This window comes from Microchirus variegatus (assembly GCF_963457635.1).
Source record: "Microchirus variegatus genome assembly, chromosome: 5".
In the NCBI taxonomy this organism is placed as follows: Eukaryota; Metazoa; Chordata; class Actinopteri; order Pleuronectiformes; family Soleidae; genus Microchirus; species Microchirus variegatus.
The window spans coordinates 34,144,482-34,216,570 of NC_139806.1; the positions used below are offsets into that span (position 1 = coordinate 34,144,482).

Below are 72,089 nucleotides of genomic sequence, written 5' to 3' on the forward strand. Positions count from 1 at the left end.
GTACCTGGCAACCCGTGGTTGCTCAGCAGCTGAGACCCTACTGACTGCAATGACTGGTAGACGGCGGTAGGTGGCGCCACATGCCAAAACATGATTTCAAAACATAAACATGATTTGCAGTCTGCAAAATATATTTTTTTAATGCAAATATTTTGTCTGTACTGTTGTTGTTGGTGAGTTCAGTTTGTTATATGAACATTATTCCTGAGTCTCTGTGACATATTAGGAGGATTTTATGTTCCAGTTGCTTTAGATTTATTACATAATGCACCTTTAAACATTTTTCTCCACACGTGATAAGGAACACACCTCACAGCTAGGGTTAGGGATCAGTGAAGCTACTGTGTTTGTTTTCATTTTTTTAGTTAGTTCACTGCAATAGTTAATTAAATAAAGTGGCAGAATCACCTCTGCAGCTCCCAGGTCAGGACAGTCGCGACAGAGATAAGCACCTCGGTTAAGACAATTCATATATGCATAATATATAGGGCCAATTCCAATTCCTATCTTAACCCTCAATCCTCAAACCCTCAAGCTCAACCCTTAATTTTAACTGGCCCTCAAAACCAAGTGTTGAGGGTTATTTTGTCACTTAGAAATGGGACACCCCTTAAATGCAGATACGTCTTCAGACTGTAGGGGGCAGAATAACGCTGCGAAAGCTGCGTCCAGTCTGTCAACTCCAAAAAAGAAGAAGAAGAAGAACACGTTTACGTCAGGATTATTTATTACGATCCGTTTGTCAGTCAAGTTATTAGGTTGTCAGTTAGTTATAAGATGATACTCATACAAATACCACAACTACGGACATATTCAGCTGACAGTTACCACACACCACGACTTATTGAAGGGTAAACGATATCGAACGATCGATTGTCCGCACCGGCCGGCTATTGACAAAAGATCGTAAAATAAAAATAAATGTTACGCAACACTGACGTAAGTTATCCATAATATGGGCCTAAACTAAGATAATACAATGGTTTTCATAATTCATAAATACAATGTTTTTTTTTTAAATTAATCTCTATTAACAAAGAAAATACTTAATTTGTAGCGTACTCGTTTCGCAGTTTTCGGCGCCATTTTTGTTATGTGAAAACATGCAATGCATTCTGGGTAGCCCTGGCTCCCAAGGGTGGTCTCGGAAAATCTCAATATTGAGGGTTAAGCAAGGAATTGGAATTCCCCCAAAGACTCAGAGTGAGTAATGGTGATTCCTACAGAAGAGGAACCTTTGTTTGGTTTATCTCCAAACTATAGCAACAAGATTTTGCAACGGTGAATACATTAAAAGCAGACAATAAACGTGCGACGGATTATGTGTGAGAAAATGTGGCGATTGCTCAGACCGCAGTCAATTTGGAAAACAGACTCAACCTTTACTCATTCAGACTGACTGAGTTCACATAGATATTCATGTGATGAGTGTGTAGGACCACACTGTCTGGACCTATGTTTCCCATCGTCTAAGAGCAGAATGTGTCACAGGAAAAATGAATCACATTCATGTGAACGACTTGGTGTTTCCCCTCGTGTCTGCCTCTGGTTTGTACCTGTAGGTCATTACTTGGCTACATCAATGAGTCACTAAATATCAATTCATCATAGTATGAACATGTGCACCTTGCCTCTCAGACACACACACACACACACACACCCCCCCCCACACACACATTCTTGTACTTGCTGCATACTGAGGGTTGCTGACAAAGTGAGGACCAGCATTTCCACTTTGTAAATCAACACAAATACAAATATCTACTTCATGAATGACATCTACGAAGAACTACTGGTTGCAGTACCATAAAGTGTCTGCAGGTGGAGCCCCAGAGCAAAAAGGTCTGGAAAACTTTTTCGATTTTTTTTAAATTTTTTTAATTTTTGGTCCAAAATTTAACAAAAAACGTCATACTATACTATGTCGTCCAAAATTTGAAAATAAAAATTGGCCAAAAAATTTTGGTCCAAAATTTTACAAAAACATCACACTATACTATGTCGTCCAAAATTTGAAAAATAAAATTTGACACAAAATTTTTGGTCCAAAATTTGACACAAAATTTTTGGTCCAAAATTTGACACAAAATTTTTGGTCCAAAATTTGACACAAAATTTTTGGTCCAAAATTTGACACAAAATGTTGGGTCCAAAATTTGACACAAAATTTTGGGTCCAAAATTTGACACAAATTTGTTGGTCCAAAATTTGACACAAAATTTTTGGTCCAAAATTTGACAAAAACGTCACACTATACTGTGTCGACCAAAATGTAAAAAAAAAAATTGGCCCAAAATTAAAAAAAAAAATTGGCCCAAAATTTTTTAACAAAAATTGGCCCAAAATTTTAAAAAGAATTTGGCCCAAAATTTTAGATCCAAAATTTGAAAAAAACGTCATACTATACTATGTCGTCCAAAATTAAAAAAAATGTTTTTTGTTGACAATAAGATAAGATAAGATAAGAAGTCCTTTATTCGTCCCACAGTGGGGAAATTTACATTGTTACAGCAGCAAGACAGTAAGGATAAGGATAATAAATAATAAACATGCATTACCAAAAAGAAATAGAATCTATAAAGTACAATATATAAAAATATTAACACTGACTATAAAAATAGGTTTAAAAATAGAATGTAGAATGTACATTACAACCGGTCTGCAGAATATACACAGTATGCACATGGTATTTATAGTGTAAGGAAACAAGGCTGAGCTATTAAATAAGGATAAGGATATTGCACTGATGAGAAAACTACAGTATAAAAAATTTGACAGTTTGACAGACAAATTGAGTATAGCATGTTATAGCAACCAAAGGAAGTGATTTCAATGAAAACAAAGTGAGGACCGGCCAAAATGTCCTCACTCCGTAAAAATGACCTCACTGGTCCTCAGTATGCTGCAAGTATAGAACACACACACACACACACACACACACACACACACACACACACACACACACACACACACACACACACACACACACAGGCACACATGGATAGCTCGAGACAGACCATCTATTCTCATCAGTACCCTGTTGCTGTCGGCCGACGGTAAAAGTGAACGTGTGCCAGAGTCGTAAGCTTGCGCACCCTCCCGCCATTACCTCATGATTATGATCTCACACAAGTGTGTCATAGTGATGACATCACACCTCCAGATTCATGCTTTGCTTTTTCGTTTAAAAAATTACACTTGACCACTTCATGCCAAGACCCTCAATCCTGAAAATCCAAGGACAAAACACAGACTGCGAGATCCAGTCAAATGAGTAATTACTGCTTTAACTATTGAGATCAAAGCATCTGGTTCAGCCATTATTGTCCAGTGAGAGGAGCCTTTGGTGAAATGAAACTTCTAGTTTACACTCGGAGATAATAGTGTTGGAAAGTAAGTGGAAATCAGGCCATAACACTTAAGCCACATGAATTAGTTTAGGTGAAGTTAGCCTCACACACTGTCTGTCCATTCATGTCCTGATATAAATGTTTGCCGACACGCGCAGTTTCATTCATTACTTAAAAAATGATTGTGCTTAAATCAATGTGTTCATCGATTATATGCACTGGGTCAAGAAATTCAGCACAGCAGCGTTAATATTAAGCCTTTCAGGGCACATGCAATCACGGCAAGAGTGATTTGAGTTTGGTGGAAAAATGACAGTTTTGACATCGATGCATGATCCATCATTGGGAACAATTTCACTAAAGAGTCTGGGTAGATCCATCTTCTGAGGTAAGTTACAGGCTACACGCCAAACTCTCAAACATCCACTGCCTGTCACTGCTGTGTAGTCACTCTCAGTCTCTCTCTCTCAACATGCACAGAATGCACAGAATAAATACAAGCAGAAAATTGCTCTGTGTTCAATAGTTAATATTATCCATATCACCAATGTAAAGTACCTTTAGAAGGAAGTGTAACACCACTGCAGCAGCAGGAGTCTCAGGAGTCCCTTGAACCAACCAGGCTCGATAGGACTCCTTCTTCAGTTTGACAGCATCTCTTACTTCCGGTGTCCAACACCGGGTTCCGGGATTGCCGTCGCGACATGCTACAGGAGACCTTGCGGCCGCAAATTTCGAACAGCCGCGTCCACAATTGAAGTGGAGAACATGGTCCACTCTGACTCAATATCTCCAGCTTCCCTCGGGATCTGGTCAAAGCTCTCCCGGAGGTGGGAGTTGAAGACCTCCCTGACAGGTGATTCCGCCAGGAGTTCCCAGCAGACCCTCACAACGCGCTTGGGTCTGCCAAGTCTGTCCAGCGTCCTCCCCTGCCATTGGATCCAACTCACCACCAGGTGGTGATCGGTTTACAGCTCAGCCCCTCTCTTCACCCGAGTGTCCAAGACATACGGTCGGAGGCCAGATGACACGACCACAAAGTCGATCGTTGACCTCCGGCCTAGGGTGTCCTGGTGCCACGTGCACTGATGGACGCCCTTATGCTTGAACATGGTGTTTGTTATGGACAAACTGTGACTAGCACAGAAGTCCAGTAACAAAACACCACTAGGGTTCAGATCGGGGGAGGCCATTCCCCCCAATCACGCCTCTCCAGGTCACACTGTCGTTGCCCACGTGGGCGTTGAAGTCTCCCAGCAGAACTATGGAGTCCCCGGTTGGAACACTTTCCAGTACTCCTTCCAGAGACCCCAAAAAGGACGGGTACTCTGCACTGCTGTTTGGCCAGAAAGCCGAAACAACAGTGAGACACCTACCCCCCACCCGAAGGCGGAGGGACGCGACCCTTTCTCAAACACCTGATTCAAATGGTCAGCCAGTCAGGACAGTGGCCTGGACCAGGAGTGAGAAACCCTACTCTAACCCATCATCTGCTTCTCTATTCCAGCAAGGATTCTCACAATATGAAGAAGGAAGAAAAACAAGTGATGATGATTGAGAGCTGCATAGAAACACTGAAGACTCATGACTGGCTACATCACTCAGCATCATTAGGAGATGATAAGAAATCCATTACGACAGTGGTTCGGCATGAGAATTGAAACCACCTTCCACAAACAGAGAGGTGAACATGTACTATATTTACACGGCTTGTCTTGATAATGAAGAATATGAATGTAACATTAAAAAAAAAAAATCACAGATGTGTGACATCACATGCTTGGGCTGATCTTTCCTCGCTCTCATCCTCCACCTCGTAGATTTATATGGTATGAACGTAAATGACTTTATTATCTCAGTATGCCTGTGAAAAATCCAGATAATCTTGAAATGGCCCGAGTCGCCGACTGTGTCATTGCACAGCTCATAAATCTGGGAGCGGAAAAAGAAAGCACCCCTCAGCAGCTCTGCGTCCCGTACTAGTTTTTGTCTGAAAATGGAGTCCTTCAACGTGAAATGGGAAATAACGCTGCGATTGGGGAAGGAAAGGAAGCAGTGGTTCTTTGCTTTGACGGACAGGTTTGGTGAAAGTTCTGCTGCTTGTCAGGAAGCCAGGAAAAGCAGCAGGTGTACAGGAATTTTATTAGAGGTCGGCCGGTATGGGTTTTCTATGGACGATTTTTTAGAAACAAGGGCAGCCGATTGACAATGATTTCCTTTTTATCCCATACTGATAAAACATAACATCACATGATGAAAGTGTGATTTAAAAGAAAATACATAATCACCATGGTGCATTTTTAACTGTCATGGCTGCCAAGAAAAGCTGAATATAAATAGAAAAAGGGTGACACTGGTTGCCAGATATTGCAGATATTGCAAAAAAAAGTCTTAACTTTAGTTACCTTTTAAAGCACAACACTGATGGTCCATCTCCCCAACCTACATCTTATGTCTGCACTGCAGTGCAATCATATGTGTGTTTTCAATCAAAACAATGTATTAACTAGATATTAAATAAATTAAACAAGTAATCAAAAGTTATAGTGGCTCACTAACATGCATCACGTTTCGTACAAAAATGCACAATTTGTAATTGATGAATCGTTTATAATCAGCCAGTGCCAATGATTAAAATTTCCAGTCAACAGTTAAAAGATATTTTGTGGAAATACACGCCAGCTAAATTTTAAAAGTTAATTGAGGTCAAGTGTTTATAGCCTTGAATTTCTATCTGCACATCATTTACATTTTGTCTTTGACGAGTCCGACTCACCCAGACAAAGAAAAACAGAACTCATAAAAAAAAGAGAAAGAAGCAACTGCTTCGTGCAAGACAAGCCTGCAATTTCACTGCATATAATACTTAAGTGAACATATGAAAATGTTTATTCACTTTTTTTCCCCAAGACTTGGATGAGAAGAATGTGATGCTATAGAAGACATGGTCCTGCACACAATGTAAAACAATGATTTTTTTCCACTTGTAGGGGATTTAAGGAAGAAGACAGGCTTTTAATTAGTGCTGGGTATATATAGGTGCTGGTACCTAAATCACTACAATTACTACACTATCATGTTATTATATTATGCACATTCTAAGTTAAAAAAAAGATGATCATTTTTGGACGATATATGATTTTTAGTGGATATCAGTCACACCAAAGCAAAATCAAAAGTATATAAGTATGCATATAAAGTATATATATATAGTATATGTGTTTTTCGGTGCTTTGGTGCTGATCCCCTGTCGTGAACCGTTGGAGTAAAGAGTGCCCTGGAATTCAGGGGTCTCATCAATAAACAAATTAACACATTTCATACACAGAGTATTTATTCTGATTGCAGTCCTGGACATGTACTGAGCACTCTCTAATTTCCCTCCGAGCAGAGATACTTGCGGAGCCGTCTGTGGCAGACCAGCAGTCGGCAGATGTAATTACCACATCATCTCTGCTCCCTGATACACTGAGGGAGGGAGGGAGGGAGTGACAGAGGGAGAGAGAGAGAGACGGAGAGAAGGGCAGGGAGAGAGGGATTGATTCTAGTAAACAGTAATTAGCGTTGGGGATAGTGTATTGTGGGACATCTTGGCGGGACCAAGTAGAGGGGGGAAAAAGAAGGGAGACAGGCAGGGATCATGGGGCAGATGAAAGACTCTGGGACAGACAGGGTGAAAATCATTTTTTATCAGACACCCACATGTCATGACTGTTATGTCCCCCAACATAATGCTGTTTTCACACACATAAATGACTTCTCATTTATATCATGTTCAAGTGCTCTGCATCTCCGACTTTGTATAAAAAAAACTCCCAAAAAAACGCAACGCAACACATTTTCTGCTGGGATGTGAGAGCACGACTTTAGTTGGTAACGTTGGAAATGTAAGGACTGATTCCTTACATTTTCCTTCCTTCACCGCCCGACCAAATGTTTCACAGACACCATACATCCTGGGGGCAGTCACAGTTTCTAACAGAGATATTGATCAGTGGACTGTACGGTCTCTTTGTATCCAAGCGGTCTCTTCCTATCCAAAGCAGACTGGATAATTTCTCTACGTGTTTAATCTTTTAAATAGATTTAAAAAATCTATTTAAAAATAAATAAACAAGCAACGCTAAGCCTGGCGGGGGTCAGGTGTAAGGAAGGAAACAACTGGCTGATCCCACGCAGGGATGCAACAACATATAGTCTCACCACCGATTCATCTTTCAACAACAAACATGATTTTGTATATGCTGTCTCCAAGTGGCAACCGGTCATGATGTCACTCATAAGAGTCTGAACTCCCACTTTGAAGCCACCAAACTACTAGCAATGTCACCGGCGCCATGTTGAGGCTTTGCAATCGGAAGTTGATACCAGCTGTCAATCGCACCGGTTTCCATACTTATTATCATCTATTTCCTCTAAATGGGAAAATAATTTACAAAATTATACACAACAAAATACATCATGTTATATTGAGAAGACCTGAAACTAGTGATTGAAACCAGCAGAGTCTGCGAGCGGCGTTGAGCGGGACCTCGCATCCGCGGCACCAAAGCCAGGCCGGGTAAGTCCTGGACTCTGCACTTTGGCCGGGTCACTTATCTCACGTGTGAAGTTTAGGGCAGATTGGTCGATGTACGGGCAAGTTACAGGCCACTTTCGGTTTCGGGTTACCTACTTCCTGTGTGCAGGTAACGTCTTGCAGATGTGTTCAGGGCAGGGCCTTGGTCTCACATGTCAAGTTTTGAGCCAATCGGTCAAAATACGGGAAAGTATGTGGAAATGATTGCGCCGTTTTATTCCCGATCAAGACGCACTTTCTGATATAAGATATGTGGGTTTTTTTCTCAAAACTGTGGGAGGAGATACATGTCAAAGTTTTTCCACGGGAGAAGAACACATCCAAGATGGCCGACATCGATTTTGGGTGACACTCGTTCGTTCGACGTTGTCTCGTGTCACCGGTGAAGTTTCATGTTTCCGATCGGTCAACGTATGGCAAAATGTTTGGTGCATTCCATGTTTCACAGCGAGCCATCGAAATTGGCCAAAGTTCCGACGGCTGCCGTGGCCACGCCCCCTTTTGAACCTGAAGCTCCCGAGTGAAAGTTGAAACCAGTTGATTGTAGTTTTAAAACTTCTTCATCAACAGAAAACAATAACTAACTTACAATATTAATTAAAGGTGAAGTAAGTAGTTTATAGTGCCATCTAGAGGAGAGGCTGAAATTTACAACAAAGAACTGATCCTCTGCTCACCCCCTCCCTTCTACGGTATCCTCAGCCGGTCAAATGTCGTCCTCGTCGTCTTTCTCCGTGTCAGCAGATGAGGTTCGTGAGGCGAGGGAGAGGGCGGAGCTACCGCGGCCGTAGCAGACGAAGCGGAGAGAGTGGAGGCGGGACTTCCTGCTACAAGTAAAGAGACGCTTGATTTGTACTCTCGCGTTTGTCCTTACAGGCTCCGGTAGAAACATGGCGTCTCTCTGCTAACAGTGGCTATGCAACCGCGGCCCGCGACCATGTTATTTTACATGACTTTTTTAAAACACTACGAAAATGAAACAAAAACTATTATACAGCGACTAGACAATGCAGGAGCACATAATATGTATTAAAAAAGTGGATTTTGGGTTATATAAACCCATAAATACTACACATTGTCCCTTTAACATTAGCAATGCTGTGTTATATTATATTGAAATTTACACTGCAATATATATGTATTGGTTATATGTTGGCCAAACTGATTTGAAATTGAGTGAAAAACCATACCATAACCATAAAAAAAAAGAAGAAGAAAAAGATATGCAAGGTTTTGAAACAAGGGGCTGCTGCATCAAGCATCAGGCATCACAGCGACGGGAAATACCACGCTGAAACGGAGGCCTCACACAGAGCGACCGATGCTGGGAAAAAGCAGTCACCATCTTGTCGGGTGCGTGGGGGGGGGGGAGTGGAAGAGAAATGAGACTTTTACGGGAAAGAAGATCTCCCCGGTGAGGGGACTGACGAAAAACCTCATGCGAGTATGTGTGGGTGCGCGTTGGCGCACATGGCTGCGACTCGTGAGTTTTCGCAAACATGCAGGAGGGAATAGCGACTCAGTGATCCCTGCATTCCCGTCATTCCTTCCTGTGAATTTCCAGTCAGCATGAGGCTCACTGTTCCACAGCTCATGACGTCACGAGGGGGTTCCATTCCGCTTCCACACACACACCGCCCGCTCTCTCACAATCCCACCCATATTTGGAAGTGGGAGGAAAGGGAATCCCAGATGATGACTCAAAAGATTCTGCTGCCAAGGGGAATTCTCTCCACATCTGTTTTTATGCTCTCTGTGTGTGTGTGTGTATATATTACCTCCTTGAGCTAAATATGAAGTTTACATCTGTGTGGAGTTCAAAATGACAACATGGCTTTGATAGCTGATGTCTGTGTCTGTACAAAAAAAAAGTGGCACCCAGTGGCACCTCTTCTTCTATTTATATTCAGCTTTTCTTGGCAGCCATGACAGTTAAAAATGCACCGTGGTGATTGTGTATTTTCTTTTAAAAGGTGAAGTAAGTAGTTTATAGTGCCATCTAGAGGAGAGGCTGAAATTTACAACAAAGAACTGCTCCTCTGCTCACCCCCCATCCCTTCCCTGCGCGCTACGGTATCCGCAGCCGGTCAAATGTCGTCCTCGCGGAGAGAGTGTAGGCGGGACTTCCTGCTACAAGTAAAGAGACGCTTGATTTGTTCTCTCGCGTTTGTCCTTACAGGCTCCGGTAGAAACATGGCCGTCTCGCTGCTAACAGTGGCTATGCAACCGCGGCCCCGCGACCGTGTTATTTTACATTACTTTTTGAAACACTACGAAAATGAAACAAAAACTATTATACAGCGACTAGACAATGCAGGAGCACATAATATGTATAAAAAAGTGGATTTTGGGTCATATAAACCCATAAATACTACACATTGTACCTTTAAATCACACTATAAATCCTCAAGATAGATTTTATGGAGAGGGTTAAAAAACACACACACACACAAAAAAAAGCTTTGCTAACGCACAGCGCATGGTGGTGACATGACAGCTCAGGGCTGAGTCGATATGTAAGTTGGAACCTGTCAGCCTGCATTGGTCCACCTCAAATGAGGCCACAGAGATAGATAGTTCCACAGGCTGTTCAATGAGCTCATCGGTGTGACCAACACTCCACATCCTGCCGTCTGCATTACACTCCCACTGTCACAGAGGAGTTTATTGGAAGCGGTTTAGTTTAGTTTAGTTTAGTAACAGAAATTTGGCAAGTTTCAAAGTGAATGTGGAGAAAGAGGAAGTGTAAGAGTGAGAAAGAAAGAAAGAAGGACGAGACAGGGCTTTGGTTGTGTTGAAATTGTCTTTTTTGGATGTATGATTGATGAGGGTTTTAAGGCCACATTATACTTCTCCGACTGCGTAATGCGTTATCCGTCTGCGTCACCGCGGAGACGCCTCGAGCCTTTATACTTCTGCGTCGTGGTGACGAACACGCGCTGCAATTTCCCGCCAGATCAGTAGGGGTCGCTGCGCAAGGTTGTTGTGCTTCTGGCTACAGTGAGCAATGGTGTCAAGAGAGAGAAAGAGAGAGAAAGACTGTTGTTGTTGAAACAGTGGCCGTTTGTCACTTTTCTGTGTGACGGAACGCAGTTTTAAGATAATTTGAGGCGAGAAATCGGCCATTTAGAGTCTAAACATGTGCTGTGTGTGTTTAGATATGACGTATTTATAGTTTGGCAGCGACGTTGTCGGCGGGGATGAGCTCCGCCTCTGTGGACGCTCGGTGCTCACTGTGAGCCGGCACAGAGCAGCTTCGCTCGGCCTGTCCTGAGGACCAATCGTAGCTCTTGCCGTCTCCGTTGTCCCTTGACGGAGTGACGGACACTTAAAAAATATGTCGTCAGAGGCTCTTCGACAGGCTCTACGTCGACGCAGAGTCTCTGTGTAACCTACGCAGAGTACTTTACGCAGAAGTATAAATTGGGCTTTAGAGTTGGGTTTGGGAGAGGACAGAGGGGGGTCTTGGACTCTGGGTCCACAAAGCCACACCAGGGCCTAAATTTAGACTCTCTTTGTTTTTGCCTGCACACTGGTGACAGAGGGACGGGCTCTCTGGGGGTTGTCTGTGGTCCAGTGTATCAGAAAGGCTGCTGTTGTTCTCCCAGGCAGTCAGACATGCAGACTTTCCCTCAAGCAGCCCAAAAAGAAAGAAAGCTTTCATGGAATATTCTGTTTAGCTGCACAGCCTGTTGTGTGTGATACTCCGGGGAACCATAAAGCAAGTAATTCACGGACAATATCTCACCCATGCTCTCTTTGCCCGCAGACCACAGTGACATAAATCTAACATATATTAAGGAGCTGAGATCGTGTTTGAAGGGATTTCAAACATCGTCTTGCTTAAACTCTAGACCAGGGGTTCTCAAAGTTTTGATACCTGAGGGCCAATTTAGGAACCCAACATTGGACTGAGGGCCGCCAAAGAAAAAAAACTGAAAAAAATCCCATTTGTAATTATTTTAATGACCAGATTGCAGTTCTACAGTTTAGTGTTAAGTAATATAAGCGTTAATATAATGTAATTTAAGCATTACCCAGTATTTTGGCCATTGTTCTTACCTTCTAATGACAGGTTAATACCAAGTAACACATTTCTGTTACCATATATTTACTGGGTAAATAGCTAGTAATTGGGGGCTGTAGCTACCTGCTTATTACCAGCTTATAACACAATAATACACTAAAATTCACCATATAGAAACCAGGTAAATACCCAGTATTTTTGTTTACACTTATTGGTCTGTATCCAGTAATGTCCAATAAACATTTAACAAACTTAGTAGCTCCTGGATTAAAACCATCAACTGTAATTCATTGCGGGGCCGCCAGAAATGTTTCTGCGGGCCGCCATTGGCCCCCGGGCCGCACTTTGAGAACCAATGATTTAAATGATCAGTCACCCAGCACACAGCTCCCTCCGTTCCTCATTAACCAAACAAGCTCATTTAAAAAAAACAAAAAAAACTGTTAATGGAATGCTGTGGGTGTTTTGAGAAGAGAAGGGAAATCAACAGCTCACGCGAACGACGTAAACACGTTGGAGGGAATCCTGAACGCTGGCACAAAGTGATGACACTGCCACTATCATGTGATCGGGATGGAAACAACACACATCTCTGCTTGAGCATGCATATAAACATGGGGTGAAAAAAACAAGTGACTCACTGAAAGCCAACTGGGACTCACAGTGTCACATCCTGAGAGAGAGAGAGAGAGAGAGAGAGAAAGAGATGCCTTCTTCTCACTGAGGGACAGATGGATTCCCCAATCTGTTATGTACCAGTGTGCCAAGGGACCGCTGATCACCGAGCATCCTGCTCCTGAGAGCAGACACTCTCCAAAAATCTTCACCTGTGTTTTTTGGCCACTTTATTAGATACACAGAAGAACACTAGTAGGATTGGGTTCAACGTGTTGTGCCTTCAGATATCGTCTTAGTGTATATCTTGACTGTAACAAATTGTCATTTGAGCTACTGCTGCATTTTAATGATCTCAAACCAGTCTAGCCGTTCTCATTTGCATCGACGTCTCTACCCTTAAAAAAAATACGGTGAAAGAAAATTCCAATAGATCAGCAATTTCTGAAATAATCAAACCAACCCGTTTGCCACAAACAGCTAGTTGTTTAAATCATCTTCCTTCTTCTTGAGATCCTTGGTTTGAACTTCAGCAGGTATATGTCTGAATGCTTAAATATGATTAATTGCTGAATTGTGATTGGCTAATTAAATATTTTGCTCGATTTTTCATTGTAATTTTCAATTCGTAATTTACATTTCAACCGCTTTTTCCTAAATTATTATTATTATTATTATATTTATTTTTTATCATTTAATCAAACGTTTCATATACTGCAGCTTCTTTCAAAGCTCTTGGGCGACCTCCTGCGCTATCACGGACAAACTGCACGTTGACGACAGGACAACTACCGCGGAACGTACCACTGTACTGTGTGAACTGGGTAAATTTGGAGTATACCACTGTGTCTTTATTGCCACGTTTTGCACGTTTTTTCAAGGAAAGACATTGATTATATACCAATTTGGTTTTGTCATTAATCAAAAAAAAACCAGACAGAGATAAAGTCCCTGCATAATAATATATTTAGTGTTTTCTTATCGTCTCCCCCCCACACACATGAGACAAATACAAACGAACACAGAGGCGCGTTTTTCCGAGATCGTGGTGTTTGGCTGAAGTCGCAGCAACGTTTACGACACCGCTAGTTGTCAACAACCCCGTTAAGTTGCTATTAATAGCGATTCGCGTCAACGGAAATTCGTCCGTCTGAATTATTCAAATGGCTACTAAAAAGAAACGGACGACTACTGTACAAAATGACAGCTGGGTTGCGGTTGCTGCAGGTAGGTCAAACGGTATAGCCGGAGTTAGCAAAACAATGCTAACTTGCTTACGCGCTAACTTGTCGTGCTGGTTAATCCACGGTAGTTACAAGTTGGTTATTCATTTGTACACTGTGCTGTCAGCTAGCTAGCTAGCTTTCTGTGGCGTGTAGATACATACACATCGTATATAATATCATTGTTTTTTTGTCAGCACTTAATGTTTTTTTGAATCAATGCATGTGTACCGATTTTTCTGTCAAATGTTCGGGGGTTACCTGCTCGTAGCCACTGCAGTGAAGTGAGTTTTAAGTTGGATATTCGACAGGCATTCGAATGCTCCGGGTGTTGCAGACTTTACAGTAAACAGACGGAGATGGAAGACAGCTACAGCGTGTACCGACTTCCTGTTTTTCAAAAATAAAAAATGTGGGATATTTAAAGCAGAGACATTGTGTTTAAAGCATTGGTTCTCAAAGTGCGGCCCGGGGGCCAATAGCGGCCCGCAGAAACATTTCTGGAGGCCCGCAATGAATTACAGTTGATGGTTTTGATACAGGAGCTACTAAGCTTGTTAAATGTTTATTGGACATTACTGGATACAGACCAATAAGTGTAAACTGTACAACTGTATTTACTATGTCATCAAATTTTGGATGAAATAGTGACACAGTATAGTATAACGTTTTTGTCCAATTTTGGTGTTGAAATTTTTTCCCAAAAAATTGTCACATTTTGGACGACATAGTATAGTATGACGTTTTTGTCAAATTTTGGACCAAGCTTTTTTTTTTGAAAAAAATTAGTCAAATTTGGGACCAAAAACTTTTTTCCCAAAAAATTGGCAAATTAGGGACGACATAGTTTGAATAATATGACGTTTTTGTCAAATTTTGGACCAAAAACTTTTTCCCCGAAAATTGTAGCATTTTGAACGACATAGTATACTATGATGTTTTTGTCAAATTTTGGACCAAGCTTTTTTTTTGAAAAAAATTAGTCAAATTTGGGACCAAAAACTTTTTCCCCAAAAAATTGTCAAATTAGGGACGACATAGTAAATATGACGTTTTTGTCAAATTTTGGACCAAAAACTTTTTCCCCAAAAATTGTAGCATTTTGAACGACTTCGTATGACGTTTTTGGCAAATTTTGGACCAAATTATTATTATTATTATTTTTTTAATTGTCAAATTTTGGACAACATAGTTATTACGTTTTTTTTTTCCTTTGGCGGCCCTCAGTCCAATGTTGGGTTCCTAAATTGGCCCTCGGGTATCAAAACTTTGAGAACCCCTGGTTTAAAGCTTTTGAGAAAAAATTGTAATATTTACAAAATATTTAGAGCTTTAAAATGCAAAAACAAGAGGTGCATCTCATGCAGCCAGTGGAGTACTATGATCCCACACTGATTTTGAGTCAAATGATAACATGACCTGGAAGCTATTGAGCTAAAATGCTAATATTTATACCTAAATATTAATTAAAAAAATGTAAAATGCAAAAACAAGAATATATCTCATGCAGCCAGTGTTTCTTTTATTCATTGGCATAAAGGGACGTTTCCAGTGTTTGCCCTTCGCGTCCTCTATATCCTCGCGTTCCATGGACAGACATGAACTGTGGAACCATCAGTCTAGGTCATCACATTGTAGCTGTTTAATTGAAAACAGGGGCCGATTCTAGGGTCAGAGCTTTAGGGGTGCTGAGGACACAATGGGTCTCAACCCCACGACCCACCCAATTTTCACACAAAAACAAAAAACACGCCTATTGAAACAATCATTTTGAATAATCATTCTTATTGTTGATGTGCACAGATTCTGTCATTGACCTACACGGCTTCGACAGTGACCCTGCTTTTGTGAGACTGAGGAATCCCTCTACAGGTCAGTCATTTATTTTCATAAACATCTGTCAAGTTCTTCAGCAAATATTTAATTACTGTATGGTGAACACATCTCATTGTTGCCAGAGTTCTAGGTATCACCTTTTGAATGTTTGTTAGTTAAAGTTTACCTCTTCTTCACGGATGCCCCCGGTACCGGGACAGCGGACAATCCACAGATTCCAACAGTACCAATTTTATCTCAAAAAAGAGCAAAACAACAACTGACTTTCAAAAAATACAACCAGAAATGTTGTCTTACCTTTGCTGTTTATCAAAACAAGTTATTTCCACCAGAACAAAACAGCTTCTAATGAAGAACTACACTTCCCAGCATGCTTTGGGGACTATTCCCGGTCTGATTCATCATTCCAGAGCGACATTAGATTGTTCGAAATAGAAAAGGGCGATTGTCGGCACAAATGCGTCATACGCATGTTAAGCATCTGCTAAATGCCCTAAATGTAAATGTAATTGTCTGAGCCTATGCTCTCTACTTATCATACTAAAAGAAAAACATAGATACCCCCACTTACATCCACACCACACATTCAGGAACATTTACACCTTTCCTGGAACTGAACTGTCTGTTGATATCCTCTTTGTGGACAAAGACATTGGATTTTAGCTCAGTCTGATCGAATTAACTATATGTTTTTTTAGACATAATACTTTTAAATCAGTCAAATTTGACCAGAACACAACACAAGGGTATAATGTATGTAATGTATACTGTTCATGTATAAAGAAAATCCTCTGTTTCAGGCTGTGGTGTTGTGGAGGGAATACAACCTGTCTGTGTCCACTGTAACAAGCCTGCTATTTTTGCTACCACCAAGACCCAGTGTTGTAAAGTGACAACAATTATGTAACAAGCTCTAAAGGAAATTTGATGAATCTATTCTACACATTGTAATAACAACCAAAAAAAATATAAAAGACATTTTACTTTTGTTCGGAGGAAAAGATTTTGTTCGGAGGAAATCTTGAAAAGTTGTCTGCGTTCATGGCCATAAAGTGGGACTTATAAACAAATGTGACATCCACTAACATTGTTAGACTGAACAATTAGACCCAATGACTATGTACATGGTAAAAAAAAAACAGATAAAATAAATATATTTATTTAGATATATTATCTAAATAAATATATTTAGATAATATATTTATTATCTAAATATATCATTTCAGTTTTCACCTCTGACTCAAATACAAGTGCTCAAATATGTAGTGAAAGTAACACTTCCTCCTTTTTTGTCCTGCAGACGAAGCATCTTTGTACATGTTGAGTGCTGGTGATAAACAGCTGTACGAGGTCAAGACATTTGAAGAAGATTTTCATTCCTGGTTTGTTGGCCAAACTGTACAGAGAGGTTTGTCTCATCACTCACTGAAGTCAAAAACATTTATATAATCATGTCCATTGAAACTTTAGTTTGGGAATGTTGCACATGTGAAACTTTCCATGGGATTTATGGGGATTACTGAACATTAACTAGAAAAAGCTAAAAGATAGAATTAATATGCATGACACATATTCACTCTTATGTTCACTAGTTGTAGGTCAGAATTAGAGCATGTGCTACTAGTGTTTTTGTTCTCACAGTTCTCTCTTTTGTTAAACAGATGGAAGACTTCTCTTTGCAACATCAATGGATCCTCTTTATCTCATTTTACCTTATTTGAGTAAAGCTGGAAAAGAGGTTAGAAATCTGTTTATATTACATCTATTGTCTCAGCTTATATATATATATATATAGGTATTTGCCTTTTTTTTTTTTAAATCGGCATTGACTGATGATCATTTATATGATAATCAATTGGGCCAGTAATTATACTTTATGCTTTTTTGATTTCAGAAAGTTGTGCTATGTCACTCAAACTTTATTTTTTAATTTAAAACATTTTGTGTTTTTTTTGATGACCTGTTTAATGTACTAAATATTAGTTTATGCTTTGTTTTTGTGCGAACATTTGGGAATGGAGGGGAAAATGCAAATTGGCTAAGTATATGGGCCCAAGAAAGGCATCGGGTATTAGCGTCAGCCATAGAAAAACCCATATTGGTTCTTCTCTCCTTACTAACATTTGTTCATATATGATTTTCTCACAGTAATGTAGTGCCTGTACTGTAACAGGAGTATAGGAGTGACTGTATATGAAGCTGTCTCTCTCATTTTTAAACTTCTATCTTGCCTATATGCTGTAGTCACCACATTAATTGTTTGTGATATCTGTTTTAAACTTAACGCTAATGGTTCTGCTCAGGGGAACTTCCAGCCTGTGGATCAGATTGTTATGGATGAGGACTTCCCAGCTTGTCCGAGGTTGCTGAGCTGCACACGGTCCCTGCCTTTTTTGCTCCATATTGCAGAGGAAAAAGGTTAAAAGTTATTTTTTAAGCTAATGCCGCTCAACTGCGATGTTAATGATACAGATAAAGAACAACTTTGTTGCGTTGTCGCCGTGTTTCATTCCTCCAGAGATGGGAAGTGTGAAGTTTCATCGATACAGCCAAGAGAAGACGATGATCTGGTTACAGAAAAAGGTATTCTAAAATACCAACTGCAAAAACGTTCACTGCCGTGTTTTATATTTAGATTAGTTTTTCTGCTACTTGTTATAGGTGGAGAGAACAGTAGTTACTCTCAAGAAGAAAAATATTTCAGTGGGAGAAGGTGTCAAATCCACAACATACATCAGGGTGAAGTCTGAGTCGGACGACCATGAGGGTAAGTCGCTTTAACTATGTGCATTTCCTTCCAGCTAAAAAGAAACAACCAAAAACAAAATCGCCTCATTTATAGTTTTTCAACATTTCCAGCTTCTGTGTTGTACTTTTATTTATTTATTTATTTATTTTAAATATAGTAAATGACCAATAGATGGCAGTACCACGGGGCTAGTCATCAAACTCTAAAAGCATTTCCTCATTCTTTTATTTTTAAATAACTGCTGCATAAATTGTATTAAATAATATGTATTATTGGATTGGTAATGACGCATCATTCTCTCATCTTCATGATTTAGAGGACTACCTTCGCTATGCCCACGGCCTGATATCAGCATATATCAGTGAAGACCTGAGTAAAGCTCTTCTTAAACACTTGCAGTATGTTCAGGAATCGAGCACTTGACACATTTGATTTTGCTACATGTACAGTTTCTAGTCTGTGCTCACGGTGCCACCACACATCTCCTGCTTCTTCACAGATTACCAGAGCTCACAAGCCCAAAGGAGACAGAGCCTCCATCTAAGGTCAGTTCATTTCCTTCCAGCAAAGTAGCTTAAAAACTTCTTTTCTTTCTTTCTCTGCTGCTGGTGAAACCTCGCTGAACATTTACTGTAGCCTGCATTGCTGCATTTATATGTTTCTGAAGCCAAATGATTTCAAAGTCACTGCTCGTTTGTTTATTTATTTCCATTTCATATTTTTTGGATATAAGGGCTTCTTCATCTACAGCATTGGTCCTCAAAGTGCGGCAATGTTTCTGGCGGCCCGCAATGAATTACAGTTGATAGTTTTAATCCAGGAGCTACTAAGCTTGTTAAATGTTTATTGGACATTACTGGATACAGACCAATAAGTGTAAACTGTACAACTGTATTTACTATGTCATCAAATTTTGGATGACATAGTGACAAAGTATAGTATGACGTTTTTGTCAAATTTTGGCATTTAAATTGTTTCCCAAAAATGTGTGACGGCATATATGTAATTTTTGTCAAATTTTGGCCCGAAATCTTTTTTGAGAAAAAATGTCAAATTTGGGACCGCATATGTCATTTTTGTCTAATTTTGGACCAAATTTGGGACGACATAGTATTGTACAACGTTTTTGTCAAATTTTGGACCAAAAACTGTTTTCCCCCCAGAATTTTAAAATTTTGAACGACATAGTATAGTGTGACGTTTTTGTCAAATTTTGGCATTTAAATTTTTTCCCCAAAAATGTGGGACGGCATATATGTAATTTTTGTCAAATTTTGGCCCGAAATCTTTTTTGAGAAAAAATGTCAAATGTGGGACGGCATATATGTAATTTTTGTCAAATTTTGGACCAAATTTTTTTGGGAAAAAAAAAAATTCTAATTTGGGACGACATAGTATTGTACAACGTTTTTGTCAAATTTTGGACCGAAATATTTTTTGAGAAAAAATTTCAAATTTGGGACGACATAGTATTGTACAACGTTTTTGTCAAATTTTGGACCAAAAATTAAAAAAAAAAAAAATAATAATCACATTTTGGACGACGTAGTATGGTTTGTCGGTTTTGTCAAATTTGGGACGCCATAGTTATTACAAATAAGATTTCTTTCAGTTTTTTTTCTTTTTTTTCCCCTTTGGCGGCCCTCAGTCCAATGTTGGGTTCCTAAATTGGCCCTCAGGTATCAAAACTTTGAGAACCCCTGATCTACAGCATGAGGTCAACAGAAGCAGCAGATGTTTTTGTGGTACAGTGTGTGGTGCTTTTAATCATACAAAAAATGTCTTCCTTCCTCTTTTGGCAGAAGCGGAAACTTTCAGACAAACCAGTAGAGGCTGGAGAGGACTACACCAAACTCAACACTTCAGACTTTGCATTCAAAGTGAGTGAATATTTTCAGAAGCCTGAGTTGTCTGTCTGAAAGTATTTTACAATAACTACAGAAATAGGTGGCTTAGACAATCCTTTGATTTGGTTACAACAATAGCTAAAGTAGTTATTTGTTATTTTACTTGTACACATGTTGTTGTTTCTCAGCTTGAATTTATGTTTCACGATGTGCAATCAATTCTCTTCTGTTTGTCTCCTTATCGTATTTACTTTTTTTCCCCCCCCTCGCCTCATTTCAGCCTCCTAAGAAGATGACAGCTGCTCAGAAAACTCTGTTGAAAGTGGACAAGACTGGCATGAAAACGATGATGTCCTTCTTCAGCCCCAAGGTCAAAACGGAAAAGAAGTGAATGTTGTATCGTTTGGGTTCGTACAAGACACATTTATAATAAAGACGTGAAAATATTTTTGTGATGTTTTAATTTTCAATTGTTAAAATTAGACATTATGGTAACAATGAGAAGGCAAATCATTTGGTCTTTTAGTTCTTACTTATGTAAAAATAACCAAAGAACAATACACTATAATATAAATCTGCAAGGATATATATTTATGATGTTTTATTATTGTATTTTAATAATATTTAAAGGTGCATTTTGTAATAAATCTAAAGCAACTGGCCATAAAATCCTCCTAATATGTCACAGAGACTCAGGAATAATGTTCATATAACAAACTGAACTCACCAACAACAACAGTACAGACAAAATATTTGCATTAAAAATATATATTTTGCAGACTGCAAATCATGTTTATGTTTTGAAATCATGTTTTGGCATATGGCGCCACCTACCGCCGTATACCAATCATTGCAGTCGGTAGTAGTAGTCTCAGCTGCCGAGCAACCACGGGTTGCCAGTTACGTCAGAAATCTGAACCTAAAAGACCTCGGTGTTTTGAATTTGAATGTAGTAACCGTTTTTGGCCACATTCTTACATATGGCGCCTTTGACTATAATATATTTAACCTGTAGTTCTAATAGGAGACCATTTGCATATTTAGTAAGTTTATGTTTGGTACTTGAAGGTTATTTTGTTGACAGTAATTCTGTAAATTTTGAATCCAGTTAATCCAGAGATTTTTCTCTTTTTATTTAAGTCACAGGTCTTTACCCTTACCCTTTCTCATACTACATGAAAATTACACATGAATATTCTGCACAGTGCAGACAAATGAGGGTTTATTTATATTTTTCCAAAACTCAAAAAAAAAAAAAATCACAAAGCACTGTTTTATCATTAAAGCGGAACTAGACCGGAAGTTCCTATTATCGCTGTTTTTTTTTTTTATGTGTATCTGCGTCATTACCTTGTTTATGAAGCCCTGACGGTTCGAAACAAACAGTTCAGCCACTGCTGAGAACGTTGTGTTTTATTGTAATCTCGGGGCTCAACGAGATCTCTGAAAATCCCGTAATAGTTACGTAAGCAGCGGTTCTCCTGAACAACAGATAGTCCTGCTCCGGGCACTAGTCCGGGCACATCCGGTTGCGTACATTGAACCGCAGAAGAAGAATAACGTCCGTTGTGGAGGTGCTTCACGAGCAACAGTGTCTTCTGACTCTGGGTCTGACTCCGGTTTAAAGTCATAAAAGGGACTGCGGCGGGGAGTCGTGAAGAAGCTATTTTTAAACACTGTTAAAACAATGTTTTGATAATGAGGAGCAGTGCATCCGCCGTTCCAGAGGGGGGCGCTGCGCTTCTGAGAAGGATGTGCTGGATAGTACTGGCCAATCACAAGACTCTGTCTGCTGGGGGTGAAAGTTCACTCTGAAATCTCGCAGCAGAAAAACACTGTCAGAAAAGAGGATTTCTATCGGCTCGTTTACAGCAACTAGGAGGTTTTTGAGCATAAAAACAAGTTAATATATGTAAGTAGACCTCCATAACTAACATTTATGTGCAACACGACCACTCTATGTCACCTTTAAACATTTCTAATGGTATCTCAAAACCTGGGCAACTAAAATTAGTATAAAATCTGTATCATATATCGGGGAAGTCGGTCTGTTTTCTATTTTGTCTTCATCTTTACCACCATTTTAACTTCAGCAGTACAGCGCTGAATAACCTCAGCAGGTTTTGATCTATTCAGACTGCTCAGCCCTTGGACTCTTCTTGCAAATCTGAACCACTCTTAAATAAAACAGCTTTTAAGGAGGTTTTTTGTTGAATGTTAGAGTTGGCTTTGATGCCTGGCAGGAGCGCAGTCTCTGCACGTCTGAACCATAAACTGTACACGAAATAAACTACACACCCGCCGCCACACTCAAGGATATTTCCCTCTAATTAAATTAAAAAAAAAAAGGATTGGAAAAAATATTATAAAAAAGACCTCTTAGAGTTGTGTTGAAAGTAATTAAGCATTTTTAATTATAACCTGCTGCAAAGATGAACTTCAAACATTTAAAATACATACTAGCAAAGTGGTGATTATTAATCTGTCAAATCAGTGATAATTAGATTGACCTTTTCTGTACACATTTGCACATGCACTGGTATAAACAATAACGGTAGTTTGTGAATCAATGATTAAGCATTGCACATCGGAGAAGACGTTGTGATTAACAGCTAGTGCAGGGGTCTGCAACCTGCGGCTCCAGAGCCTCATGTGGCTCTTCAGCCCCTCTTCAGTGGCTCGTTGTTGCTTTTGAAGAAAAAAAACAATGATTTTCTATTTTATTTTCATATTTTTTGACACTTTATTATAGCGATAAAAGCGAATAACGGTGTTTTGATATTTTGTGCATTACATTCCAATGCGATATTAAAAAAACCTCCCTGAAAGCCATTAAATTAAAGTAATGTGTACATGAAGAAGTACACATTTGGATTCCTGTGCATTTTTAGATCCATGTACGTATGCCATGCAGGTTTTCTCAGTCATAAACTACATAAATTCGTTTTATTTCATGTCAAAGTCTTTTTATTTTTTCTCTACACTTTAGAAGAGGTGGGGTATAAGCAGCAATGAAATGTCAAGAGTTTTCTTTTTGTAGTTCTAAAATGTCATAAATGGGACAAACTGTAGTTCTTTAAATAAAGTATACTGTACGAGTAAAACTTTATACATGATATTAACTTAATTTTAAGATTCAAATAGGTTTTTTTGTGGCTCCAGATTAATTGTATGCTACTTGAAGACCGTGTCTGTTTTCATATACAGCGATACCTGTGACAACATGGCTCCTGAGACCCTTAAAAGTCACATAGAGTGGTCCTGTTGCACATAAATGTTAGTTATGGAGTTCTACTTACATATATTAACTTGTTTTTATGGTCAAAAACCTCCTAGTTGCTGTAAACGAGCTGATAGAAATCCTTCTTTTCTGACAGTGTTTTTCTGCTGCGAGATTTCAGTGTGAACTTTCACCCCCAGAAGACGGAGTCTTGTGATTGGCCAGTACTATCCAGCACATCCGTTCTCAGAAGCGCAGCGCCCCCCTCTGGAACGGTGGATGCACTGCTCCTCATTATCAAAACATTGTTTTAACAGTGTTTAAAAATAGCTTCGTCACGACTCCCCGCCGCAGTCCCTTTATGACTTTAAACCGGAGTCAGAAGACACTGTTGCTCGTGAAACACCTCCACAACGGACGTTATTCTTCTTCTGCGGTTCAATGTACGCAACCGGATGTGCCCTGACTAGTGCCCGGAGCAGGACGATCGGTTGTTCAGGAGAACCGCTGCTTACGTAACTATTACGGGATTTTCAGTGATCTCGTTGAGCCCCGAGATTACAGTAAAACACAACGTTCTCAGCAGTGGCTGAACTGTTTGTTTAGAACCGTCAGGGCTTCATAAACAAGGTAATGACGCAGATACACACCAAAAAAACAGCGTTAATAGGAACTTCCGGTCTAGTTCCGCTTTAATAAAACAGCCACTGTTAAAGTGATGAGTTATACCTATGTTTCTCTTTTGTTTCTATTTTGGAGAATTAAATTCATGTCACCAGTCAGACAGCGTGTTTTATCAAAAAGTATTTATTAAAATTGTTTTTATGTCAGTTTTATATGTCTAGACAGAGAACAGTGCGTTTCCTAACAAACTAGGTCATGGTCTTTGTCCACAGTGTGGCACCACTGCTGGTCTCAAATGTCTTTTTCAAGCCTCAGTGCTTTTTTAATTTGGGCTTGAAGCGCAGAGTCTGGAGTGCACTCTCGACCACTTTGGGCAAGTGGATCGGGTTCCTCTGAAGTCGCAGTCTGCTGCTCGTGGACCCGCTGTGTTTTTTCTTCTTCGAGGTGCTTTCACTGACACCGGGACTTTCTGCGCTCTGCTTGGAATCGCCTGCGGTCCGAGGAACCCGCAAGACCCAGTTGGAGTGGAGGTCGTGCTCGGCCGAGCTGGAGGCCACTGTGGGGAGGAAGGTCAGAGTCAGACGCTCAAAGCTGCCACTTTACCTGCTTTCACTTCTGTGCTTAAAACCTAATTATCTTTCTTAACTACACAGCCACCAGACAAAGGAGCTGAAGTTAAAAAGCTAATAATAGGTCGGCTGGTCATAAAGAGCCAGTTCCTGTGTGTGAATGGGTATCTTCAAATCACATTACGCTCTCACAGTCCTCTATCTATTAATGCCACGTTTTTTACATAATTCATTTTTGACATATAATAGAAGTAAAGTGCAGGTGTAATTAACCATAAATGTGACCAAGTTTAATGCAGATGTGCAGCCTTGGTGCAAAATGACACACTACACATAACCTAATTCAATACAGTGATCTCCCGTCTATTTATCTGCAATAAAAATATAAATCTGTAATCAGTATGTATTACTGGTAGGTACAATTATAAAACCATGTTTTAATATGAATTGGTAAATGTGGACATCACTCAAAATCTATTTTATATCATATTAGTTGTAAAAAATGAATTGCAGCCCAGGCATAAACACTACTGTGCAAAAGTCTTTGATCATTGTCATTTGGATTGGAATTATGTGACTGAAAGTTGCTCTTATATTTGAGCAAGCAACGTGTGTGTGTGTTCCACTCCAGGATAAAGTGTAAGTTTAGGTCACTTGATTGTCGCTTGACAATTTAACCTGAAAAAGAAAGTTATAAAAAAACAAAGTTGTAAAAATAAAACAAAAACAAGGTGCAAAAGTACGGAAGTGTATTGCATTCACTTGAAAAAAAAAAAAACTCAGTAATTAATTTTCGGTTTGATTTTTTGAATAATTTTTTTTCAGTTTTTCGTGCAAATATTTTTTTCCCCTGTTTTTCTGAGTAATTTTTCTTTCTGTTTTTCGTGCGAATTTTTATTCCCCTGTTTTTCAGAGTAATTTTTTTCAGAATTATCGAGAACTCTTGCTATGGTACACGCCGCCGAAGGCGATTCCGCTGCCTCAGCTGCACACCGTGTGCATCCAATATTTTCAGCAGTCTCCTGATCGTCTCTTGAGTCACCACATAGCCAGCCTGAATGCATTTCAAATGCATCATCTTGTATCCATGGAGCATGCCATATCTGTCCAACTGATCCTGGAGAAAGATTGTCTAGCAGATCTGAATGGACTTTTCCTTCTGAACAACCGCAAAGTCCTCAGGTGCCTGCGTTAAGTCCACAAACTAATGATAATACCATCTAAAGACAGGACTATCTCCCAGTGTCTTAAACCCAGATCAAAGTAAAACTTGATTAAACTAAACAAGCCATCCAGGTTGTTAAAAATTATTAATAAAAAAAATTACTCCGAAAAACAGAAAAAAAATTACTCCGGAAAATGGGGGAAAAAAATTACTCCGAAAAACAGGGGGAAAAAAAATTTGCACGAAAAACAGAAAAAAATTACTACGAAAAACAGAAAAAAAATTATTAAACATATTCAAAAAATCAAACCGAAAATTAATTACTGAATTAATTTTTTTTCAAGTGAATGCAATACGCTTCCGTACAAAATACTTGTACTATATATATATATATATATATATATATATATATATATATATATATATATATATATATATATATATATATATATATATATATTTGTAATACTTTCATTATTTAACAAAGTATTAAATATTACCCAACAGCTTGATTCAAGTCATGAGTCTCACAGTTTTTTTTTTGTTTTTTTTAAATGAACTTTGAAATTTGTCATATATTCCACTCCACTAAATAGTCTGAAAACAATGACTATGGTCATTACAGATAAAGGGTAAAGATAATGTTTTTAAACTAACCTATGAAATCCACATCTGCGTGTCCGTCGTCCGTGTAAGGTTTGCGCTGAGGCTCGTTGTCGCAGCTGGCGATGACTTCGTCGAAGAACTGTAGAGTGTCCTCCTCACTGGAGACTGGAGGGGCAGATGGTTTGGCTCGTCGTATCTACAGTTACATACACATGGAGAATGTTTGTGTTACAGTTTTTCTCAATTGTTTACACACAGACACTGGTACTTGAGACACAATGACCACAACAGGTAACTCATGCACCAACCCCCCCTGAACCAACTCTGCTAAACGACAAGCACAATTCCTGCTTTACACTCAAATTGCAGTAGTAAAACACACTTTTTGCAAAACACTACACACAATTCTCTGCATTTGGCACAATTTTCATGAAGAAAATCTGTTGTTTTCACAAGGTACACACTGTCATTCAAAATTCTAAAGTTAATTTCCCTACTATGCAAACTGACTCATCACATGGGAAAACACCTGTCACACAGGTTTACAATTTGCAATCAGTGCGTTAGCATAAAAGGGCAACAGGTGAGCTCTTCTGCTTTGTGTTGGTTGGGATGTACACTGTGTACATTGTTTTTGTGGGAAATAAATAGGAATACAATATATTTGTTACTGTGTATTTGTGTGTTTTGAGTATAAAAACAATCCATCCATTATCTGCCGCTTCATCCCCTCCCGGAGGGTCGCGGGGTGACATAGGGCGATCGGCGGGGTCACACCCTGGACGGTTCGCCAGTCCATCACAGGGCCTATGAAAACAATATTCTAAAATATTTATATGTACTTATGTATGTAGTGTCTGTAGTAAATGTAACACTAAACAAAAAAAGGCCTAAGTCATTATGATCAATGGAGAAGAAGTGTTTTCCATTCATCATAGTGTTTTACATTGATCACATCAGTGTTCAACTGGTTCTTATAAATGTCTATTCATATGATGGTTTTTCTGTGTCATTTGAAAACAAAATACCATTTTGAGAAGAAAATAACATTGTTTTGAATGTAAAGTTTCATTTTGCAGGAGAATTTAGTGTTTTTTCCCCGTTGTGTGTGTGTGTGTGTTTTTGGATTTGTGCGTTTGTGAGTTCTGAGAGCGTGAGGCACGTTTCAGAAAATGTGTGTAAACAATCGAGAAACACCGTAAAGGTCAAGTGTGCAACGTTTAGGTGGGTTTATCGGTAGGGTTGGGTTAACCCTAACATGAAGGCAAACTTCTTTTGCTGCCATGTTTCCATGACAGCCTGAATGGACAAACCATACCATATATGGTAACAGAAATGTGTTACTTGGTATTAACCTATAATTAGAAGGTAAGAACAATGGCCAAAATACTGGGTAATTACCCAGTAAATTATAAAGCGTTATTATATTAATGCTTATATGACATTATATTAACGCTTATATTACTTAACGCTAAACTGTAGAACTGCAATCTGGTCATTAAAATGATTACAAATTGGATTTCTTTCTGTTTTTTTCCCCTTGGCGGCCCTCAGTCCAATGTTGGGTTCCTAAATTGGCCCTCAGTTATCAAAACTTTGAGAACCCCTGCTTTAAGTCAACAGAAAATCAACAACACACAATAAAATAAAACATAGTTTTTTTGGTCATCAAGGTAAAATGATATGGAACATTAATTGTTGTCATTCCAAGTCTGTTGTTTCATGCTCTGAAATGGAATTTTATTACACAAAGTAGAACGATGTCTGGTATGTGAAGGCCACAGTAGCTCACTGATGTGGAAGTGGAGGAATCAGCCATTTGTTACAATCTTATTTTCCAACCACCACCAACTTTTAAATATTAAAAAATATGTCCATTAGGTCCAAAGCATTGTTGCATTAGTTCACACGGTACTAATTGAGCCTAGCGGCTCCACGCGACTCTCGATGCTTCTCAATACAGCAGTGTTTAGATTGTGTTACAGTGCTGCACTCAGGAAGTGATCATTTTAATGTCAGGACAGATGGAGGCAACAGCAAACTTTAGCTCGTGAAGATGGCTGCAGTCAGGTCGGAGTCTGACTGAAAACACGAACAAGATTATTTTAGAAGTGAATTCTACCGCTCAAAAAACATCCTCATTCAGTTACTCACTAGTTTTTGCTTGACAGAGCTTGTTTTCAGTTGAAGGACGCGGCATAAGAAATAATGTTACATAGGCACCAACAAAAATCACCACAAACTACGTATTGTAGCTTTAAGTCATTGGTTCTCAAAGTGCGGCCCGGGGGCCAATAGCGGCCCGCAGAAACATTTCTGGCGGCCCCGCAATGAATTACAGTTGATAGTTTTAATCCAGGAGCTACTAAGCTTGTTAAATGTTTATTGGACATTACTGGATACAGACCAATAAGTGTAAACAAAAATACTGGGTATTTACCTGGTTTCTATATGGTGAATTTTAGTGTATTATTGTGTCATAAGCTGGTAATAAGCAGGTAGCTACAGCCCCCAATTACTAGCTATTTACCCAGTAAATATATGGTAACAGAAATGTGTTACTTGGTATTAACCTGTAATTAGAAGGTAAGAACAATGGCCAAAATACTGGGTAATTACCCAGTAAATTATAAAGCGTTATTATATTAATTAAATTACATTATATTAACGCTTATATTACTTAACGCTAAACTGTAGAACTGCAATCTGGTCATTAATGTTATTACAAATTGGATTTCTTTCTGGTTTTTTTCCTTTTTTTTTTCCTTTGGTGGCCCTCAGTCCAATGTTGGGTTCATAAATTGGCCCTCAGGTATCAAAAAACTTTGAGAACCCCTGCTTTAAGTCAACAGAAAATCAACAACACACAATAAAATAAAACATAGTTTTTTTGGTCATCAAGGTAAAAATAATATGGAACATTAATTGTTGTCTCATAATTGTAGCCCTTACTGTCTAGCTCACTGTGGGATTTAGAAGGTGATGTCACAAGTCATTGGGACTGAGCCATGGCCGATATTTACCTGTTCTTCCTTGTTGGGTGGCGGTGGCGCAGGCTTCTTCCTGGAGGACACGTTTGCCTTGACGTCGGCGCTCTTCAAGTCACTCATGCTCTTCGTGTAGCGCCGTCTCAGAGCCACGAGAGCCTCCAGGTACTCCAGGCAGTTCTGCTTCTGTGAGTACAGCCATATCCTGTCCTCTTGTTTCTGATAATAGTACAAGGTGGATTCAACGCTGACCGTGCTCTTGCTGCGTTTCAAAGTCGAGCCGGCTGCTGCCGCCCGAGTCCTCTCCCCCACCACGAGCATGGAGGTGCTGCGGACCAGCCTGACCGTGCAGGCGTTGTGATAGTCGTGCTCGGAGCAGACCCCGCCGCTTCCATGCCGCCCTTGGTGTCCCTGATGGTTGGGACGGAAGGCGTTGTTGATTTTCCTGTACATTCCTTTTAAATGGAGCACCTTCAGGCCGACTGACTTGACCTCAGGTTTCTCAGCCATCCACTCATAGCTGAAGACTAATATTTCAAAAAAAAAAAGAAAAAAGGAAGGAAAATAACTAATAAAAATAGGCTACAACCTCACAACTAACCAAAACAAATTTAAAACCTGCTGGCGCTCGTTCACCAGGACACAGCGCTGTCCGCGGTGCTGAAAATGTCGCAGTCCAACTGTTGTCCAACCTGATCTCAACATGTCCTTAAATGTTACTGGATGTTGCTCAGCAACACTGCTGTAGCAACGGGGTCTGTAACTGGACACTCTGTGCCGTCATTACCTCAGTCCTGTGTCCGACACTGTATCCTGACTCATAGCAAACAGAATAGCAACAATTCAACAGACCGTGAGCCTATACTGTAGTTTTAATGTTTGTGACCATGTGTTAAAAATAGAATAGAATAGAAATACTTTATTAATCCTGAGGGGAAATTGTTTTGACACAGCAGCAAAGTAACAGCAGCAAAGTGTATGGAAAGAAAATAGTGCAATAAATGAAATAATGAATGACCCATAGGATCAGTAATATTAATACTGATATTATTAATCTCATGAAGAGACATTGTGCAGAGTCAGTTTTTTACAGGGAGTTGTTGTAAATCCTGATGGCTGATAGCAGGAATGACTTCCTGAATCTGTCCTTGTGACAGTGGAAACTGTCTGAATCTCCTGGAGAATGTGCTCTCCTGAGCCTGGAGGATTCAGCATTCTCCTCTCCACTACCGTTTCCAGAAGGATAACCACAAAATTGCAATAGCGATAGATTGGAAAGGGGGAAAAAAAACAATGAAACTGTATAGAGCCACTACAGGCTTCCTTATTGAAATAAAGCACTACATTGATTAATTAATTAATTACTAAATTAAAGGTACAATATGTAGTATTTATGGGTTTATATAACCCAAAATCCACTTTTTTATACATATTATGTGCTCCTGCATTGTCTAGTCGCTGTATAATAGTTTTTGTTTTATTTTCGTAGTGTTTCAAAAAGTCATGTAAAATAACATGGTCGCGGGCCGCGGTTGCATAGCCACTGTTAGCAGCGAGACGCCATGTTTCTACCGGAGCCTGTAAGGACAAACGCGAGAGAACAAATCAAGCGTCTCTTTACTTGTAGCAGGAAGTCCCGCCTCCACTCTCTCTCCGCTTCGTCTGCTACGGCCGCGGTAGCTCCGCCCTCTCCCTCGCCTCACGAACCTCATCTGCTGACACGGAGAAAGACGACGAGGACGACATTTGACCGGCTGAGGACACCGTAGCGCTCGGGGAAGGGAGGGGGGTGAGCAGAGGAGCAGGTCTTTGTTGTAAATTTCAGCCTCTCCTCTAGATGGCACTATAAACTACTTACTTCACCTTTAACTACTAAATAACTTCCGCTGCCAAGCAGCTGACTCAAAACCAGAATTGTCCAGGAGACCAAGAAAACACAAAATGAAAGGGAATGTCCCGAATGAACCGATCCACCATGACTGCTCCATGTGCGGCCGACGTTAGCTTGTTTTTGAAGGATAGGACAAAGCAGGTTTTAGTCGTTTATTCGTCGCTCATTAGCATTTATTTTCAAACGTATTAATGAGCTGTTGTGTGGATTCATTGAGGAGAGGAGACTGACATGCTGCACTTTATCACTGTGTTCAGTCCCGGACATCGAGACACTGATGACGGTGTGGACTGTGGAGCTGTGACCGTGTGATGCACTGAGACCTGCGGTCACTTCACCACTGATTCCCGGTGGAGGATGTTTGTCTTATCGTCACTATCGGTTCGTGAAGTTACTGTTAAATGTGACGAACACGCGAATTAGAGTTGAATATGAACGTGTTGAGTGAAAGAATCGGGAGTTATAAAACTACTTTAACACGTTGTTGTTGTTCCTAATAATAATAATTATATAATTATATAAGGGAAATCAGGCAAAAAGAACAGGATTCCTGTAACACATATAAAGTCCTAACCCAAATAAACTGTTTTTATCGATCGTTTTAATCTTTAACTACATCATTGTACTTTTCAGCTTCACTATATTCACTTCACTATCGTTGGTTTTGCATTTATTTACAAATCCATGGTTTAAAGCCGAGGTTAACGTGACGTCGGTATTCATGAAATCTGCTAGCGCATTAGCGTACTCCCGACTCACGTCTATATGACCTGCGTATTGTGTTTTATTTTGAAAGGGGGGGCGGAAATGTTTTACTTTGATTCTGTGTCTATGACTTCCTGTCTTGTGCGATCTGCTCTGTTGGAATTTACGAGGTTCAGCAGCGGCAACGAAAAAAAAAATAGAACTGCTACCTAACGCTAGCGCTGCGGCGCAGCGAGCCGCTTCTGGGACGCTCCGCATCGCGTCTGGTGGAAATGCTCTCATTGATTAGAATGGGATCTATTTGCAACGTCCTCTACCCGGCGGCAATCCCCACCGGACGCGATACGGCAGCGGCGCGGAGCCTTGGGAGGGGGTCGTACCTACGTTCCCCGGGTCCTATGTTCCCCGTTTTTCCCAAAAAATGTCCACTTTGTATGTGACAGGGGAACATAGGACCCTTTTTTTTGAAAAAGGGTAGGGTTAGGATTAGGGTTAGAGAAAGGGTCCTATGTTTCCCGGTCACATACAAAGTGGACATTTTTTGGGAAAAACGGGGAACATAGGACCCGGGGAACATAGATACGGTCCCCCCACCGGACGCGTTACAGCAGCGGAGTGGAGCCTTGGGAGCCGGCGGTATTCATGGAAGATCGCGCGATAATCTCGACCAGAGTTCGCGAGATCCCGCGATAGACTGTGTGTATAAAGTAAACAACAACAACACAGCTTCTGTTCATTCTCCGACGTGGAAGAACTGTTGATCTGGTGTCATAAATGATTTTTATGTTTCTCCACTTCAACAATCAGTCTCTCGTCGTACATTATGACTCTCTGAGAAGCTGATTCATTGACTGTTTACCTGGCAGCACCGGTCACGACGTAATGTTGATGTGAAGTTGTGTCAGGCTGTATGACCTGCGTATTGTGTTTTATTTTGAAAGGGGGGGCGGAAATGTTTTACTTTGATTCTGTGTCTATGACTTCCTGTCTTGTGCGAACTGCTCTGTTGGAATTTACGAGGTTCAGCAGCGGCAACGGCAAAAATAGAACTGCTACTATTGGTGGAAATGCTCTCATTGATTAGAATGGCAGCGATTTGCAACGGCGAAGAGGAATTGGTAAATAATGGTTACATAACCATGGACGACCAAGACGGCACACTTCTGCTTGAGCCCAGACAGCAGGAACTAACCCATTCAAACTAAACAACAACAACTTTAAACACATTAAAGAAACCTGCAGAAAACTGCCCTCAGAGAAAATTACTCAGAACTCATGGGTTGACTTGTCAGGAAAAAGGAAAATAGGAATCAACTGCAAAAACCTTCTGTTCATTTATATGCTAAACACCTTAAAGATGACTTTCTTTTCTGCTTTTAATGAAAACCTCAATCGTGCACCTGTTTCTTTTTACAGAAAAACACTACTGTGGTTTCTCTCGTAACCTTAGAAAAAAACCCCCCGCTGGGATTCACTAACTCTACATCTTTGTGTATGTGTGTGCCTGTGAAATACAATACGAAAAATCTCACTTCCTCTTAGGGTTGTACAAAATAACCCCAGTTTGCAGTCTCCTCTTCATAGCAACTTTGAATTCAATACAGTTTACATCATATTTGCTAGTGTTTCTAAGCACTTTTAGTCTTTCAAAAGTCAACAGGTGACCAGAAACAAGCAGCCGATTGAGAGACTTTGATTCCAGTCCAAGGTAGGAGAGAGTGTGTTTTTTTGTTTATATATTCCATTTTAGATTAAATACAAAAAAAAATAAAAAATTTCTGTAAATGTTTTTTATTTTCTGTTTGGGGTATCAGATGTTACAGTTTCATCATCAGAACTCAAAATGGATCATGAAAAGAATCATTTTAATTTCAAGTATAACATTTTTTTTCAAACAGGGCTGAGTTAAGTGCTCTGATCTGATCTGATCTGATGATGTGAATTAGTTCATGTGTATATTTGGTGGAGTATTGTGTGTCTAAGGTTAAGGTACATTTTTTAAATTCCCATCTGGATTTTTGTTTTTAAATTATACATTCATTGACACTGCAGAGAATAGTTAAGGCTATAAAAGCTTGAGTATTTGGCATTGATACAGTCAGACCTTATTGACCTTTTTAATTCATGGTAACAGTTGTCTCTTGACTTGAGCTGATACCACAGGATTGGATATTTAAAATGAAAATAGTAAAATCCGATACTGTCAGATGTATGTCGTGAGGAACTGGTGATTTTTTATAGATCCTTGAGAAATTCATTGCTGTTATATTATAGTCATAATTACCAGATACAGTGTGTTTGTACAGTGTTCCATTTAGGATTTTCTTTTAGTAGTGAGCCAGGACTGAATTATTTTGGCCATTAAAAGTCAAAAGTCACACTGCAGGTGCCATTTGTACATTTCTGCTTGCAAAACCTCAAAGTGGTGCTGGTCAAATTGTGATTCTGGAGACTTCAAAACGGGAGATCAGATTCTCATGTGAAGTCATGACCAGGTGGTCAATGCATCAATAAATGTGTTAAAATGCAGTTAAAATGGTGTAAAAATGACTGTACCAGACTGATATCGGTATTGGTAGTTTGTGATATGAATATCAACATTAGGCTTCTCCATTGGTTCTCAAAGTGCAGCCCGGGGGCCAATGGCGGCCCGCAGTAACATTGCTGGCGGCCCGCAATGAATTACAGTTGATAGTTAACTAATCCAGGAGCTACTAAGCTTGTTAAATGTTTATTGGACATTACTGGATACAGACCAATAAGTGTAAACAAAAATACTGGGTATTTACCTGGTTTGGTGAATTTTAGTGTATTATTGTGTTATAAGCTGGTAATAAGCAGGTAGCTACAGCCCCCAATTACTAGCTATTTACCCAGTAAATATATGGTAACAGAAATGTGTTACTTGGTATTAACCTGTAATTAGAAGGTAAGAACAATGGCCAAAATACTGGGTAATTACCCAGTAAATTATAAAGCGTTATTATATTAATGCTTAAATTACATTATATTAATGCTTATATTACTTAACGCTAAACTGTAGAACTGCAATCTGGTCATTAAAATGATTACAAATGGGATTTCTTTCTGTTTTTTTTCCCTTTGGCGGCCCTCAGTCCAATGTTGTGTTCATAAATTGGCCCTCAGGTATCAAAACTTTGAGAACCCCTGGGCTAGAACAATTGGGATGGAGTCATTCCTAGTTCCTAGCATTTTATCACACATCATAAAGTGTGCTTTCAAAACTTGGCTCACATCTTCTGAGTCTGTGCTCTTTTTTTTTTTCGCAGGATGCTTTGTGAAGGCAGATTGTTGAGCATGACCTTCAGTGAATCGGAGGAACTGGACACCCTCTCTGCTCAGAAGCCTCTCAAGAGCACTTACGGGCCGCCAAGAGCAGCTGCCACCCTCACGTCAGGTTCCGCTAGACACGCCCCCCCCATTCACCGCACTTCCCCTGAGCAGATAGGTAGCGCTGACGACGGGAGTGCTTCACTGGAAGTGGACATTTCGCCTCTGCAGTCCTTGGGTCTCGACAGAGCTCACACGAGCAGGCAGATATCTCACGAAATAGAGATCCCGGTTCAGGCTCGCTCCAGTGGCGACGTCCCCTTCTTGGTTCCGTCCTTCTGTCAGAGCATCTGTGAAAACTACAGCGACCTCCATATTGGCGGTGACCAGGTTTTGCCTTTATCAGCTAACGATGGCAAGCTAAGGTTCGGTGCTGAAGCTCAGCCCGCCGGTCCCTTCCTTCAGTCCTGTGACGTTCCCTCAGCTGTGGATGACTCTTTACTGGGAAGCGGTTCCAGTCGTTGGAGACAGGGCAGCGCCCGCGATCGGAGCTTTGTGTTCCAGGGAAAAGAGGGACCGTTCTCCAACTCTCTTTTAAATCACTACCTGGAGCAGAAACTCCTAGACCTGTACCAGCAGTACATGATGGAAAACATGGCGAGAGGACATTCTGACCAAGAGCCCATTTGTCCTCTGCTGGGGTCAGAGCTGGTCCTCAACAGCCTGGACCAGATCACCATGAAGCTGAGTCGCGAGGGGAACCTGGAGGCCGGTCTGGCCAAGGACATGGTCTTGAGTTGCCTGCTGCGAGTCGCCGGCGACATGCATTCGAGTGCGATCAGCACTCCCGTTCTGCAGATTTCAAACGAGTCGTCATCCAAGGAGCAGTTCACAGAGAACAAAGGGAAGTAACTCCAGTGTGAAGAGTCAAATTCTCTTATTATTGTCACTAATTCCGAACACTAGATCCAAACTGACGATTTTCCTTTTTTTTCTGGGGGCGTTGAAATAGAGTTGTGTTGTATTTCATTATGGAGGCATATAATTAGCATATGCATGTTATTTTGTTGTTGTCAAGTTCTCAAGGGCATTAAAGACTGGACCTGAAAACTAAAACTGATCTTTCCCCTTTATTCAAAAGTCATTCATTCTAACACGCATACGATTACAATTTCTTGTTATAAGAATCTCTTTGTGCGTTAGCTGTAGGTTTTCACACAATGTATCCATCGTTTTCAACTTAAAAAAACACATATAAAAGACTGAGTTCAAAAGAAAATGTCACGCTGAGAGTTTTCATGGTTTTGATGTTTGACCTTGACTGTGTTGAATGACGTTAGTGCAGGGTTTTTTTTTTCCGGTTTTTTTGAAACATAAAAAAAAAATTACACATTCTTAGCTCTCCTAAAATACAAATGTGTGTGTAATGTGTAAATACAGTAAGTGGACTCACGCCCAGAACCCAAAAGCTTTAAATCAGAGCAGGGTTTTTATTAAAAGAGGAGACATCTTCTATCCAGCAATTAACCTCCTGAACTCAAGAGGAACTTGTGTGTGAAATATATATAATGTTTTTAACAAAGACAGTGAACGCACAATAGATTTTTTGTACTGGTTTTGTTCTTACAGTTTATCTCAATTGTTTACACACAAATTCTGGTACTTGAGACACAATGACCACAACAGTTAACTCATGCACCAACTCTGCTAAACTACAAGCACAATTCCTGCTTTACACTCAAACTGCAGTTCTAAAACACACTTTTTTCAAAACACTACACACAATCATCTGCATTTGGCACAATTTTCACAAGGAACATACAGTCATTCAAAATTCTAAAGTTAATTTCCCTACTATGCAAACTGACTCATCACATGGGAAAACACCTGTCACACAGGTTTACAATTTGCAATCAGTACGTTAGAATAAAAGGGCAACAGGTGAGCTCTTCTGTTTTGTATGTAGACAACTGTATGTGCAACTTTGTGCTGGTTGGGATGGACACTGTGTACATTGTTTTTGTTGGAAATAAATAGGAATAAAATATATTTGTTAGTGTTGTGGCTTTTGAATTTGTGTTATGACTTTTGTATTTGTGTTGTGACTTTTGTATTTGTGTTGTGGCGTTTGTATTTATGTTGTGGCTTTTGTATTTGTGTTGTGGCGTTTGTATTTGTGTTGTGGCTTTTGTATTTGTGTTGTGGCGTTTGTATTTATGTTGTGGCTTTTGTATTTGTGTTGTGGCGTTTGTATTCATGTTGTGGCTTTTGTGTTTGTGTTGTGGCTTTTGTATTTGTGTTGTGGCTTTTGTGTTTGTGTTGTGGCTTTTGTGTTTGTGTTGTGGCTTTTGTATTTGTGTTGTCACTTTTGTATTTGTGTTGTGGCTTTTGTATTTGTGTTGTGACTTTTGTATTTGTGTTGTGGCTTTTGTATTTGTGTTGTGGCTTTTGTGTTTGTGTTGTGGCTTTTGTGTTTGTGTTGTGACTTTTGTATTTGTGTTGTGGCTTTTGTGTTTGTGTTGTGGCTTTTGTATTTGTGTTGTGGCGTTTGTGTTTGTGTTGTGGCTTTTGTATTTGTGTTGTGGCGTTTGTGTTTGTGTTGTGGCTTTTGTGTTTGTGTTGTGGTGTTTGTGTTGTGGCTTTTGTGTTTGTGTTGTGGCGTTTGTATTCGTGTTGTGGCTTTTGTATTCGTGTTGTGGCGTTTGTATTTGTGTTGTGGCGTTTGTATTTGTGTTGTGGCTTTTGTATTTGTGTTGTGGCGTTTGTATTTATGTTGTGGCTTTTGTATTTGTGTTGTGGCGTTTGTATTCATGTTGTGGCTTTTGTGTTTGTGTTGTGGCTTTTGTATTTGTGTTGTGGCTTTTGTATTTGTGTTGTGGCTTTTGTGTTTGTGTTGTGGCGTTTGTGTTTGTGTTGTGGCTTTTGTGTTTGTGTTGTGGTGTTTGTGTTTGTGTTGTGGCGTTTGTATTTGTGTTGTGGCTTTTGTATTTGTGTTGTGACTTTTGTATTTGTGTTGTGGCTTTTGTATTTGTGTTGTGGCTTTTGTATTTGTGTTGTGACTTTTGTATATGTGTTGTGGCGTTTGTATTTGTGTTGTGGCGTTTGTATTCGTGTTGTGGCTTTTGTATTTGTGTTGTGACTTTTGTATTTGTGTTGTGACTTTTGTATTTGTGTTGTGGCTTTTGTATTTGCAGGTAAATACCCAGTATTTTTGTTTACACTTATTGGTCTGTATCCAGTAATGTCCAATAAACATTTAACAAGCTTAGTAGCTCCTGGATTAAAACTATCAACTGTAATTCATTGCAGGGCCGCCAGGAATGTTTCTGCGGGCCGCCATTGGCCCCCCGGGCCGCACTTTGAGAACCAATGATCTACATGTTATCGAGGTTGATCGATGACTTTCCTTTGAATATCTGCAGTTCAAAAAATAGTCACAAGAGGGAAGCATCATCACCTGACTCTAACCTCAGTGACTTTGACGTGCACCTCTTCCTCTTCACTGTCTGTCAGTGCAGATAATGCTTCATATCCTGTCCTACTTTCCCCTAATCTATGATGTCATTAGGACTGTGACTGTGTGCTTGTGATACCGTTTCCTCCACTTGGTAAACAAAATACAAAAAACGGGCGATAATGGTATCTACACTGTTTGATGAACTCTGAGAAAATATCGCTCGAGCACAAATGAGGCAGAGCTATAAACCAGTGGATTTGTTCACTGAAAGGCTGCATGTTATTTTTCCACAGATCCCTCTTATTCATGCTTTTCAGAGACCCAACGACTCCATTTGCAGCTCAATGCAGCCGTGGCCTTCTGAGTCAGTGTTTGATCGGCTTCCTTGTTTCCTGTCCAAACAGAGGACCCGCAAGAGGAAACCGTGTTTACTGAGCTGAGAAATGTGAAGTCTCAAGGCCACAGAGACACATGTTTGGCATTTCTGCCTCCGTCCAGCTCGCGCACATGCCAGGTAACGCGTTTAAAGGAACCGAGTCCTTAAAGACCTAAACAAAAACACACTCACATATAAATATCATTCACCCAATGCCAGGTCCAGCAGCAGCAGTGTGTTCAGTCAAACTATGCACAGACAGACCTTGGAAAAAAAATGAAAAGCAGACCCTTTCATTCCTACATAGGTTAAGAATACTTTAAATGGTTGAAGGTAAAGCTCTGCATCATTGTGTTCTTCTACACCAGTTATGAATAGGAAATTCACAATAATATTCACAAACCTTCAGCTTCACCATATTATTGCACATATTATGCAAATGTAGAATTGCTTCACATCAATGATTGATACGTATCTTTCATCGTCATTGTTTTTTATGCATTTAAAGGGACACTGCGTAGTATTTATGGGTTTATATAACCCAAAATCCACTTTTTTTATACATATTATGTGCTCCTGCATTGTCTAGTCGCTGTATAATAGCTTTTGTTTCATTTTCGTAGTGTTTCAAAAAGTCATGTAAAATAACACGGTCGCGGGGCCGCGGTTGCATAGCCACTGTTAGCAGAGAGACGCCATGTTTCTACAGGAGCCTGTAAAGGACAAACGCGAGAGAACAAATCAAGCGTCTCTTTACTCGTAGCAGGAAGTCCCGCCTCCACTCTCTCTCTGCTTCGTCTGCTACGGCGGCGGTAGCTCCGCCCTCTCCCTCGCCTCACGAACCTCATCTGCTGACACGGAGAAAGACGACGACGAGGACGACATCTGACCGGCTGAGGACACCGTAGCGCTCAGGGGAGGGAGGGGGTGAGCAGAGGAGCAGTTCTTTGTTGTAAATTTCAGCCTCTCCTCTAGATGGCACTATAAACTACTTACTTCACCTTTAATAGATGATGCACTGTGACAAAATGCTGCTTTATGTCATTTGGTGATGTGATTGGATTACTGTGTGAAAAAAATACAGTGGTATTAATGAACATTAACATGCCAGATCATAGCGCATTGGCTAATTTACTGTAGTCTCTAGTCCAAAGGCAGGTCGACGGAGTAAGACAGAATACTCAAGTAAATGCAATCACAAAAACGAGAATAAAACAAGAAAAACATGACAATAACAACAAAACAGAGTGGAGAAGCAGCTCAGGGTGTGTTTCAATTAACATGCGAGGCAAACCAGTGAGTAGGGACAATATGTTTCAAGGTCATTAAAGGATTAAGTGATTGCTAAAGTGCTTATTATTTTGCAAAAACATTTGCAATGTGTATGTGACGATGTGAAGTAGGTTGATGTGATATGTATAACACACACACGCTGATGTTTTAAACGGATAAATAAGCTTAATTAAATTAAATGTAATTCACTGTGTTTACCTCGATTTCAGTGAAATACAATATATTGTAGATAGAAAGGAAAGCTGGTTTTTTTCTTCATTTAAAAGCCTTTTTATTAAAGGGGGGATTAAAGTTAAGACTGGAGAAAACCGGTGAAAGAGCCGGGAAGGAATAGACGACGGTGATTTAAAAAGAAATATATCTATATATAAAACACACTTCTCTCATGGTCTTGCAATAAAACTAACAGGGAGGGTGAAGTGTTGGAGTGTTTTTCAGTGGTTCATAAAGTAATTTCCTTGTCACAAAGAGCTTTTAACATGGAGGGCGGTGGAAGCAAGGCCACAAGATTTCATATCAAAGCCAAGGTCCTAGATACACTCTTACTATTGTGGCTTTAATGCTATGTAGCACTCTGTGACCCGCCTTTCTTTAAAAAGCTTTTTGTATATAACCTTGTTAATTGGAACAGTCATATACTGTTTACTTATAATTTCTCTCGCTTTGTGACGGTTGTGATTTAAAGCTCTCTGTCACAGTTTGCCAAGGCCTCTTTCTAGTCGAGCTTGTTTGAGCTCTTCTCGGCTTAGACGTGGATAAAGATGCGCACAAACAAACATGCACACATTTCACAGTCTTTCACTCTTAAATAATGAACCCTTTCGCCTGATAAAAATGTATGGTACAGTCAGTGCAATGCTCACACACACACACACTAATACACTTCACTTAAAGCGGAACTAGACTAAATAAGTTCCTATTAACGCTGTTTTTTTGGTGTGTATCTGCGTCATTACCTTGTTTATGAAGCCCTGACGGTTCGAAACAAACAGTTCAGTCACTGCTGAGAACGTTGTGTTTTATTGTAATCTCGGGGCTCAACGAGATCACTGAAAATCCCGTTATAGTTACGTAAGCAGCGGTTCTCCTGAACAACCGATCGTCCTGCTCCGGGCACTAGTCCGGGCACATCCGGTTGCGTACATTGAACCGCAGAAGAAGAATAACGTCCGTTGTGGAGGTGTTTCACGAGCAACAGTGTCTTCTGACTCTGGGTCTGACTCCGGTTTAAAGTCATCAAAGGGACTGCGGCGGGGAGTCGTGAAGAAGCTATTTTTAAACACTGTTAAAACAATGTTTTGATAATCAGGAGCAGTGCATCCACCGTTCCAGAGGGGGGCGCTGCGCTTCTGAGAACGGATGTGCTGGATAGTACTGGCCAATCACAAGACTCTGTCTTCTGGGGGTGAAAGTTCACTCTGAAATCTCGCAGCAGAAAAACAGCGTCAGAAAAGAGGATTTCTATCGGCTCGTTTACAGCAACTAGGAGGTTTTTGAGCATAAAAACAAGTTAATATATGTAAGTAGACCTCCATAACTAACATTTATGTGCAACACTCTATGTGAGCTTTAATTAATGTTTCCTCAGAAGCTCAGTTCTTTACAACACATTTCTCAGACAGCCTTGACCAATGTGGGTTTTTTTTTCTACCCAGTTTTCATCTACAAGAATGGCCAAATGTCCAAGTGACAGTACTGCTGCACCTGCTCTGTTTGCTGATCGACACCAAGACACAAACTATAGGTTGGTGGTGGAATGGGAGAACACACACATTTCCCGGTCAGTTAGCCACTCAAGGTCGCAGGGAGCCTTCAGTGGAACGGGTGACCTTGGCTAAGCTGGAGCAGACTGAGAAAGACCTTGAGAGACAGTGGGGCAGCAGGATCTGACTCTCAAAGAGCTGGGGAACATAATGTGGAAACACACAACCGTATTTTACAGCACACAGTGTGAATGTGAAAGGCAAGTGAGTGGAAAAAAAAAACCCCACACACATTTTTTTTTTTTTAGCTGATAGTTTGTTTTTACACATTGCTTTTGGTTTTAACACCATTTTTAAGTTGAATCATCATCCATATCATTTTGCAGATTTAGTGATAGGAAAAGTGGTATCCTCCATTTTACCAACACTTTATATCATTGGTTCTCAAAGTGCGGCCCGGGGGCCAATGGCGGCCCGCAGAAACATTTCTGGCGGCCCCGCAATGAATTACAGTTGATGGTTTTGATCCAGGAGCTACTAAGCTTGTTAAATGTTTATTGGACATTACTGGATACAGACCAATAAGTGTAAACTGTACAACTGTATTTACTATGTCATCAAATTTTGGATGACATAGTGACACAGTATAGTATGACGTTTTTGTCCAATTTTGGTGTTGAAATTTTTAGCCCAAAAAATTGTCACATTTTGGACGTCATTTTTGTCAAATTTTGGACCAAGCTTTTAAAAAAAAAAAAAAAATTGTCAAATTTGGGACCAAAAACTTTTTGCCCCAAAAATTTAAAAATTTTGAACCACATAGTATATTCTGACGTTTTTGTCAAATTTTGGACCAAAAACTTTTTCCCCAAAAATTTAACATTTTGAACCACATAGTATAGTATGACGTTTTTGTCAAATTTTGGACCAAAAATGTTTTCCCCAAAAATTGTAAAATTTTGAACGACATAGTATAGTATGACGTTTATGTCAAATTTTGGACCAAAAACTTTTTCCCCAAAAATTTTAAAATTTTGAACCACATAGTATAGTATGACGTTTTTGTCAAATTTTGGACCAAAAACTTTTTCCCCAAAAATTTTAAAATTTTGAACGACAGTATAGTATGACGTTTTTGTCAAATTTTGGACCAAAAACTTTTCCCCCCAAAATTTAAAAATTTTGAACCACATAGTATATTATGACGTTTTTGTCAAATTTTGGACCAGAAACTTTTTTCCCAAAAATTTAACATTTTGAACCACATAGTATAGTATGACGTTTTTGTCATATTTGGGACCAAAAACTTTTTGCCCTAAAAATTTTAAAATTTTGAACCACATAGTATATTCTGACGTTTTTGTCAAATTTTGGACCAAAAACTTTTTTGGACCAGAAACTTTAACATTTTGAACGACATAGTATAGTATGATGTTTTTGGCAAATTTTGGACCAAAAACTTTTCCCCCCAAAATTTAAAAAATTTGAACCACATAGTATATTATGACGTTTTTGTCAAATTTTGGACCAGAAACTTTTTTCCCAAAAATTTTTAACATTTTGAACCACATAGTATAGTATGACGTTTTTGTCAAATTTTGGACCAAAAACTTTTTCCCCAAAAATTTTAACATTTTGAACGACATAGTATAGTATGTGACGTTTATGTCAAATTTTGGACCAAAAACTTTTTCCCCCAAAATTTTAACATTTTGAACCACATATTATAGTATGACGTTTTTGGCAAATTTTGGACCAAAAACTTTTCCCCCCAACATTTTTACATTTTGAAAGACAGTATAGTATGACGTCTTTGGCAAATTTTGGATGACATAGTGACACAGTATAGTATGACGTTTTTGTCCAATTTTGGTGTTGAAATTTTTAGCCCAAAAAATTGTCACATTTTGGACGTCATTTTTGTCAAATTTTGGACCAAGCTTTTAAAAAAAAAAAAAAAATTGTCAAATTTGGGACCAAAAACTTTTTGCCCTAAAAATTTAAAAATTTTGAACCACATAGTATATTCTGACGTTTTTGTCAAATTTTGGACCAAAAACTTTTTCCCCAAAAATTTAACATTTTGAACCACATAGTATAGTATGACGTTTTTGTCAAATTTTGGACCAAAAATTTTTTCCCCAAAAATTGTAAAATTTTGAACGACATAGTATAGTATGACGTTTATGTCAAATTTTGGACCAAAAACTTTTTCCCCAAAAATTTTAAAATTTTGAACCACATAGTATAGTATGACGTTTTTGTCAAATTTTGGACCAAAAACTTTTTCCCCAAAAATTTAAAAATTTTGAACGACAGTATAGTATGACGTTTTTGTCAAATTTTGGACCAAAAACTTTTCCCCCCAAAATTTAAAAATTTTGAACCACATAGTATATTATGACGTTTTTGTCAAATTTTGGACCAGAAACTTTTTTCCCAAAAATTTAACATTTTGAACCACATAGTATAGTATGACGTTTTTGTCAAATTTGGGACCAAAAACTTTTTGCCCTAAAAATTTTAAAATTTTGAACCACATAGTATATTCTGACGTTTTTGTCAAATTTTGGACCAAAAACTTTTTTGGACCAGAAACTTTAACATTTTGAACCACATAGTATAGTATGACGTTTTTGTCAAATTTTGGACCAAAAACTTTTCCCCCCAAAATTTAAAAAATTTGAACCACATAGTATATTATGACGTTTTTGTCAAATTTTGGACCAGAAACTTTTTTCCCAAAAAATTTTAACATTTTGAACCACATAGTATAGTATGACGTTTTTGTCAAATTTTGGACCAAAAACTTTTTCCCCAAAAATTTTAACATTTTGAACGACATAGTATAGTATGTGACGTTTATGTCAAATTTTGGACCAAAAACTTTTTCCCCAAAAATTTTAACATTTTGAACCACATAGTATAGTATGACGTTTTTGGCAAATTTTGGACCAAAAACTTTTCCCCCCAAAATTTAAAAATTTTGAACCACATAGTATATTATGACGTTTTTGTCAAATTTTGGACCAGAAACTTTTTTCCCAAAATTTTTTAAAATTTTGAACTACATAGTATAGTATGACGTTTTTGTCAAATTTTGGACCAAAAACTTTTTCCCCAAAAATTTAAAAATTTTGAACGACAGTATAGTATGACGTTTTTGTCAAATTTTGGACCAAAAACTTTTCCCCCCAAAATTTAAAAATTTTGAACCACATAGTATATTATGACGTTTTTGTCAAATTTTGGACCAGAAACTTTTTTCCCAAAAATTTGTAACATTTTGAACCACATAGTATAGTATGACGTTTTTGTCAAATTTTGGACCAAAAACTTTTTCCCCAAAAATTTTAACATTTTGAACGACATAGTATAGTATGTGACGTTTTTGTCAAATTTTGGACCAAAAACTTTTTCCCCCAAAATTTTAACATTTTGAACGACATAGTATAGTATGACGTTTTTGGCAAATTTTGGACCAAAAACTTTTTCCCCCAACATTTTAACATTTTGAACGACATAGTATAGTATGACGTTTTTGGCAAATTTTGGACCAAAAACTTTTCCCCCCAACATTTTTACATTTTGAAAGAAAGTATAGTATGACGTCTTTGGCAAATTTTGGACCAAATTAATTTTTTTTTTTAAATTGTCAAATTTTGGACAACATAGTTATTACGTCTTTTTTTTTCCTTTGGCGGCCCTCAGTCCAATGTTGGGTTCCTAAATTGGCCATCGGGTATCAAAACTTTGAGAACCCCTGCTTTATATGGACAAAAATAATCAGAATGAATAAGAACACACCAATCCAAGTGCTCAAAGACATTTAATTCTGTTCGAGAGGGGTGCTCAGTGCTCATGTGAACAGTTGTTGAAATCATGACATCTTGGTTGGTTGATTATTATGTGTCTGCCTTACATAAAAGTCTGGAGCTGACACAGTTTCCTTATTCCTCTTATTATTTTAGGAGAACTCTGCATTGCAGAATGTCTCAATGGGTGAAAATGCTCAGAATACAGAGTTGAGAGAGAGTAGCTAAAGTTTGTGTTGCCATCAACAATCAGACAAATCTGTGCATGTCTTATAGTTAAGTCCACATAAACAGGGAAGTTGCAATTTCTATTGATGAAAATGTGCACATGTAGTCAAAGCTATTGTTTTCTTAGTTGAAGTGAAATTGGATTATTCACTTCAACTAATATCCACCCCACCGATATTCAGTTTGTGCATGTGCTGTCTACGCAAACCCAATGCAAGTTTTTTTTATTGTATTTTATGAAATGTATATACAAAAAAGTGCCTTCTAGAGACAGTTAGTTCAACAAACACAGCTGGCGTTATGTTCAGTCACTGTCCTTGGTAAAACAAACATGTATATAAAGTAACACAGTGAAAAGAGAGTGACATTATACTGGTAGAAATGAATTCGTAAAAAGAGGCAGAATGTTATGCTGCAGCAATTTATCCAGTTAAGCAAGGCCAGCGGATGAACTTGAAAGAATAGAAAGGAGGGAAAATGTAATAGGAAAGAAACTTGTTTTATATATCTATATACAGTATATATATATAACATATATACATATATATATATATATATATATTAAGTCTAGGATTAGATTAATAAGTTCTGAAGTGTCTGAAATAAGACTTCCCTTAGTACAATAACAGAGCGTACTACAATTGCACACCACTGGGCACATGGCAGGGTAGAGGCTAGCACTCAGTGGCGACGGCTGATAAAAAAAAAAAATGTTGGGGATGTTGCGGATTATATACAAAAAAAACAAAAACAAGCACTACTTGAACATACTACATCTCATGACGGTGAATGGAATTCAATGCATGTTCTCCCCGTGTGCACATGCGTGTTTTCTTTGGGTACTCTAGCTTTCTTCCACAGTCCAAAAACAAGCAGAGGTTAATTGGACACGCAAAATGAATGGTCGTTAGTCTATGTGTGCTGATCCTGCAATGAAATGTCAATCTGGTGCCCTGGTGTACTTCCACCTTTCTCCCTTTGTCAGCTGGGATTGACTCCAGCCACCCTCAACTGTCATCACCTCAATCCTGGCTGCCCTTCATTGGCTCCCTGTACACTTTTGAATTGATTTTTAGGATTTTACAGATCACTTTTATAGCTCATATAGGTTTAGCCCACAGAAATCATGAGCCCATCTGAGCCACCACACACAGCCACTTTTCACTTTTCCCTTGGATGGGACCTTAAAGGCTTAAAACACATTTTTATTGACTGGCATGCATGTGATTGTTTGTATTATAAACTTTTATTCCCTTTTATTACACTGTGTGTTATGTTATTTGTTTCTTCCCATTAATCATCATTTTCTTTGTCTTTTATTAAAATAAAGTTATTTTTACTTCTGTGTAAACCTGTGTAAATATACTCTTTGGCGTGGTGCAGGAATTTCAGCACCAGTAATATTATCTCAATCAATGGGAAATCACAATATCAAAATGTTACTGTAACTGTTGCTCTTCAATGGTAAATGGATTGTATTTACTGTATATAGCACTTTTTCTAGTCTTGACGACCACTCAGAGCTGCTGTACACTACAGTTTTGCCATTCAGTCACACTTTCATGCAATGCATTTTCTGTCACCCATCTTTCAAACTCACTCATGGGGATTGGACAAATCGGCATTTAGACTAGCGGAGCCTGGAATTGAACCCACAACCTTCGAGTTGAAAGAAGTTTTGCTCTCCCACTGAGCTACCGTTGCTAACAGGTGGTCCTTAGTGGTGACCGTTGAGAAAGAAAGTAGAAATGTCAAAATATATATAAAAAAATCCTATATATCTATATATATATTAAAGGGACAATGTGTAGTATTTATGGGTTTATATAACCCAAAATCCACTTTTTTATACATATTATGTGCTCCTGCATTGTCTAGTCGCTGTATAATAGTTTTTGTTTCATTTTCGTAGTGTTTCAAAAAGTCATGTAAAATAACATGGTCGCGGGCCGCGGTTGCATAGCTACTGTTAGCAGCGAGACGCCATGTTTCTACCGGAGCCTGTAAGGACAAACGCGAGAGAACAAATCAAGCGTCTCTTTACTTGTAGCAGGAAGTCCCGCCTCCACTCTCTCCGCTTCGTCTGCTACGGCCGCGGTAGCTCCGCCCTCTCCCTTCGCCTCACGAACCTCATCTGCTGACACGGAGAAAGACGACGAGGACGACATTTGACCGGCTGCGGACACCGTAGCGCTCAGGGAAGGGAGGGGGTGAGCAGAGGAGCAGTTCTTTGTTGTAAATTTCAGCCTCTCCTCTAGATGGCACTACAAACTACTTACTTCGCCTTTAAGATTAAACACCAACACACTTAACTGATGGAGGCTGAAGCCAGTCTCCATCAGGGCACACATGGAAAAATACAAAGATGACAAGTGAGTGTCTAAAATAATCAAGCGATTGGATCACACGTTTGACGAATGTCTTCCTGCCGGAACACCTGCACACCAGAACTGGACTCACAATTCATTCAAGGACATGTACCACGACCACATCCTCCACTACAAAGATGCTCTCTCCACAGCCAAATCAGCACACTACGCCAACAAAATCATTGCCACAATTGTTATTAGTGTCGTAGTTTACCTCCTTATGCAAACATGACCCTGTCCTCAATATGCTGTAAGGCACAAATATTCATACTGTATAGAGAGACCAATAAATAATGAGATAAGAGGAACATACATTATCCCTCCATGTACCTGCACTATTTCATGTTTCATTTGGTACTTTTATCACACACAGACACACACGCACTCACACCCACACACACACACCCACCCACACATGTCAGTAATGGCTATAAAAAATGGAACATAATGTCATTGTGTGACTTATGTGTGGATAAAATGAATAGACCAGAGGCATAAGCAAAGATAGAGAGAAAGGACAGCGTAGGAGAAGAAATACAAGCAAATACAAGTGGCGTTTAAATGGACGACTGTTCCAGTGTACGACCACTAGCAAAGAATCATTTTATAAAATAAAGTGTGTGAAATATCACCCCATCTCATTCCTTGTTGATCTAATACAGGGGTGTCCAAACTTTTTGCAAAGAGGGCCAGATTTGTTAAGGTGAAAACGTGTGTGGGGGCCGACCATTCAGCCTGACATTCTTTGAACCAATAACATTAAATACAAATGATCTATTTTATGACATTTTTATTGCAAATGACATCCATTCATTTCTTTTTATTTTCAAGTTTTTACCAAAAACCCTCTGCCTTTCGTCATTTCAAGACCACATAAAATGAAAGAAAAAGTCTGTCTGGAAAGAAACACTTTAGAGAATATTAAACATATCTCAGTTCATTTGAAACATTACATATTATTCACTATTAAATGCTCACTGTAAACTTCTACACTCAAAACGGTGGTTTTGATCATCACAAAAAAATCAATTCATTAAGATTTTAGAATTTATTCACATCAGAGGACTAAACAAATCATGTCTGCACTAATGTGAAGTGTGATACTGAGATCCTGACTGCAGTATGTCGTCCAGTTCTGGCTCAAAAACAGTGGTTTTAATGCGAAGACGTCGCACAGGTGAGAGTCACTTAGGGCGCTTTCACACCTATAGTTGGATTGCTTTTGGTCCGCACTGGTCAGAAAATGTTACAATGTAGCAAACAGACTGTTTGTGCATGTAATACTCAGGTCAACAGTGCGGGCGGGCCACATATCATTGATTTTATAACAGAGGGTGCGGGCCGGTGAAAATTTGAACATGGGCACTTTGGGCACGCCTGATCTAATACGTCACAGATGGCAACAACTTTAGTGTTGGTTGGTCATTAGCATGTCAAGTGCTAATCCCATTTCTTTCTACCATCCATTAAGGAAATATTTAATTCCTTCAGCTGACAGGTCATAAATCGACATTGTTTTCTCTCTGTTGTCGTCTTTGTCCGTGAACTGGCTTCTTCCAGTATTTCTGGGTCAAAGTTGTAGAGTGAGAAATGTGAGGCACGGCTTGTTTTGAGTCTGATTTTAGTCGCGCTAAAACACAATCATTTTTTTTTTTCTTCCAATGTCATGTAAATGTACCGAGTCTGGCGTCATGGGACTAATGTGCTGTATGGATTTGGTTGCACATAAACCCTGGTGGGTTTGACCTTGGCAGCCTGCATGTCCTCCCTCCTCCCTACATGTTAATCCGCTCCAATTCAAACCTCCCCAGGGTCTCACTCAACCTTGGCTAATTATTTCATGTCCCAGTAGCATATGTTCAACACACAGTTTATCCATAACAAGGACATTACAACTGCAATGTGCCGCCTCTATACAGCCACTCACTGCCACCCTTTGTGTCGATGGCATTTTGTTCTGTTTGTATCTATTTGTGTATGGAAAGAGTTAACAAATAAAATAAAATAAATATAAAAAAATGTATGATGTACATATTTTAACCCTCTCATGACAATCATGATAATCAGGCCAGGTGTGAACGCTCTGGTGCAGGGGTTGTCAAAGTTTTGATACCCGAGGGCCAATTTAGGAACCCAACATTGGACTGAGGGCCGCCAAAGGAAAAAAAAACTGTAATAACTATGTTGTCCAAAATTTGACAATTTAAAAAAAATAAAAAAAATAATAATTTGGTCCAAAAACGTCATACTATACTATGTCGTTCAAAATGTTAACATTTTTGGGGGAAAAGTTTTTGGTCCAAAATTTGCCAAAAACGTCATACTATAATATGTCGTTCAAAATGTTAACATTTTTGGGGGAAAAGTTTTTGGTCCAAAATCTGCCAAAAACGTCATACTATACTATGTCGTTCAAAATGTTAACATTTTTGGGGAAAAAGTTTTTGGTCCAAAATCTGCCAAAAACGTCATACTATACTATGTCGTTCAAAATGTTAAAATTTTGGGGGAAAAAGTTTTTGGTCCAAAATTTGACAAAAACGTCATACTATACTATGTCGTTCAAAATGTTAAAATTTTTGGGCAAAAAGTTTTTGGTCCAAAATTTGACAAAAACGTCATACTAAACTATGTCGTTCAAAATGTTAACATTTTTGGGGAAAAAAGTTTTTGGTCCCAAATTTGACAAAAACGTCATACTAAACTATGTCGTTCAAAATGTTAACATTTTTGGGGGAAAAGTTTTTGGTCCAAAATTTGCCAAAAACGTCATACTATACTATGTCGTTCAAAATGTTAACATTTTTGGGGAAAAAGTTTTTGGTCCAAAATTTGACAAAAACGTCATACTATACTATGTCGTTCAAAATGTTAACATTTTGGGGGAAAAGTTTTTGGTCCAAAATCTGCCAAAAACGTCATACTATACTATGTCGTTCAAAATGTTAAAATTTTTGGGCAAAAAGTTTTTGGTCCAAAATTTGCCAAAAACGTCATACTATACTATGTCGTTCAAAATGTTAAAATTTTTGGGCAAAAAGTTTTTGGTCCAAAATTTGCCAAAAACGTCATACTATACTATGTCGTTCAAAATGTTAAAAATTTTGGGCAAAAAGTTTTTGGTCCAAAATTTGACAAAAACGTCATACTATACTATGTTGTACCTAATTTGGCAATTTTTGGGGAAAAAAGTTTTTGGTCCCAAATTTGACAAAAACGTCATACTATACTATGTCGTTCAAAATGTTAACATTTTTGGGCAAAAAGTTTTTGGTCCAAAATTTGCCAAAAACGTCATACTATACTATGTCGTTCAAAATGTTAACATTTTTGGGCAAAAAGTTTTTGGTCCAAAATTTGCCAAAAACGTCATACTATACTATGTCGTTCAAAATGTTAACATTTTTGGGCAAAAAGTTTTGGGTCCAAAATTTGGCAAAAACGTCATACTATACTATGTTGTACCTAATTTGGCAATTTTTGGGTAAAAAAGTTTTTGGTCCCAAATTTGACAAAAACGTCATACTAAACTATGTCGTTCAAAATGTTAACATTTTTGGGGGAAAAGTTTTTGTTCCAAAATTTGCCAAAAACGTCATACTATACTATGTCGTTCAAAATGTTAACATTTTTGGGGAAAAAGTTTTTGGTCCAAAATTTGACAAAAACGTCATATTATACTATGTCGTTCAAAATGTTAAAATTTTGGGGGAAAAAGTTTTTGGTCCAAAATTTGCCAAAAACGTCATACTATACTATGTCGTTCAAAATGTTAACATTTTTGGGGGAAAAGTTTTTGGTCCAAAATTTGCCAAAAACGTCATAATATACTATGTCGTTCAAAATGTTAAAATTTTTGGGGAAAAGGTTTTGGTCCAAAATTTGCCAAAAACGTCATACTATACTATGTCGTTCAAAATGTAAAAATTTTTGGTCCACAATTTGCCAAAAACGTCATACTATACTATGTCGTTCAAAATGTAAAAATTTTTGGTCCACAATTTGCCAAAAACGTCATACTATACTATGTCGTTCAAAATGTAAAAATTTTTGGGGAAAAAGTTTTTGGTCCAAAATTTGCCAAAAACTTAATACTATACTATGTCGTTCAAAATGTTAAAATTTTTGGGGAAAAAGTTTTTGGTCCAAAATTTGCCAAAAACGTCATGCTATACTATATCGTTCAAAATGTTAAAATTTTTGGGGAAACAGTTTTTGGTCCAAAATTTGCCAAAAACGTCATGCTATACTATGTCGTTCAAAATGTTCAAATTTTTGGGGAAAACGTTTTTGGTCCAAAATTTGCCAAAAACGTAATACTATACTATGTCGTTCAAAATGTTCAAATTTTGGGGGAAAAAGTTTTTGGTCCAAAATTTGCCAAAAACGTCATACTATATTATGTCGTTCATAATGTTAAAATTTTTTGGGAAAAAGTTTTTGGTCCAAAATTTGCCAAAAACGTCATGCTATACTATGTCGTTCAAAATGTTAAAATTTTTGGGGAAAAAGTTTTTGGTCCAAAATTTGCCAAAAACGTCATGCCATACTATGTCGTTCAAAATGTTAAAATTTTTGGGGAAAAAGTTTTTGGTCCAAAATTTGCCAAAAACGTCATGCCATACTATGTCGTTCAAAATGTTAAAATTTTTGGGGAAAAAGTTTTTGGTTCAAAATTTGCCAAAAACGTAATACTATACTATGTCGTTCAAAATGTTAAAATTTTTGGGGAAAAAGTTTTTGGTTCAAAATTTGCCAAAAACGTAATACTATACTATGTCGTTCAAAATGTTAAAATTTTTGGGGAAAAAGTTTTTGGTCCAAAATTTGCCAAAAACGTCATACTATACTATGTCGTTCAAAATGTTAAAATTTTTTGGGAAAAAGTTTTTGGTCCAAAATTTGCCAAAAACGTCATACTATACTATGTCGTTCAAAATGTTAACATTTTTTGGGAAAAAGTTTTTGGTCCAAAATTTGCCAAAAACGTCATACTATACTATGTCGTTCAAAGTGTTAACATTTTTGGGGAAAAAGTTTTTGGTCCAAAATTTGCCAAAAACGTCATACTATACTATGTCGTTCAAAGTGTTAACATTTTTGGGGAAAAAGTTTTTGGTCCAAAATTTGCCAAAAACGTCATACTATACTATGTCGTTCAAAGTGTTAACATTTTTGGAGAAAAAGTTTTTGGTCCAAAATTTGACAAAAACGTCATACTATACTATGTCGTTTAAAATGTTAAAATTTTTGGGGAAAACGCTTTGGTCCAAAATTTGACAAAAACGTCATACTATACTATGTCGTTCAAAATTGTAAAATTTTTGGGGAAAAAGTTTTTGGTCCAAAATTTGACAAAAACGTCATACTATACTAATTTGACAATTTTTAGGGAAAAAAGTTTTTGGTCCCAAATTTGACTAATTTTTTTTCAAAAAAAAGCTTGGTCCAAAATTTGCCAAAAACGTCATACTATACTATCCATCCATCCATCCATTATCTACCGCTTTATCCTCCACCAGAGGGTCACGGGGGGTGCTGTGCCTATCTCAGCAGACATTGGGCGATAGGCGGGGTACACCCTGGACAGTTCGCCAGTCCATCGCAGGGCCACATATAGACAAACCACCATTCACTCACACTCTCACACCTACAGTCAATTTAGAGTGATCAATTCACCTAATCCCCATATCGCATGTTTTTGGACTGTGGGAGGAAGCCGGAGAACCCGGAGAAAACCCACGCACACACGGGGAGAACATGCAAACTCCTTGCAGAAAGGCCCTTGTTCCGGAGTTCATACTATACTATGTCGTTCAAAATGTTAACATTTTTGGGGAAAAAGTTTTTGGTCCAAAATTTGCCAAAAACGTCATACTATACTATGTCGTTCAAAATGTTAACATTTTTGGGGAAAAAGTTTTTGGTCCAAAATTTGCCAAAAACGTCATATTAAACTATGTCGTTCAAAATGTTAAAATTTTTGGGGAAAACGTTTTTGGTCCAAAATTTGACAAAAACGTCATACTATATTATGTCGTTCAAAATATTAAAATTTTTTGGGAAAAAGTTTTTGGTCCAAAATTTGCCAGAAACGTCATACTATACTATCTCGTCCCTAATTTGACAATTTTTAGGGAAAAAAGTTTTTGGTCCCAAATTTGACAATATTTTTTCAAAAAAAAAGCTTGGTCCAAAATTTGACAAAAACATCATACTATACTATGTCGTTCAAAATGTTAAAATTTTAGGGAAAAAAGTTTTTGGTCCCAAATTTGACTAATTTTTTCAAATAAAAGCTTGGTCCATAATTCGACAAAAATGACGTCCAAAATGTGACAGTTTTTTGGGAAAAAATTTCAACACCAAAATTGGACAAAAACGTCATACTATACTATGTCGTTCAAAATGTTAACATTTTTGGGGAAAAAGTTTTTGGTCCAAAATTTGCCAAAAACGTCATATTATACTATGTCGTTCAAAATGTTAAAATTTTTTGGGAAAAAGTTTTTGGTCCAAAATTTGACAAAAACGTCATACTATATTATGTCGTTCAAAATGTTAAAAATTTTTGGGAAAAAGTTTTTGGTCCAAAATTTGCCAGAAACGTCATACTATACTATCTCGTCCCTAATTTGACAATTTTTAGGGAAAAAAGTTTTTGGTCCCAAATTTGACAATATTTTTTCAAAAAAAAAGCTTGGTCCAAAATTTGCCAAAAACGTCATACTATACTATGTCGTTCAAAATGTTAAAATTTTTTGGGAAAAAGTTTTTGGTCCAAAATTTGACAAAAACGTCATACTATACTATGTCGTTCAAAATGTTAAAATTTTAGGGAAAAAAGTTTTTGGTCCCAAATTTGACTAATTTTTTCAAATAAAAGCTTGGTCCATAATTCGACAAAAATGACGTCCAAAATGTGACAGTTTTTTGGGAAAAAATTTCAACACCAAAATTGGACAAAAACGTCATACTATACTGTGTCACTATGTCATCCAAAATTTGATGACATAGTAAATACAGTTGTACAGTTAACACTTATTGGTCTGTATCCAGTAATGTCCAATAAACATTTAACAATCTTAGTAGCTCCTCCACATGCTAACTTTACTAGCTCGTGTTGCATCAGAGCTGACCATCAGAATTCCACCTGATGCGAGTTTGGTTTGGATTAGGCAAGAAGATTTAACTTGTGTTAACTTTAAAACATGTCTTCACCTTAAAACGTAGTCATTTGCTTTATGGGGAGTTGATTTGTGTCGCCATAAGGAAGACAAGTCCACCTGGAAGTCAGAATGCGACTGTGTAAACAGATTTAGGTCCCTGCAACATCAGGGATACCAGATACGCGCACACACACATTCATACACTTTCACTCTGCTGTAAGTTGGCGACATGAGTCCTTGGAAAGTGCAGTATTCAATTTGTAACTATTAAGGAGACAAGGACACAGTCCTTTATGTGAGCAGCCACAGAGAGAAAATGGAGGCAGTCACTATGGCAACCGCCAGGAGAGCGCCCAACAAATCAACAAACAATGCAGTACAAGACTTTTCCAGAGGAGCCATTTAATGCAAAGCCTTGAATCATACAAAGTTGTCCTCTTAAGTTTCTGAGACCTGTCTCGGAGTGTCTAAGGCCCCCAAGTGTTTGGCAAAAAAAAAAAAAAAAAAGGAAAAAAAAAACTTTTGTTTTTCCCCACACTTGTCTCTCAAGGCCGGCTTGGGTGAATTTTGCCAAAGAGCTGTCTTCTTGGGTCATGGCAACCTCAGTTTCATTTGTGTGATCAGCCTTCAGGAAATGCTCACTGCTGCAGAAGAAACATAACACAACAATACTCGCTTTCTGAAAACACTTTGTGTTTATTAGAGCAGTCTCCGCATATTGAAAAACTTCTCCGTAGTAGATTAAACACTGGTAGAAACGTCTCTTTCCTGTCGCCAGGTTGACGCGGAGGTTAGGAGAAAAAACCTGAATATTTCACCTGTGAAAGGAAACGTTAAATATAAAAAGACTACATTTAACCTTCCCCACTTAATTTCAGCATGTCGCTCTGACATTCCCGCGCCCTTTCGTCTGAGCAGCTTCTTTGGTTCTGAACTTGCTCTAAATTATCGCACAAAGCTGCAGCAGACTGACGCCGTCTGACTCCAACTGTCTGGGTGTCACAGCAATTTGTATGAGTTTGCAGACTGAATCTATGCGTGTGTGAGTGTGAATGAACAATAATGCTGAAATAAGAAGGTTGAGACAAACACAAATGTTCCCAGGGTGCTGTGGTTTTGTGATACGTATGTTCATTTCCTTGAAGTTATGCGATAGGGCTGAGAAAAAAAAAAGCCTCCCCATGCAGAAACCATTTAAAATGGGAACAGGACCAGCAGGCACAGGACCAGAGGAAAAAGTCTGCTGCATATCACATAAAATTAAGAATGAACTTGACTTTTAAAGTTGATACCAAAGTGACTTCATGCTATAGCTTCTAGAAATCCAGTCTACATCTGTTTTTGATGTTAAAGCTTCATCGCCACATTCATTAAAGTTTTTAATAACCCTTTAACACCCGTTTCTACACCAATTTCCTATTGAAATTCACATTTTCCCACCAATTCAATGTGAAAATGTTGACCTGAACCCATCACTAAACCTTCAGTCTTATCAGTATCAGCTGTAGAAAGTTGGAGACCGTCCATTCTTTGATGGCAGCGAGACAGTGGTGCAAGAAATCTGAACAACAGGGTTTTAATTTGTGAAACAATTGAAAGCCAGCACAGGTGTGACAAATAACATAGTAGAAGAAGAACAGAAACAAACTGAACACAAGATTAGAATAGGCTGCATTGAAATGTTGTCATCTCTTTGCTAACTTTTGGATAACTTCCAAACTGTTATCATTCCAAGACGACCATATACCTCCACTCTGTCACATCTGAAAGAGATGCACCACACTTTTAAATGACTCCAAAATAAATGGAATAATAAAAGTAGGTTAAGATTAGGGCCAAGAAAAGGACTGAGGTTAGAGTTAAGAGCAGCGTTAGCTCGGCCTACCCTGAAGACCAATCGTAGCCCTTGCCGTCTCCGTTGTCCCTTGACGGAGTGACGTACACTTAAAGGTGAAGTAAGTAGTTTATAGTGCCATCTAGAGGAGAGGCTGAAATTTACAACAAAGAGAACTGCTCCTCTGCTCACCCCCTCCCTTCCCTGAGCGCTACGGTATCCTCAGCCGGTCAAATGTCGTCCTCGTCGTCCTCGTCGTCTTTCTCCGTGTCAGCAGATGAGGTTCGTGAGGCGAGGGAGAGGGCGGAGCTACCGCGGCCGTAGCAGACGAAGCGGAGAGAGAGGAGGCGGGACTTCCTGCTACAAGTAAAGAGACGCTTGATTTGTTCTCTCGCGTTTGTCCTTACAGGCTCCGGTAGAAACATGGCGTCTCGCTGCTAACAGTGGCTATGCAACCGCGGCCCGCGACCGTGTTGTTTTACATGACTTTTTGAAACACTACGAAAATGAAACAAAAACTATTATACAGCGACTAGACAATGCAGGAGCACATAATATGTATAAAAAAGTGGATTTTGGGTTATATAAACCCATAAATACTACACAGTGTCCCTAACCCTACGCAGGAGTATAAATTGGGCTTTAGGATAAATAACCATCTTCGTGGATATTCACATTTGGCTCACACTCTGACAGACTTTTATTCTATCAATATAATCTATGAGCATCTAAATGCGCTGCCCGGTGTGGTTTTCAGTTTTGTTCTGTTTGGGCTTCTGCAAACATTTTGGTGATGTGAGATGGCAGCCTCTGTAAACCAAAGCCCTTGTCCAAAATACATTCAATATAATAGGCTTATTCTAAGGCTACTAAACTACACTATGTTTGAAGCGATGATACAAACAATAAATTATACTAATGGACTTTTGACTACCTCTATCTCTGGTTATATTATCAGCAATAAAATAGTATGTATCTTAAAGGTACAATATGTAGTATTTATGGGTTTATATGACCCAAAATCCACTTTTTTATACATATTATGTGCTCCTGCATTGTCTAGTCGCTGTATAATAGTTTTTGTTTCATTTTCGTAGTGTTTCAAAAAGTCATGTAAAATAACACGGTCGCGGGCCGCGGTTGCATAGCCACTGTTAGCAGCGAGACGCCATGTTTCTACCGGAGCCTGTAAGGACAAACGCGAGAGAACAAATCAAGCGTCTCTTTACTCTCTGCTGACACGGAGAAAGACAACGAGGACGACATTTGACCAGCTGCGGATACCGTAGCGCTCAGGGAAGGGAGGGGGTGAGCAGAGGAGCAGTTCTTTGTTGTAAATTTCAGCCTCTCCTCTAGATGGCACTATAAACTACTTATTTCCCCTTTAACATACAGTTCATTATCACTGCTGACCTATGAGCTCAAATCATGGTTGGAATCAGGTCTTGAGCAGCTCAGTGGCTGTTTCACTAGATATCGTCAGAATCATATATGTAGACATTTCCCCAAAATAATGGCCTGCCACATTTAATCTGTTTAGATAATTTTATTAAATCTTGAGGTTGTTAACTAGAATATAATGCTCCTTCTGTCCACCTGCATATAATAAGCTGGTTCTCGATGGGGTTTGAGGTTTTATAGAAATATAGAAAGAAATATATTTCCTTTTGCTCTGTCAGAAGGAATATGGCGGAGTTGCATGCTACCTTGTGCAAATTTGAAAAAAAACAAAGGTAGAAATAGAGGACCGGTGAACAACACAAAGGGTGACAGCACACACTGTGTAGCTGTCTTTTCAACTCTGTGCTTTTGCAACAAGACATAACGCAATCTCTCCTTCAGACGGCAGGGATTGTTATAACCTGCGCTCGGCTGGGCCTTGAGAAGGAGAAGAGACAGGCTGAGTGAAGGCTGTTTATCCCGCGGCGTCCTTGATATAAACATGTGAAAAATCTCTCTGTTTTCTCTCCCAGCTAAATCAATACAAAGACATTTGGCCTCTGAACAATGTTGTAGCGCTGCTGCAAAAAAAGTTTTTCATCCTGCCTCCATTCACTGCTGTGTCCTTCGACAGAGACAGACCATGGGACACTGATGTCCTGCTCACTGCTATTTCATTAATGTTGCCACGCGCTCAATGTCGTCCTTTCTTTACACCAAAGACGACCTTCGACGAGGACCTTTGCGTGACAGTGCACTTTAGGAGGGTTAGGTGGATACACCAGAACTGCCTGAATCTTTTGACCAGAAGTCAGAAAAAACAAACAAACAAACAACAAACAAACTATAATTACCCTTTCTCATCTAACTTCTTTCATTTGTTTATACTTACATTCACTGTATATTGTATATATTTCCAGATTGTCTACTTATTATTGTATTTTATTTTTATTTTTATTGTTTATTGTATTGTTTATTGTATTTCATTTAGCTTATTGTCTATTTCACTGTGTTATTTTATTTTATTTTATTTTATTTACATATTTTATTTTATTTATCTGTATATCTTACGGAAGCGTATTGCATTCACTTGAAAAAAAAAAAAATCCTGTTTTTCTCACTAATTAATTTTCGGTTTGATTTTTTGAATATTTTTTTTTTCTGTTTTTCTGACTAATATTTTTTTCTGTTTTTGTGAGTAATTTTTTTTTCTGTTTTTCGTGCAAATCTTTTTTCCCTGTTTTTCAGAGTTATTTTTTTTCTGAATTATCGAGAACTCTCGCGAGAACCTCCAACCTGCAAGTGACTCCCATACACCCATGGATATACATCCATGCATACACATACGGTGACTCCTTCCCGCACATACATGCCTCATAAATTATCTACCGTAGCGGGTCAATTAAGGTAAGGCGTGTAATTAGTTACAAACAGGCTATGATACTCTAGTTAGTTATGTTTTGGACTGTATCCTTCTATCGTAAGCCTATCGCTCAATGTAGCAGGTAAGGTGTTTATGACAAACGTGTTTATGGGCATGATTTCAGTTGTCAGGTAAGCTAGAAAAAAATTTGCACGAAAAACAGAAAAAAAAATTACTCCGAAAAACAGAAAAAAAAATTACTCTGAAAAACAGAAAAAAAATTACTCCGAAAAACAGAAAAAAAATTACTCTGAAAAATAGAAAAAAAAATTACTCCGAAAATAAGAAAAAAAATTACTCCGAAAAACAGAAAAAAAATTACTCCGAAATACAGAAAAAAAATTACTCCGAAAAACAGAAAAAAAAATTACTCCGAAAATAAGAAAAAAAATTACTCCGAAAAACAGAAAAAAAATTACTCCGAAAAACAGAAAAAAAATTACTCCAAAAAACAGGAAAATAATTAGACAGAAAAACAGGGGAAAAAAATATTACTGAGAAAAACAGAAAAAAGATTATTCAAAAAATCAAACCGAAAATTAATTACTGAGAAAAACTGGATTTTTTTTTTTTTTTCAAGTGAATGCAATACGCTTCCGTAATATCTAGCTCTTGTTTCCTCATGCTGTATTTCTTCTTACTTTGCACAGAGCATCTGAAACAAAAACAATTCCCCCCGGGGGATTAATAAAGTATTCTGATTCTGATTCTGATTCTGATTCTGATTCTGAAAACCTTCGTGGTTCTCTTAAACAATTTCCCCTCATTTTGATAAGACATTTGCTTTGTTTCGCTCTGGTTAAAATCCCCCCCGTAATTACTTTTGATTTTCTCAGAACCCCAGAAATCCTTCCTCCCGCTCCCTCAGGTAGCAGTCAACCTTAACCTGTGATTCCTCTTAGGAGCGATTAAAAACTCTGATTCCTCTGCTTTATTCCGACCTGTCTTTTCTCAGCCTTTCATTCACTGACCTCCACTCCTCTCCTTCCTCAAATCACCCTTACCACCACCACCACCACCACCACCACACTTCCCCTTCTCCTCTTCCCTGTTGCTCCCCATCCTCCTTCAGTGACAGAGGCAAGGAGAGCATTGAGTCATGACATCATAATTCACCAGCTCCTGTTTTCACGGTTAAATCAATATCAGTGTGTCCGAGTCAAGGTTGGACGCTGGCCTTCACAGCTCAGCTCTTCCGACTTGTTTCCCCCTCATAGAAAATCATATAAATTTTCCCTAAAATAATTAAGCCTTCAGATCTGTCGCTGGCCTATATTTTTTACCGGCTCCTGTCTGATAAACAGCTCTGCCACAGAGTCAAGGTAATGCTGAGAATAGAAGTGGGCTCTGATTCCTTGTCTGTCTGTGCCTCCTCTTTTCAGTTTTTCTTTCTTTCTAACAATTAAAGGGACAGGTCATGTTATTGAAGTGGGGTTGTATGAGGTATTGACACTTTATCAACACTGACTTTGTTGAGTTTGCTGCTGAGAGGTTCAGGTCTCCCTGAACCAGCCTGGGATCTGGATGCTCACTGAAAACTGTTTTTTTTAGCAGGGACAAAAGTAAAATTTTATTTTAACCACTTATGAAAGGGTGCTCACACATTAGATAAACCTTTGCCAGCTGTTGCTCACCCTTCTGTACCAAAGTCCACAACGAAAAAATCTTTTAGCTTGTGGAGACACAGGAGTTGCTGCTTTTACTGCTGCCTTGTTTGTGACATTTAGGTAAATCTGAACAAAGTATTTTAAACACTGCATTCACCGGATAACACGTTTGAATTTAATCTGATTTTCAAGTACTTCGGCGCAACTAAACTTTTTCCAGCTCCATAGGGACCTGACCTGTGGGGGGCGCTACAGAGCCATTTTGCATAGGTTTGTCCCAAGTCTATTATTTTATAAAATGTTTCCGCCAGTTCTGATGTGCGTGCAAATTTTTCGTCCGAATTCACGCACGTTCAGGGGGTCAAATTTGAGTTCGGAGACGGAAAGGAAAAATAATAATTCTCGTCACTGTTGTATACGAGGTCCCTAATAACACTGACACTGAATTGTGTGTTAAAGGGGAAATAAGTAGTTTATAGTGCCATCTAGAGGAGAGGCTGAAATTTACAACAAAGACCTGCTGCTCTGCTCACCCCCTCCCTTCCCTGAGCGATACGGTGTCCTAAGCCGGTCAAATGTCGTCCTCGTCGTCTTTCTCCGTGTCAGCAGATGAGGTTCGTGAGGCGAGGGAGAGGGCGGAGCTACCGCGGCCGTAGCAGACGAAGCGGAGAGAGTGGAGGCGGGACTTCCTGCTACAAGTAAAGAGACGCTTGATTTGTTCTCTCGCGTTTGTCCTTACAGGCTCCGGTAGAAACATGGCGTCTCTCTGCTAACAGTGGCTATGCGACCGCGGCCCGCGACCATGTTATTTTACATGACTTTTTGAAACACTACGAAAATGAAACAAAAACTATTATACAGCGCCTAGACAATGCAGGAGCACATAATATGTATAAAAAAGTGGATTTTGGGTTATATAAACCCATAAATACTACACATTGTCCCTTTAACAAAACTAACTCAAATTGTTGCAGAAATGTGCTCAGTTTCCCATCATCATCTACCGCTTTTTCCTTCGCCAATCCCATAGTGCGATTTTTATGAAACAATACATATTAAGTTTTTGAATATTGCACTTGGCAAATAGTCCATATGACAAAAAAATTTAACCAACACTAAAACTAATAAAAACTAAAACTTTACAGAAAGAATTTACAAAAAAATATTAACTAATAAAAAACTAGCAAACATGCTCTAAATACTTTTATCAAACCAAATTAAAATGTAAAACGAACTCATTTTTACAAACAAAAAGTCAAAACTAAATAAAAACTAAAAACTCGTGAAAAATCCCAAACAATCGTAACCTTGTTTCCATGGAGAAAAAAAGGCAGCAAACAAAATTCTCAAGATATCGTAGACTTCAACAGGCTTGGATTTCATTAGGTGAGTCTTTTGATAAGGGGATTCAATTAGTTTTTCCTTCTGTCCTTGAGGCAGAAAGCGTTCAGGTCTCAGGCTGGTTTAGAGAGACTGTAGTGCGCCCTGCAGTGTCTTTGGGGAAATCAGTTTAATTACTCAGGAATGTTGACTGTTGCTGTTTTTCCTTTGGTGTCGTGGGCTAAAATGTCTCATGTTTAATGCTTTATTTCTTAACCTTTCTGGTATTTATTCTTTATTCTATATTTGGATCCCCATCAGCTTCCACAAAGTGGTCGCTATAGTCTTACTGGGGTCCTCACAGGAAGCGACAACGATTAATTCAAACAGTAATGAAATCACACTATATCATAAACAGAAACAAGGTAGCTGAATTCACAAAATAACCAGGGAATAAGAGAAAACACACCACATTAAACAAACAATAATAACTAAAAGTAAACAACAAACTCAATTATTATAAATCCAAACAAGATTCATTATGTTTAAGTAACTTTTCTGCTTTTTTGTGATGCTGACAGGGAGCTTGTTCCATGCAGAAGATGGCCTATAAAGAACAGTTCTCATCACTAATTTGTTCGTGGACTTGAAACCAGATAGTGCTCACTTGACGTGTGATTATGTCCATGACAAAATCTTGTGTAAACAAGCTCTTCGCCGAGGAATTGAGGTGAATTGTTCCAAATAACATTATGCATAAATAACAGGAGACATAAATGTAATTTATTCTCCACCGACAGCCGTGATAATTGTTGTGCACCATTGGTGTCCACACATTAGCGTGGCTGTTCTGCTCTGTTCTGTGCAATCTGAAGTTTTTTCAGCCGTTTCTCAGTCGCACTTGACCAAATAACGGGGCAGAACTCCAGGTGTGATAAAAACTAGCACAAGTGCTGTGTATCTGAATGTGAGGGGTGTGTTTTTGAAGTTTGTGCAAAGCGGGTTCCAACACAACACAAGCAAACTAAGGCCTGGGACATACTTTTCACGCTCCGCGTCTGCAAAGAGCCTCTGTGCATTTCTAACATTTCCACTTTTTTTGACCTAAACAAGAGTCCTCAACTGGACTGGAACGCGTTGCGCGGGGACAAGAACAGCTCGTGCAGTCGGTGCATATGGGAGTGCTCACCAATGTCCATGTTAGGGTGCACCACGCGGAGACATTTTTAAAGCTGCAGCGTGCAACTTTTGGTGATTTTTATTGTTGACGCTATATTCTATTATATAAATGATGCTGATATGAATGCTATGTCCTTCGTTGAAAACGGGGCACTTGTCAGGCAATACTATCAGACCCGACTGAGGGAGCATTTGTGTGAATACACTGACAGTGCACACTGCCTATGCAGCACTGCAATAACTCATTTGTAGGGCTGTCAAAATTAACGCGTTAACGCAGGATGATTAATTTGTGGAATTAACGCGTTAATTTTCTTTAACGCATTAACGCACTTTCATCGCGCTACGAGTAGACGTGCAGTTTATGAACAGGCAAGGCGGCGGGCAACTACTTGGGGCCCCGAGCCGATAGGGGGGGCTCCTGACACTCGGAGCCTAAATGCATCAGTGAGCAGCTGCATCACCGTCCCCCTTAAACAACAATGACATCTCAGTAGGAAACCTCCCTAAAGGGGCCCCACGTCTCCTCACGTTAACCTGTGTGAAGCTGAAGGAAAATGAAGAGGAGTTATCAATCAGGAAGTTAGAAGAGGAAGAAAAAAGAAAGACGCACAGCTGTAGGTGGCGCTGCTGGTGCAGATAATGATACAATCATAACATTAACAGTCATTGTCTAACTAACAGGGACACAGACAGCAGCTAACATTAGCATCAGAATGCTAGCTGACGCTAATGCTAACTAGTAGAAGCAGTGCTTCAAAGGTGCTGATGAGGTAGTTCCTGCTGTGAGTTTAGTAAGAAAACTATTTAACTTCTATACTTTATATTTTGTTTATAATGTGAGTTATTTAACGTGCAATGTGTAGTTTTTTTAAAAAGGTTTTTCAAAGTTATTTACAGTATTTTATTTTTTCTATGTGTTTATATTGTCTTATAATGTGGGTTCTTGACAATGTAATGTTTATTTTTTACTAAGTTTGTATAGGTTATTTACAGTATTTTATTGTTCTTTACATTTATATTTTAAATGCTTTATTTATCTCTCCGTTCCTACAACAATATAAGGAGAAAATTTGAATTTTTCTGGCATATTTACGAATGGTAATTAATCGTGATTAATCGCGATTAATCCACAGCTACCCTGTGATTAATCTGATTAAAATGTTAATCTTTTGACAGCCCTACTAATTTGACAATGTTTATTGTTGATTTTAAAAGTTATGTACAACAGTTTTAAGTTAATATGTATCTCAGCGCTTGTACTAATTGAAACAACTATAGCCACGCTCATTATTAAAGTAAAATTGAGGACATAATTGAATCATTAGAGAACAGATGCACAGTCCTGGTCAGACGGAAACACAGAGGAGAGGAGGTGTGGAAGAAGGAGGTGCCAGAGCTCGAGGAGGCGGAATATACACAGACTGTAGCAGCTGTGTGACCACTGAGACAGACAGAAGCTGATATAACGGTGGTGCCTCTCAGTCGGGGGCTATCGGGGGATAAGCAAACAACGCTACCTGTGTCACTGACCTCCTGCAGTTGGGACGCGCCGAGCTCCGGCTCATGAAGAGCGACTATGGCCACGCTGGAGGGCTGCCGCTGCCGGAACAACAACAGCATCCTCTACAGCATCCTAAAGAGTGACAGCCTCACGACCCCCGAAGAGGACCAGCATCAGCATCATCATCATCATCATCATCACCCTCAACAACAACAAACACTTCAGCTCCTGCTCCACAAAACCTCCTCCTCCTCCTCCTCCTCCTCCTCCTCCTCGTGCGTCGTCGCCCCGGGCTCACTGCAGGAGCTCCGGCAGCAGGCGTGCTCCTGTGGCTCGACCCGGCGCCGGGGCATCCTCCGCTCCCCGCAGGTGACCTGCAAAGCCGCGTCGGCTGTGCTGGTGAAGACGCTGCGCTTCGTGAAAAACGTGCCCTGCTTCCGCGAGCTACCCGAGGACGACCAGCTGGTGCTGATCCGGAACGGATGGGCTCCGTTGCTCGTGCTGGGACTCGCGCAGGACCGCGTGGACTTCGAGACCACGGAGACCGTGGAGCCCAGCATGCTGCAGCGGATCCTCACCGGGCTGCCGGACCGGCAGCAGGGCGAGCCCGCGGCCGGACAGAGCAGAGGGGCGGCCGGGGTCTCCGTCGTGGACATCGAGGCCATCCGAGCGTTCCTGAAGAAGTGCTGGAGTGTGGACATCAGCACCAAGGAGTACGCGTACTTGAAAGGAGCCGTGCTGTTTAACCCGGGTAAGTTCTGGGTTTCCACATGGATCAAACTTATTTGACACATTTGCGAGTATATATATATAAAAAAAGAAGGTTTTTTTTGTGTATGTGTTTGAATGTGCATTTGAAGTTTGGTTCATTTGGAACGTGTTCAAGTTTTCAATCACTTTAGATAGATAGATAGATAGATAGATAGATAGATAGATAGATAGATAGATAGATAGATAGATAGATAGATAGATAGATATTTGTTAATACTGATAAATCTGTTGATTATTTTTTAACATTTAATCATCAGGTCTTTTAAATGTTTCCTAAATGTCTAAATGATCTCACTCACACTATGTTTTTCTTTGTCCACACATCACACAGAGACACATATGCCATCATTTTTTGAAATGGTTTCTAAGCTGAGATATAACTGATTATACAGGAACAACACAGCAAATGTATTCGGCAAATTAATAACTGATGAATTGTCGAAGCCACAGTTGATTAGTGACACATGATAGATAATGCCTCATTTATCAACACACCTTGTTGCCTCCCAGACTAGTTTTTGTTAGCGTATCTGGGTGTGTCCTCTCCAATATCTTGTAGTTTGCAGTAAATATTTTTTTACACGATAGCATTTTTAAGTTGCTCTCGTCCATTATTTCACATTTAAGAGTTTGGATAGCACATTTATTTTTTTACTGCCTTATAACATAACAATTACTACATGCTCTATGGAAACTAATCCTAACCTAACCCATTTACATTTTTCATCTCTAATTTCTCACCTTTATCTTCCATTTTTATGGCACTCCTCCTCCTCCTCCTCCTCCTCCTCCTCCTCCTCCTCCTCCTCCTCCTCCTCCTCCTCCTCTTCCTTCGATGGAGCCAGATCTGGAGGGTCTGCGTTGCCTCCACTACATCCAGTCGCTGCGTCGGGAGGCGCACCAGGCTCTGAACGAGCACGTCAGGCTGATCCACTGTAAGGACACGACGCGCTTTGCCAAGCTGCTCATTGCTCTGTCCATGCTGAGGGCCATCAGCCCGCCGGTGGTCGCCCAGCTCTTTTTCAGACCCGTCATAGGCACCGTGGACATAGACGAGGTGCTCATGGAGATGTTCTACCGGAAATAGGTGGCAGCCAGTCACAGTGTACAGCTGCCCGGTGGACTGAGATACTGTAAACCTCTTGTTGGTATAATGGAGTGAGGGGCAGATGAAGACATGCATTTTAACTACTGTGTGTGTGTGTGTGGAGATTCCAGTGAAATGTCCAACTCTGTGTGTGTGTGTGTGTGTGTGTGTGTGTTTGTGCGTGTATGGAGAGAAAGCGTGTGTGTGTTGAGGGTAAAACACGTTATAATAGGTGAAAAATACAAAGCAGCTGCTGGAATTCATAATTTATTTGTTTTATATATATATATATAAAAAAAATATTTTTCTATAATAAAAAAGAATACACTCTGAGATGTTTTGTTTGACTTTACCTCGATTCATGGGTTTATATAACCCAAAATCCACTTTTTTATACATATTATGTGCTCCTGCATTGTCTAGTCGCTGTATAATAAGTTTTTGTTTCATTTTCGTAGTGTTTCAAAAAGTCATGTAAAATAACATGGTCGCGGGCCGAGGTTGCATAGCCACTGTTAGCATGCGAGACGCCATGTTTCTACCGGAGCCTGTAAGGACAAACGCGAGAGAACAAATCAAGCGTCTCTTTACTTGTAGCAGGAAGTCCCGCCTCCACTCTCTCCGCTTCGTCTGCTACGGCCGCGGTAGCTCCGCCCTCTCCCTCACCTCACGAACCTCATCTGCTGACACGGAGAAAGACGACGAGGACGACATTTGACCGGCTGCGGATACCGTAGCGCTCAGGGAAGGGAGGGGGTGAGCAGAGGAGCAGTTCTTTGTTGTGAATTTCAGCCTCTCCTCTAGATGGCACTATAAACTACTTACTTCACCTTTAAATGTCTGCATGTAAAAAGTGATAAGCGCCAGTGAACATACGGATGTTTTACGAAAAGGACATCACCTTGAAAAATCTGTCTCGATGATCAACTAAGATGAGAAAGTGACAGTCTGGGTTTTCACTTCAGCTGTTCACTGCTGGTACAGCAGGTAAGTCAAAGAGCTGGAGTTTCAGAGTTGTGCGAGTATACTTCTTCGAAATGATTGTGAAATAGCCAGGTTAATCCACCAGAGTGCAACAGTAGGCCACATGAAGCAAGTGTGCATCATCATCATCACCCCTCCCAAACACACCACTGTCTCTCCACCTTCACACACAAACGGGTGCAGGGTGCAGAGATGGTGTCGTAGATGTGCCTCAAGTCATGTTCCACCTGTCCCAACTTCTGGTCAAGACTATGTTGCAGGGGTTCTCAAAGTTTTGATACCCGAGGGCCAATTTAGGAACCCAACATTGGACTGAGGGCCGCCAAAGGAAAAAAAAAACGTAATAACTATGTTGTCCAAAATTTGCCAATTTAAAAAAAAAAAAATTATTTGGTCCAAAATTTGCCAAAAACATCATACTATACTATGTCGTTCAAAATGTTACAATTTTTTGGGGAAAAGTTTTTGGTCCAAAATTTGACAAAAACGTCATACTATACTATGTCGTCCCTAATTTGACAATTTTTAGGGAAAAAAGTTTTTGGTCCCAAATTTGACTAATTTTTTTCCAAAAAAAACTTGGTCCAAAATTTGACAATTTTTTTGGAAAAAATATCAACACCAAAATTGGACAAAAACGTCATACTATACTGTATTTTACTATGTCATCCAAAATTGGATGACATAGTAAACACAGTTGTACAGTTTACACTTATTGGTCTGTATCCAGTAATGTCCAATAAACATTTAACAAGCTTAGTAGCTCCTGGATTAAAACTATCAACTGTAATTCATTGCGGGGCCGCCAGAAATGTTTCTGCGGGCCGCCATTGGCCCTCGTGCCGCACTTTGAGAACCAATGCAATGTTGCATTCCGTGGATTCAGAATAAAATGCTCACGGCGTTAGAACATATATATAGGGGAAAGGTGGAGGAATTGCTCCAGAGAAAAAACTCAGAGTTGGATCACGAATATGTTTTAATTATAAGCCACTCATTCATTCACTCATCTTCTAACGCTGTGGAGGCAAAATATCCGGGCCAGGTCTCTCCTGGTCTCTCCAGGCTGGTGGACGGTCCACGTGCCTGGGTTACTGGCGGCCTTCTCCCGGGAGGCTGGGGGGGGCGGCGACACGGTTCTCACCACGGATTCTCGACCACACCAAGTGACAACCTCTGCACATACACATACATACATACATGGATGCGCAAATACACAGACATACAGATAAACATTTTGGTTCATGATAGAACCAATATAAACTGATACAGCCGTTGTAAACTAGATCACCTTTTCTACATGTGGTTGTTAACAAACACTAATGGTACTGCACTTATTGAAACGCATATCAGTGATGTTAATGTTACAATGTTATCATTATTGCCTTAGTGTGTTATGCAACTAACTTCTATCCAGTGTCTCTCTCTCCCTCTCTCTCTTTCTCCCCATCTCTCTCACACCCCCCTTGTCTGTCTATAAAGTGGTATAGACCATGAGTGAGTGAGTAGGTCTTTCTTTATTATGTATTTGCTATTTGGGTAGTCCTACATTGATGCCATGTCAACACATATTCTCATGCACCTCCTGGTGGTCTAATAAAACATTGCAAGAAATCAGACAAACACACAGAGACTCCCGTGCACGTAATGTGCCCCTGTGGACTTTGCTCTAAATCAGGGGTTCTCAAAGTTTTGATACCTGAGGGCCAATTTAGGAACCCAACATTGGACTGAGGGCCGCCAAAGGTAAAAAAAAGAAGAAAGAAATCCCATTTGTAATAATTTTAATGACCAGATTGCAGTTCTACAGTTTAGCGTTAAGTAATATAAGCGTTAATATAATAACGCTTTATAATTTACTGGGTAATTACCCAGTATTTTGGCCATTGTTCTTACCTTCTAATTACAGGTTAATACCAAGTAACACATTTCTGTTACCATATATTTACTGGGTAAATAGCTAGTAACTGGGGGCTGTAGCTACCTGCTTATTACCAGCTTATAACACAATAATACACTAAAATTCACCATATTAATGTTGCTATTTAAAAAAAACTGGCTGTGCATTGATAGTTGATCTTGTAGGTGTTGTTTTTCTGATGTAACATGTTTGTTTAGACATGACTTATCCATGTGAGCTGAATTTACAGATCATTTCAACAATCTATAAATGTGTCAGTGTCACGCGGTATCATCCAGTTACGCACACACACGCATTACGCACAGAATAAGCAGATAGAGCTCATTGACTTATACTGTTTAATGATTAATTACTGTCACTGATTGTGTCGTGGATGCTGGGGAGGGAGGAAGAGGGAGGAAGAAGATGCCAGTGTGCCAGTGTCTCAGGTGTGTGCCGGTGTCTCCAGCGGCTGACGAGCGCGCACCTGCATCAGCTGTCTCTTCTGATGAAAGGCGCAGCGGTGGTGGAATAACTTTTTTTTGCAGTTATTTTGTTATCGTATGGATTAAAATGGGATAAGGAAATGTTCTACTCAACGTTCAAGTCCCCATTTTCTTTATTTTGGAGCGTTTAAAACATCGTAGACTGACGTGTGTCCATGTATGCGTTCACGTCAGCAGCTGTGTGTCTATTTACATAGAGAAAATATTAATTTGTGTTAAATAAAGTTCATTTATTTGCTCAAAGTAAGACTTAGAGAAAAGTGTGACTCACTCACACGCACACGCGCGCGCACACGTCTTATCCGCACATGTTCAAACATACGCGGTGTATCGTTGTTGTTTGTCACATAATAATTCATGTTTGTCACTGTAGACCAGGGGTTCTTAAAGTTCTGATACCTGAGGGCCAATTTAGGAACCCAACATTGGACTGAGGGCCGCCAAAGGAAAAAAAACAGAAATAAATCCCATTTGTAATAATTTTAATGACCAGATTGCAGTTCTACAGTTTAGCGTTAAGGAATAAAAGCGTTAATATAATGTAATTTAAGCATTAATATAATAACGCTTTATAATTTACTGGGTAATTACCCAGTATTTTGGCCATTGTTCGTACCTTCTAATTACAGGTTAATACCAAGTAACACATTTCTGTTACCATATATTTACTGGGTAAATAGCTAGTAATTGGGGGCTGTAGCTACCTGCTTATTACCAGCTTATAACACAATAATACACTAAAATTCACCATATAGAAACCAGGTAAATACCCAGTATTTTTGTTTACACTTATTGGTCTGTATCCAGTAATGTCCAATAAACATTTAACAAGCTTAGTAG

At 39.1% G+C, this 72,089-nt stretch overlaps 4 protein-coding genes across 4 annotated transcripts; 3 read left to right on the top strand and 1 right to left on the bottom strand.

Moving 5' to 3' along the window:
- The first annotated feature begins 13,639 nt into the window (after positions 1–13,639).
- Positions 13,640–20,646, top strand: rnaseh2b (ribonuclease H2, subunit B). The gene is made up of 11 exons (XM_083889106.1): positions 13,640–13,798; positions 15,598–15,666; positions 16,931–17,038; positions 17,292–17,368; positions 17,934–18,048; positions 18,149–18,213; positions 18,292–18,397; positions 18,696–18,777; positions 18,879–18,924; positions 20,182–20,259; positions 20,507–20,646. Exons 1-11 carry the CDS (start codon positions 13,735–13,737, stop codon positions 20,615–20,617), a joined length of 921 nt encoding a protein of 306 aa, XP_083745232.1. The 5' UTR covers positions 13,640–13,734; the 3' UTR covers positions 20,618–20,646.
- Positions 20,647–24,381: 3,735 nt separating this feature from the next.
- On the bottom strand, positions 24,382–29,850 carry c9h13orf42 (chromosome 9 C13orf42 homolog; the record flags this gene model as incomplete). Its single annotated transcript, XM_083889742.1, has 3 exons — positions 24,382–24,626; positions 26,462–26,606; positions 29,434–29,850. 3 exons carry the CDS (start codon positions 29,848–29,850, stop codon positions 24,382–24,384), a joined length of 807 nt encoding a protein of 268 aa, XP_083745868.1.
- Positions 29,851–35,284: 5,434 nt separating this feature from the next.
- On the top strand, positions 35,285–36,196 carry LOC310927449 (TLR adapter interacting with SLC15A4 on the lysosome; the record flags this gene model as incomplete). Its single annotated transcript, XM_083889744.1, has 1 exon — positions 35,285–36,196. The coding sequence occupies one exon, from the start codon at positions 35,285–35,287 to the stop codon at positions 36,194–36,196; it is 912 nt and encodes a 303-aa protein (XP_083745870.1).
- A 29,880-nt stretch (positions 36,197–66,076) lies between these two features.
- Positions 66,077–67,859, top strand: nr0b1 (nuclear receptor subfamily 0, group B, member 1; the record flags this gene model as incomplete). The annotated part of the gene is made up of 2 exons (XM_083889107.1): positions 66,077–66,752; positions 67,618–67,859. 2 exons carry the CDS (start codon positions 66,077–66,079, stop codon positions 67,857–67,859), a joined length of 918 nt encoding a protein of 305 aa, XP_083745233.1.
- Between the last annotated feature and the right edge of the window lie 4,230 nt (positions 67,860–72,089).

Coding starts and splice junctions, on each gene's coding strand:
- rnaseh2b (XM_083889106.1), top strand. CDS start 13,735: ATGGCTACTAAAAAGAAACGGACGACTACTGTACAAAATGACAGCTGG. Junction 15,667..16,930: donor ACTGAGGAATCCCTCTACAG/GTCAGTCATTTA, acceptor TTTGTCCTGCAG/ACGAAGCATCTTTGTACATG. Junction 18,925..20,181: donor AGACAGAGCCTCCATCTAAG/GTCAGTTCATTT, acceptor CTCTTTTGGCAG/AAGCGGAAACTTTCAGACAA.